At 41.0% G+C, this 60,948-nt stretch overlaps 1 protein-coding gene across 4 annotated transcripts; it reads left to right on the top strand.

Annotated features, from left to right (window-relative positions):
* The first annotated feature begins 353 nt into the window (after nt 1-353).
* UBE2E3 (ubiquitin conjugating enzyme E2 E3) lies at nt 354-55,941 on the top strand. 4 transcript variants are annotated; one of them, XR_013774801.1, is made up of 7 exons: nt 563-765; nt 2,044-2,246; nt 4,389-4,439; nt 25,798-25,822; nt 50,449-50,581; nt 52,277-52,424; nt 53,455-55,941. XR_013774801.1 is itself a non-coding variant. In XM_079310283.1 (6 exons), exons 2-6 carry the CDS (start codon nt 2,053-2,055, stop codon nt 53,550-53,552), a joined length of 624 nt encoding a protein of 207 aa, XP_079166409.1. In that variant the 5' UTR covers nt 568-765; nt 2,044-2,052; the 3' UTR covers nt 53,553-55,941. The 4 variants fall into 4 exon arrangements, 2 of the variants coding, with proteins under 2 accessions (XP_079166409.1, XP_079166410.1); XM_079310283.1 differs by lacking the exon at nt 25,798-25,822 and having other exon boundaries at nt 568-765; XM_079310284.1 differs by lacking the exons at nt 563-765; nt 25,798-25,822 and adding an exon at nt 946-1,219.
* Nucleotides 55,942-60,948: the final 5,007 nt, after the last annotated feature.

Here is a 60,948-nt window from a genome sequence, read left to right as displayed (position 1 = left end):
TGCCCGGCGCGGGGCCAAGGCACGGGCCGAGCCGCGTGAGGCGTGAGGCGGCGAGGCCGAGGGCTGCGGGCACCGCACGACCCCCGGGCACCGCGGCTGCCGGGCAGCGGCCCCGAGTCCCGCGGCGGGCGGGGAGCCCCTCGGGAGGCCGGAGCCCCTCGGGAGCCGGCTCAGCTGCCGCCTGCGGTGCCGCCCGGCCGGCCGGAGCGGCCGTCGAGGGGCGATCGCCCCCCCGCCATCCCCGGGCCGCCGCTTTGTCCTTGCCCGGCCCGGAGCACGCGCGCCCCCGGCGCGGCGGGAGCGCGCCTGCGCGCACCCCGGCGGCCGGCGGGCGGGAGCGAGCGCCCCCTCTCCCCTCCCCCGCTGGCCGGGAGCTCCGGCGGGGCCGCGGGCGGGCGGGGGAGCCCGGGCGGGGCGGGGGGAGCCCGGGGGCGGCCGGGCCCCCTCCCCTCCCCGCCTCCGCTCCGCTCCGCTCGGCGGCGCGCGCCCGCCGCCCCCCGCCCCGGCCCCCCGGCCCGCCGCGGGAGCCCGCGCCGCAGAGCGGGGCCCGCCAGCGCCACCCGCCGGCCGCGGGGCCGCACCGCGCCTCCCCCCGTCCCCCCCTGCTCCGGCTCTCAATGTTCCACACTGCCCGGCCACAGAGCCGCCGCCGCCGCCGTAGAGCCCCCCGGCCGCCTCCGTCCCCTCCTCGGGCGCCGCGGGCCCGGCCCGGCCCCCCGCCATCCCGCCCCTCCGACCCAGCAGCGGGACAGGACGCCGGCGAAGGTAAGGGAGCGGCGGGCGAGGCGGCCGCCGCGGCGGCTGGGCGAGCGCGGTGGGGGGAGGCGGGGAGGAGGCGGGGGGGCTGGTAGAGGAGCTTTGTTCTTGTTTTCGGCGCTCGCTGCCTGGCGGCGGCCGGGGGCGCGGGGCCGGCCCGAGTTCACGCCTCACTTGGTGCACACGCACGGTGCGGAGCGGGGCCGGGCGAGCCGCCGCCGCCGCCCGCCGAGCCGAGCCGAGCCGAGCCGAGCCCAGGCGGGCTGGCGCTCCCCACAAAGCGCGGCCGGGCGGCCGCCTGGATCCAGCCGTGCCGCAGCTCCCGCCGCTCCTCCTCGGGCCCCCCCGGCCGCCGGGGCAGCCCCCTCCTTCTTCCCCCCCCGCCTTTCCCGATCGGCGGAAAAATGTCGGTCTGCCTGGCGGAGCTGCGCGGGGAGCGGCGGCGGGGAGAGCTGTGCAGAAGGTGCAGTTTGAATTATGCTTCTTCCCCCTCCGGCAGCTCTGTGGTGGCCAAATGCAGTTCTCGCTGCTGGCCATGTAAATAACCGGGGCTGCTGCTACCCCAGTGGCTTTAAATGCATCGCGGGGCTTTTCCCCTTCCTTAAAAAAACCCTACCACCAACAAAAAAGCAAACCTCGTCCCCCCCGTGCCAGCCCTTTAAATGCCCAGAGCAAGTGTACATTTCCATCTGAAATCAACCCAAGTGTTACTGGCAGTGTATTTTGTCGGAGAGAGGGGAAGAGGGGGGATCTGGCGTTTGGACCCAATAGAATGCTCTGCTCCAGTGTAAATATTTACAGGTTATTAGTGACTTTTTAAAAAACATTTTCAGTGAGGTCTGTTATTTACAGTGTGTCATAAGTTATTAATGTTCATTGCCTAAGTACCCTGCTAAATCTGTCTCATGCCTTAGAACAAAGTTGACAATTGGCATATTGTTTAAAGTATGAAAAAAATGCGAGTGGGTTTAAAAATTGCAAATATCTGTATTTTCAGAAGTGTAAATATTGCTTTGTAGCTGTCAAACTTCAGCCCTTGGGTATGAAACAAAGAAGTATATTTTGATTAATTTCTCACTGAAACTGACTTGTCACCTATTCAAAGTTTTCTGTAACTTGGGGAATGCCAAGAGAGAGTCCTGCTGGTTGTATGAACTCTGCTCTTTACTTCCCCAAAAAAGTTCTTCATGATATCCAGTCATAGACAGAGGTCAGTGGAACTTGGGGAATGACAAGAGAGAGCCCTTCCTTGTGTATTAACTCTGCCTCTTTTCCTTCCCCAAAAAGTTCCCCACGATGTCCAGTGATAGGCAGAGGTCAGACGATGAAAGTCCAAGTACCAGCAGTGGTAGTTCAGATGCTGATCAGAGGGATCCGCCTGCACCTGAACCTGAAGAGCAAGAAGAACGAAAACCCTCTGCCACCCAGCAGAAGAAGAACACTAAACTATCCAGCAAAACTACTGCTAAGCTATCTACTAGTGCAAAAAGGTAAAGGGGAGAGTGAAACATCCTGTAGTGTTTTTGCACAGTATTTGGAGCCACAGTACTTGCACTGCCCTTGTCAGGGCAGAGGGATTCTTCTTGTAAAGCTATGTGGAAGGGAGTGAACTATCAGCTGGGGTCGTACAGGAGCCTGCTAAGTAGTGTTTTAATTAATCCAAGTCTTGTTGGGGTAGCAGTTACCCAGACCTGTCCAATGTCTTTTGAAGAGTTGGTACAGAACTTGGTAACTTACAGACTGACTGGGAGGGGAGCACCTAGGTACGTTTTGCATTTGCAAAAATGTGTGAGAGAGCTTTGGCACTTTTCTCTGAGTTAGGTTTCCATGCCTGGTTGGTATAGGGTGGAGTCTTCCTGGAGTGTTTTATTATGGTCTGTAGACTGATGACAGGCAATGCTGTCTAATTAAAGAAGTCATAAAACCCCAGTGGCTTCTCTGGGCCTTATGAGAGCTTTTTCATGATGATGCACAGGAGAGCCTTACACACCTTGAAGGAATGGGTTCATTCTGCTATTCTTTTGGGAGAAACTTAGGTGAGTTTTCTCCCTTAGGATCTGTGGATTTAAACCATGGCATTCTACAGGTAGCCTCTACCTTTAAATAAGAGAATCTTCAGAAACCTTCTTTAGTTACATTAGTTGCTTTTTTTTTACATGTAAGTTTGTTGGCAGTCTGGCTCTCGATATGAATACTCTGGTAATTTTCTCAAAGATCAGCTGTGTGAAATAGTCAAGCTTTAAATTCTTTAATTCCTGCCATCTTTGGAGATGAAACATAGCTTTCCAGTCCTTTCTCTGGAGTTGCTTTTCTTTGCAAACATTTACAAGTATCCTGTAGCAGGAAAGGTTGTAAAATAGCTCTAATAGCTTCAAATTTTGCTTATTCAGCATGAGTGTTGTAGTTCTGAGTTTTACAGATATTTTAAGTAATTTTGTATTGGACTTAAACTTAGTAAATTCTTTTTGAAATATGTTCAAATTATTGCAGAGAGTGTCTGTGTGGCTCTGATGACTTTTGAGCTTGTTAAAAAAATCCTTTGAAATAGGACTGGCCAAAGAGAAAAAAGTTTTGCAAATACTATGTAGCACTTGTAGTTCGTCTTTATTTGACAAGCCTGAGATACAGGTTTTTGACACAGAGTTTTCCCATTTTGTCTTTATTTCACTTAATTATTGCAAGTCTAATTCCATGCATCTCGGATAGTTCAGTAGGCTGGCTGAACTTGCTGGTAATAATGCAAGGACATCCAGAGCAGTTTCTGTTAGCTCATCTTTTAACACCTGCTATTTGCAAGAAATTCACAGTATTGCTTATATGGATCCTTTTGTGAAGAGAAGTCTTGCTTGATATTTTTACAAGGAGTTTAATGTGTGTATTTTGAAATTGCACCTCTTATGTACCAGAATAAATTTGACAGGAAGTTTTCAGTACTCATTTTTCAGATCTTAATTCCTTGCCAGTGTTTATAATAGAGTAAAGTTACACACAGATAACTTCAAGTTATGGTATCACTTTTTATCACATAAATACAGCTACTGTATAAGGTTGCAGGAGGAAAGGCAGCAGAAGGTATGGAGAGTTGATCCAGAGAGATTATTCCAGTAACAGAGACAGCCTGGCAGATCTGCAAATCCACTTTTTAAACACACTGCAAAGTAGTAGGTAAAATATTGTGAAAAGAGTGTGTCTGCTGCCAGCACGGTTCACTTGAGCCTCAGTCACAGGTCCTGTAGCTCTGGTTTAAAGTCATTGTCAAATCTGCCTGTGCAGGCTCCCCCCCCATCCCCCGCCTCATTTGCATATTAGCTTGAAAAGAAAATCTCCCTGGTAAAAAGTGCTCGGATGTGAACAAGAGTTACTTTTATGAATAGTTGTGGGAGATTTCTACCCAGCTCAGCTGTAAGTGTTCTGTTTACATACAGCGTGGAGCAGGAAAAAAGCTGCAAAGTTTCTCAGCTGTGGGATTTGGGTTATGCCTCTGAGAACAAAGAGGAAGCAGCCATGTTAGCATTACTGAAGGCAAAGCCAATCTTGCATTTAACTGCATGGTGGTAGAGGGCAGTGTAATTCCCTGATTTATTCTATAGACTATCTCAAATGCTTTGTGTCTGTTCTCATTTCACCAACAGAATCCAGAAGGAGCTAGCTGAAATAACCCTTGATCCTCCTCCTAACTGCAGGTATGTAATGGCTTCTTAAATTGCTGTCGGTGGTAGGAAATTAATGTGCTCAGGTTAACAAAAGGCAAACTTAGTGTTTTCCACGGGTGGCTGTTAGACTGAGATTGCATAGAGCAGATTGAACAAGCATACAGAACGTTTGAAACTGAAGTTTGATATTTTGTCTGCATGTTGGATGTGTAGTCATTAGTGATTGATGTGCACAGTAAAATCTATTCAGTTTGTTGTTCATAGCTGGTTACTGCCTTTGTGAAACATTAATTATATGAACGTCAAAATAGGTTGAAGATTTCAACTTAATGTCTGCATGTAGTTTGAACTGGGTTTTTGAGTGCTTAGTTTCCAGAGTGATCTTTTCATTTTGAAGTAAAGAACTGCATGTGATTTCTTTATGCTTTCTCTTAGTATGTTGTTTAACAGATAAACTGAAGTATTGCCTCTAAATTTATGTGTCTGTTGGTCAAAGTTGTTTCGTGATAAAGAATATTTCTAAGGAAGTTCCCAACTTGGGAGGCACTTTTGTTTGGTTTTAGAAAATTAAATTTTAAGCATGCAAGACTGAGTGATTGATTTAGTTTTAAAGTGATGGTTTCTAACTGAAGTACTTGATCTGTGGGAAAGTTAGATAGTAGCACAGTTAGCTGATTTCTTTTAATCTTTTGCATGTTTTGCTTTTGTTTAAAGGATGCATAAAATTGTCATTAGCTGTGAGCATCCAGTGTTCAGATGTGCAGTAAAGTTAGCTTTAAATAATGTTGCTTTCATTTGAGGCATCTCAGTAAGATCTCTAACTGGAAGGTATCTCCTGTAACAGTGAGCTATGTACATGTTTTTAAAAAAATGCTGGAAATGCTTTCTGATTCTTTATTGGAATTGTTTGGCTTTTGAATAGTTGGAAAGGTTTGGTGGGTGTTTTGTGAATTTGATAAAATATGAGCTGTTCTTCTGTCTCACTAATCCATGAGCACAGGGACTAAACCAGAGCAGTGTTTTATTGAATTTGTGGTGAAGGCGTCTTGTCCTTAGGACCGTGCTGTATATTGCTTGTGGCAGTCTGGTGTATTTGCATGCAGGGTCAGTGCCTCTGTTTGTTTAGGGTTTGTTTTTTTGTTTTATTTTTTTTTGTGGGGAGATGAGTTTGGTTTGGTTTTAAATAACTGCTGTAGATAATTTTAAATAAATTACTGGGATCTAGTTTCTGTGTTGGTCCCACACTTTATATTTGGACCATCAAAGGGGCATGGTAGAAGAGAAAGTATTTAAATGAAACTCTTTTCATTTAAATGAACTCTGACTCTTTGCTTACAGTTGCCAAAAAGATAATTGTAGCAGTTTTGGGTACAGCAAGTTACAGCTTTTAGAAAGAGAAGCTTTCACACTCTGCAGCACTGTCTGATACTTGGCTCCCTGGGGAAGCGTGTTCCTCCCATATTAGCACAAGAGTATTGCAGAGCATTTTGCTTGTGAGCTGGTACAGCCAGATGCCCAGGAATGCTATTGAGAATGATGAAAACCCCCCAGTGTCTAAAATTATTCAAGTTTCTTTCCTACAGAGAGTAGGAAAAAATGGGGTTTTTTTGCCAATGAGGAAGTCAATGCTTCTGTTCCCATAGGTATTTTTAAGAGGAATTTAGTGGATTTACTCAGTAACAACTTTATGATGAGTGCATTTTTACCTTTTGCAAAATAAAATAAAAATATCTACTAGAGAAACAGGTTCTGTAACAGGAAATCTGGATTTTCATGATGAACAGTTTGAACAGAATTTCAGTGCCCAGAGTATTTACTGTTCCATTGAAACTGAGTTGTTAGAAGGGGCTTTTCTGGTACCAAGGGGTAAATGCAGCTGTGTGTTATGTGCAGAAACAGTTGACACTTTTACTTTCTTATAGGGTGTAGTAGCACAGGTTAAGCTGCAGACAAACACAGCAGGCTGATGACACCTCTGCATTGCTGATCATGCAATGAGCTGCAGAATGCTGCTTCTTGCATTTCTTGTGAAAGAAAAAGAATTTTTAAAAAAATCCTAAAGCATTTAAAAGCCTGTATAATTTGGGCATATTTACATGCGCTTTAAAAATAAAAACCTTGTGTCTAAGTTCTCCCAAAACCAGTTTTCATGCACAGTTGTTTCGCTTCCTGGAGTTCTGGAGCACACTTATCACTTGAAGTTGACATGCTACAAGCTTCACAAGAATGCAACTGGCAACTAATGTTCTGGGATGCTGATAGCCCTTCTAGTTACTCAGTTACATAAGTAATGAAAAATTAGCAATTTTTAGAATGCAGTGATGGCACATATAAAATGTTAAATGTTACTTTAATGGGATATGGTGCAAATACTCAAGTAAAAATATGTTGAACTCACTCATATCATGTTAAACACTGATACCTGCTGCCACTTCTCACCTGCAAATACAACTGCCCAGAGTCACTCCATGGGAGTGAGCCAAGGCTAATTTAGCTATTTTAAAATAACATCAACTGGCTACACTGTGCTTCTCATGCAAAAGAGGTGTAGATTTCCCCAGCAGTTGTTTTTCCCAAAGTCACATCTATTGCTATAACATCTGCTTTATAGACATGCCAGAGCCTCAAGAAAGCCTTGTTCCTGGATATGCTGAGCTGGCCTGGGCAGCACATTAACTTCTATTTTAGGCACTGGGATAGCAGAATGACAGGCACAGTAAAACTGGCTAAACAGTAGTTTTTTGCTTGCCTGTCTCAACAGTAAAGATTGATTTCTGATTCTGTTAATTGAACAATGAATGGTTGAAAAAATAATGTTGTCATGTATCATGCAGTCATGTTTGTGAGCAGTGAATGCGAGCTGCATCTCGGGGATGCCAACTAAAAATTTTAATATCTTCAATGCTGATAGCTTTACTCTTTAACATGCAGCAATACTAAATTCCTGTGATTTTGGTCTGATTTTCAAGAAAGATAAATCATCAAAAGCAATAAAATTAAATCCAGTTTTTGGCTGCTAAAGATATGGGAGAGAAATTAGATGCTGCTTTCACTCATGTTTTCTTCTGCCCAACAGAAAAGCCTGAAACAGGTCAATTACTGTCCAACATACACCATAGCATTAGGATGCATAGGTAAACTGAGGACAGGTATCTGATTCCATTTTTTCTAGCTTTTGCTGGCTTAATTCAAAGCTGTGCTACTTGATGCAGTGTGCTGTATTTAATTTCTTTTGTGCTTTTAATAGCATAAAGCTAAGCTAAAAAGGTCTTGGCCCTATTGCTCCTAGGCAGCTCAGTTTCAAACCATGGCCAAGCACTTACACATACTTCAAGGTGTGGAAGTGTGCCAAACCCCACTGTTACAGACTCAGGTAAATGCTGCAAAGGTTTTGTACATAGTGCATGGTAAATCTGGGCTGCAGAGATTCTTTTAAATAAGTTTGACATATCTGGAATAACTATTTTCAGCTCATAGCATAAAACTGTTTAGATCAGAGGTCACTGCTCTGTAGTTAAGGTTATGTCTGAGGCTGCTGTTGTAACCTGCCCAACTTGGAGGCTGCAGCTCAGGTGGAGCAGGGCACTGCTGTATCCAATGCTCATTGGATTTCCTGGATTTTAGGGCTGGCATAAGTGGGGGCTGTTCCCAGGGGTGCTGTGATTTATGGCAGCTTCCTCTAGCTGTTCCTGGCTGCCCTGCTGATCTACAATAACAAAAATGTGCACTCCCGATTTTCTTTGCTCACTCTTCCTCATTTCCATTCCTAAATTAAATATTATTCTTCTTTGTGGAAAAGTTTTTGAAGTTCAATTCAATAACACTCATGTCAGCTTAGTTTATAGTTTACAACCCATTTTACAACAAATCCACTTTAGTGTAAACTTTGCAGGAAATGAATGCAAACACCAGTGTATCCACTCAGAGCTTAATTCATGTGGTTTAAAAGGTGGTGAGTTGAAATAGTGCATCTTTCCTGGGCAAGTAGGAGAATGTAAGTCTTTTATATTCTGTACTGTAAATTTGCTTTAATCTCGTCTCTTTGTTAAACTGAAAATCAGATATTTGAAAGCAGGTGGTTTAAAAGAAAAAAGTAAAGTGGAAAGGCCAGACAAAATACATGCCTGGGAGTGCTGGTCAGAGAAACAACTTGCTTTCTTTGTAGCTGCTGGGAAATGGGACTTATTGATAAGGGAGAGCTGCTTGGATCACCCCAAAGGCTCCCTGCTCCGTCTCATCCTCTGTCTCATGCAGTGAGTGCCTGACCCTATAGGTCTGTTGGAAAGAGATTTTCCTTAATAGGGATTACAATATTGATTCCTATTTATTTTCAGGCCTTGTATGCTAATACATACTAATGTGGTTTCTTGAGCAGTGCTACAAAAGGTGGCAGTTGATTTTGCTGTTTTTAACCTTTCCTAGACTTGCAAATAGGTTGATGGTTTATGAATAGTTCATTTTGAAATTGTGTATTTTAAAATAACACTCCAAAGTATGTGGACTGAGAACAAATGGAAGCAAGATGTGTAAGGGGGTTTGTTTTTATACAGGATTCTTCTGCTTCCTAAGAACTGCATTTGTCCCTTTCATTACTGCCACATCTTGGGCTAATTCCACCCTGCAGAGTGTTGCCAGCACCAGGGTCTGGAGTTTGACACAAAGAAGAATGCCTGCAAAACCCTGGCAGGCGAACACTATTACTGCTTCAGTGATGGACCCATGAATCCAGATGTTTGTAACTGTTGGACTGTGCTTGTTATTCCGTCAGTGTGGGAGCACTGCAGTGTGTGTTTGAGGCAATATTGTGAAGGTATTCCTCAGACCAGCAATTTAAGCTATTTCAGTTGAGCTGTCTGAAACAATGAGGAGCAATGAACAATTGTGCTGGTGGTGCAGGCTCGTCCACGTGCAGGGGTAGTGCTGGATTTGAGCTAATGTAGCCCTGTGTTTGTGAGGAAGGTGCTGCAGCTAAGCTTGTAGAAGCATTCCTTTTGTTATCATACTCTGTCTGCAGTAAGGTTATAGGCAAATGTTTACTCTGCAAACAGTTGGGCCTGTTGAAGATGTTACTGCACAGCTGTGGTTTGCTCCAGTTCTGCCACGGGGCTGACTACTCCAGTCAGAAAGTGATGCAGATTCTTGTGATTACTCTGTAATGCTCTCTAGGGAGGGAGAAAAAAAAATGAAAAAAAAATCCAAGTTTGTTTAAATGGTTTAAATAGGTGATTCAAATGAGCTCTGTTGGGTTTTTCCTCTCTCCTCTCAGAGTAGGCATTGTTCACACAAAGCTTTTTGCCACACACACCAGGATATGAATAAGCCAATCCATTCCTTTGTCTCTCCAATGTAGTAAGTTTCCATCTCCCTTTTGTCAAAACTAGGCATTCTGTTGCTTTTATGAAATCAGGAGAAAGAATATTTTGCATGCAGTCAAATAGCAGGCCTTTATACAGTAGCATAAGTGTGTGCCTGTCTTCACGTGGACTTTTTTTTCCTCCACTCAAGCTGCTGACTTTTCAGATTGGTGTTAAGTCCTCCAGTTTTGTGTTTATTCTGCTAATTTCTTATTGGTCAAATGTCTTCATAGTACTAAATACTGAATCCCAGGGAGGAAAATAAAAATTGTCAGTTTTTCTAGTTTCCTCCTCTGCAGTGAATACCCAGTTGTGAACGCTAAATGGTTCCCTATATGATAGTTTTATGTCCACAAATGCTTGTTCTGAAGCTGAACAAGCAAAATTCGAAAAGATCACCCAAACTCTACTTGGTAATGTATCTTGTGACACTTACATTATGGGGTTTTTTTTTATGTCTCTCCATGCCCAGCACTTTGTCACCACTAAGTGCAATAAATGCATTCTACATGAAAAGAAAGCTGAAGTTTGCAGAATAGTTTCGAGAATACAACCCACACAATTATTTCTAACACTTCCTTCCCTATACAGAAGTTCACAGTTAGAAAAATGCAATGAAGAGGGTTCATGGCTCCTCTAAAACCATGTTTGAAGTGACTCTCAAATGAATATTGAAATTCTGCTTGTTAGTATTGCCCATCTCTGCTTTGTCTGTTCTCCTAAGCATTTTTTTCCCTTCTTCTTCCAGCCCTTTTTCTAACCAGAAGGCTATAGTCCAGATCAGAGTAGGAAAAGTGGTGTAATTTAGCACAGTAATCAGAAGTCTGGTATTTGTGTATTTCTGTCCAGTTGTAGTAGCAACCTTTATGTTATAGAGTGGCTTTTACATTATTTGAGGATAGTGAGTGAAAGTGCTTCAGGAAGAGGGATGATGCAAATTTAGAAAGGCATTTCAGTAAAATGTTTAAGTGTTAAGTAGAGCCAGAGTGTATTGTTATTTAATATACTTTCATTTCAGAAATGCAGTAGTGAAAGATTGTGTAACTCTGGAATGTTTTGAATTGTCAGGATATTTGAATTATTTTCTTTTCAGTTGAGACTAGTGACAGATCAACTAACTCAAAATACCTCAAGTTCTGGGGGTTTTTTTCCCCCTCTGCTAGTATTGATCTCCTGCAAGCTATAAACCAAGGTTTTTTATTAGCCCCCACACAGTGAATTCCTCATGCAAGTATTCTCAGTGGCATAATTAATAGAGAGTTATGCAATACAAATGAACATATCTACTCATGGGAGTAAGTTCAGATTTACAGGTTGACACTTGTGTGAGCAGTGTCCACATTACTGTCCTACCTGCTCTGTAATCTGTGTGTTAGTGCAATGCTTGTATGGATATTTCACTAGTTTTCAGTAGCACTACTGTCAAAATGAAAAGAGAAATAAAATTAATGGTATTCTACCTACTTTACAGTTGCAGAAATAGTTCAAACACTTCTCATTCAGTTACTGGTGTTAAAGAACTGATGCTCATTATGTCTTGAGTTTTATCTGGAAACAATAGAAAAGCCTGAAACAGCAGGTTTTTAAACAATTCTTTAGGCATTGTTGTGCAAAAATTTGTGAAAAATGCCAAGTAGTGGGTCTTAGTCTTAAGGACAAATCTGCTTTTTGGATATCCATTTGTATAACTGTAGAGAGGTCCTTAAGGCTCTGTGATAAAACTGACTAAAATATGCTATGTATATGTGGTTTTTTCCTTACTTTTACACTCAAACTGTGCATCGCTCACCACTGCCAGCCTGTAATATTTAGTTTGTGTGGCAAGGTCCTAACACTGAATGCTTTCCCTTCAGGCTGACCTGTCTCTGTGTATCAATTTCTTTACTGTTACAGACTTGGGACACCTACTTCAGTTAACAAAGTGCAAATACAAGAGAATCAGTTAAACGGCATCAAACCCTTTATGTAAAATTACCTACTTCCATAAAACTGATGCGTGGAGGTTTCTGGAGCTGGTGTAACTTGGGTTTGCATAGATGTGGAGTGTTTTGAAACAGGTGATACACAGATGAGGAAAAATACCTTGAGCATATTTTCTGAGTTCAGGGCTGGGTAGGCAGGAGCAGGGATATCCAGTTGCCATCTCAGTCAGGGGCATGTGTAGCATTAAGCTGTCCAGGAACTGTGCTGTTCCTTTACATTGATGCCAGTAACTGATGGTGATAAATGAGTCCTAGCCTGCTTGCATTAATTTGGATTAATTTTCCCTCTGCAGAGAGTGCACTATACTGTTACCTGGTTCAGAACTGTGGCTGGAGCAGTTGTTAATTTTATATCACTGTAAAACAGACTGGCCAGACCCTTTAGGAACTCAGTACAAGTTTAATTGACAGTGATTGAACTACCTTTGTAAGCATCACTTTCAGAAACATAGGAGGGGTAAGATTTTTTTTGATGAAACACCAGAGTGACCTGTAGTTAGCAGTGTGTCACTTTCAGGTTGTGAGAATCTGTGAAGGACCATCTGACAGTCCCTAGTAATCAAAGTTTTCCTTATTGATGAGGATATTGGCCTAGAGCATACAAATACTGCATTTGGAGTTAGCAGTGGGGACAAAAGGGTTGTAGGCACACTGGAGGACAGAACTAGAATGCTAAGTGATGGGAGCAATGTAGGAAGTGAGCTTAAAAATATTGTGTAATTTGATAATGAGAGCGGCAAGGTACAGCGCTTTAGTACACATAATCAGCTGCACAAATCCATGGGGACAGAAAGACTGGATGAGGAGCTTCTTCACATGAGGATCATGTGCTTTGAAGGAAGGAGGAAAGAAAGGAAAAGATCTTCGGATATAGAAGAAGTTTGCATGGGAAATAAGGCAATTGTTGCTTGTCCAGCTGTGAAAAGCAGCTTCAGGTGCCATAATGTAGACCTAATACCAATGCAGGATACCTGGACATAGACAGCATGCAAAAGGTGGTGAGTCTGCATTGCCAGAGGTTTTTAAGAAACAAAGGACTGATGGGAGCAGTTTAGTTGATTCTGCTTCAAGCAGGAAATAGATTAAGTAACCTCTTAAAGACAAGTTTGACCAAACTAGCATTTATACTGGATTTAAATTATAAATGCTAAAGGAAGGCAGCAGCAACAATTATTTAAAAAGTCACTGGAAGTGCACAGATTTTGTGCTTTTGTCAGTCAAAAAAAACAAATGTCCTGTGATTTTTCTGCTGATTTGTTATTCCCCTCCGTCCATCTCCCTCCACCCCCATATTCTGACTTTGTTACCTACTCCTACTTTAATTGCACAAAATTGTCACCTTCTGCTAACTTGAAATAAACTAGGCAGATGTCCTCAGTTCTCTAGAAGTGTGTCACCTTTGTGAGAAACAAATAGCACAGTAGGTCTGCAGTATCTCTTGATTTTTGATACTTCATATGCTCTGTGCTTGGGTTCTCTGTGTTTTTCCACAGGCACATAAGTATTTCTGGCACTGAGCTGAACAAAAGCGAGGGGCATTTCTGTCCTTACACAGAGGCAGTTTGCAGCTGTGCAAGCACTAATGCATCTTGCCCAGGACCCCACATGGATCCAAGCACATCAGAAAGCTGATGGGTAGTACTCCCTGTGACCGTGGGTCCTGTCTCAAAGCACTCTCTGGATTCAGAGCTCAGGCAGTTGTAGTGAAAATGTAAGCAGCCTGGCAGGTTTCCAGCTGATGAGTTAATGCTGCTATAAACTTGAGTAGTTCCTCTCTGAGGCATGCAGAAGGGTGCAGGCACTGGGAAAGTAGCCAGCAAAGTCAAAGAACAGACAGCAAAGCTGAAGGCCAGCCTCAGGGACTCACAACGAATTGTCTTGGAGGTGAGTTCCGCCCTTGCCAGAAACCCTTCATGTAGCTTCAGTGGCAGGGCTGGAAATCAGTAAGCAAATTAAGGCTCTCATTCAGTGCAAAGCCAGCCTGCCTTTTGGCTTTTTGTTAACATTTTTAACCATTTTGTTATGTTTAACCTAGCTTGAGCAAAGGTAACCATGCCCAGCACTCAGGCACTGTGACTGGCTCACCAGTACAGCCCAGGGTTCTTGATCTGTGCTGACTCAGTCCATTGGCTCGGTTCAGTGAGGGGCTTTAGCTTTCAGCTCAGGTTATCACTTCACTCTGAAGCCTAGACATGGAAGTCATAAAAATGTGACAGAGTGAATCAGTAAATAAATGGATAAATGGAAAACATGGGTGCTCTCCTTTCTGTAAGGGAAGGTTAGCAGCAGAAAACTATTTTTGTTTGCAATTTCAGTAAAGTGTTTTTGCTGTAATTGCTTTGAACAGAGTGGGTTTTGTGGGGTTGGGAAAGTGTTTCAATAGATAGCTATGCAATAGGAGAGGTGTTCAGCTGATGATGATGCTTGCTTGTGAAGGCTGCTACTGCAGCAGACAATGGGCAGATTCCTCCCCAAATACCCCTTTTCTGACAAAGGACCGTGTCCCCACTGCCTGGGGTTTGGTAATACTTCAGCTGGTGTTTGTCTTTCACCCTGGTGTCCCAACATAAAAGACTTCATCCAGGCTGGAGGATGCGGGGGACAGGTGAAGTGGTGCAGGGATGGTTAGTTGACACAGAGCTCTTGTCATTGTGCACCAGTGCCTGTCCTGACTTGTTCATAGATACCTAGGGCATATCTGTATCTACTTCATTAATATCAATGTCAGAAGTTGTAGTTTGACATTACAGATTTAGCAACATCTACCTCTACAGACACCCTGAGGGCCCAGAGAACCAACACCCTTATGCAAATATCTGGCTTTCTGTTCAGAGCTTTAGACTTAGAAAGAAAATAATGAGTTTTGGTTTGATTTCTATAGACCTAATGCAAAGAGAGGTCTTAAGATACTAGAATCACATTGCACTGAACACTCTAGAGCTATATTCACATGGAAGCAAATTTAAATGATCTAAGTAAGTTACACAGCACAGCCTACTGCACACTAAGCATTGCTCAAGTGGTATACATTCTTACACAAAAGGTAGAAATATTATAGAACCTAAAATTCTACAAGCATGATTAAACATTAGTCTCAGAGGGTGGTCTTCACGTGATAAACTATTTGAAGCACAGTCAGTGGCTGAAAAGATGTTTCTTGTCTGGAGCAGAGATTCTGTATGATACCCATGTAAGTTTTATACACCTAGGTAGTGCCTAGCTTCATGTTCCCCTTCTTCCATAGAGTCTTGCATTGCTGGGGTAGTGTGAAGAGTTGCAGTAGCAACTTGCCTGCTGTGTATTTTGGGTTTGTTTTGCTTCTTCTTTTTTTTTTATAAGCCAGAATTTCAGGCGTTGTACTTAGTTATACCAGGGCAAACACACTACAACTATTTTTTTAAGAAAGAAAAATGGTTCTGAAGTGAAAGGGACATCATCAAAACAAAGCAGTGATTTGTTTGGTAATACAGAGTAGCAAACCTTAAATAGATCCATATGTGGAGAAGTTGGTTACTTCCAAGGTTCTCTGAAAACAAATGCAGTGAAAGCATTTTGCTTTCAAGTGTTTTGTTTGGTTTATTTTTCATGGTAATACTGCAGACTAGCGTTATTTAAAGTCTTTGTTTTCTTTTAAATCTGCTTGGGGATTTTTTTTTTGTTTTAGGAATAGAAGAAGCAAAGTAATTTCTTACCAGTCAGAAGGCAAGCTAACAGTAGCGGCTGTTGATGCTGAAACAGCTGTTGAAACAGGCTGAGCACCATGTGGTTCTCCCAGATATAAAGGGCATTCTGGCAAAACTCCTGTACAATCACCAGTGTGCCTTACTAGAAATTAGAGAAGGTGGGGTCAGGGTTGGAGGAAATGGAGAGAGATGTGAGCTGTGCTGCCCTGTTAAATGACTTTTCATCCTTCTGGATGCTGTTTTTGCTGTTTGCACTGCCTCTGAATTTCTCTGTAGGCTGTGCTTGATATTTTTGCTGTAGACGGCTGCTGCCTACTTTTCATTCAGGCAGGACTGTAAAAGAGATTTTGATAACTCTGCTTTTTTTCCTGACAAATGCAAGTTGATGTGGTTAATTTTTCTTTACTCCCAGATTCTGACCTTGGAAAAATAAATATAAATAAAATCTCTTATCTAGATTGTCAGACTCAGCTGTGCTTGCACTCTCTTTTTGTTTGCAAACATGCAAGTAAGGAGACAGGAATGACAGTGAACACACCTCTCCCCACACCTGAGATAAGCTGGATACCTCCCTGCTAAAATCATCCATCCAGGCTGGGCAGCTTTCCAGTAAAGATGACACGTGCCCACCAGTGTGATAGCAGCTGGTTTCAGGAGGTGGGAAGATAAGAGTGCTGTTTGAAAAAGCACCAATAGGAATATCACTTTGGTTTTCTGCTTCTTGAAAGTGTGTGAAGGATAGGTAATTATGACAGACTGTATTACCCAAGGTCTTAGTGCAAATCCATTTATGCCCAGAAGAGTTCCATATTTATTAACTTTGAAAGAGCCATTGGCTTTTGAAGCCTGAGTAAAAAAACAAAACAAAACAAAGAATTGTGCAGTGAGCAGTCCATGCAGTACCCTGAATGTTATTTCTGAAAGTAGCTCTGTTGATCTTTTTCTGAAGTTGGTTGCTGGTCACAGACCAAGGGGTCAGTTCTGGTTAGTTTTGCAGTAGGATGCCACAAGCAATGAATGCTTGACAAGTGTCTGGGAGATGCTGTGCTGCATCTGCTTGTGCTTTCCATATGCAGCTCAGTGTTCCTTCAAAGTCATCTGGCAGAGTGCAAGGCACCGTGAGTCATCCTGGCACTGCTGGGGTGTGTATCTACAGTCTCTTAGCTAGGTGCAAGCCAGAGCCTGGCTTTTATCCAGTTTGACACAGAGCAGGACACAGAATCACCCCATTGTGCTGTTGTGTCTCAGGTGGGTTGATAAACTGCAGTATGAAATTGCACCTGTATGTGTTCCTAAGAGGCTGAAGCCTCTGTTAGGAGTGAGCACGTTCCCCCAGCTCTGCTGCAGAGCAGCACTAAGCCAGGGCACCTCTTTCTCCTGCGAGGAGCAGTGCTGGGCCCAGTGTGCTGGTGGTGCAGCCATGCTCTGCTCCTAGCATGGCCCCAGAGCCTGTGCTGTTGGGCATGCACCTCTCTGTATGTCAGTAGTTTCTCTGAGCTTTTTATCCTAGCCTCTAAAATTTTAATGGTGGAGTCTTCAATAAAAATTTGGGGAAAAGGATTTTCCTGAGGGAAGTTTGAAAGACAGAAGCTTTGCTATAAAACTTTCCTGTTCTTGTTTTTGGAATCTGCAATAAGTTGTTCCTGATATTATATTAATTCTTTTGGCAGGTAAAGCTAATTTATGTATTAGTCTTCATGCTGCTGTATGAGTTATAGATTTAATTATGGTTCAGGTGCTCAAAGCTTTGCCATTCTTCTATATGTTAAAAATAAAGAAAAAATAAGTCCCAGTAATTTTTTGGCTTACTGAATAAATGTAAACACTTGGAAACCGTGCCAGAATATAAATAAATAGAGGATTTACTTTGCAGAGAATGTTATTATCTACTCCAGGGTATTCTGCTTTGTGGGGAGGATTAGTGCTTTGCATTATACTGGGACACACCTTTTTACAGCTACTACTCTATAGAGCAGAAGATTAAAAAGTTTTCCTATAGTTCCTTGTATTTCCAAATTTTCTTTTGCAATTACAGCTCATTACTGGGGCCAAAGGTTGATTTGAGTTAATGTAGCCATGAGAAATACTCTCTGATTCCCTGGTAGGTGTAAATAAACTACCTACTTGTACTATTCCTCTTCTTCTGAGTTAGTCTTTTCTTTTCTGCCTGACACAGTTTTATTCACAGTCCTTGAAGGTTCTTGTACTGCAAAGCTACTAAAGTGTGTTTGTTTCTTGTCCTAAACCAGTTTCCCATCCTAGTTTCTCCTAACCTATATGAAAAATTAATTTTTGATTACAATTTAATTCTATGAAATTCTTTCTATAAATGTTTGTTCACAATCAGGCTGGATAGAATATCTGTGAAAAAGCCCTCTTTTAACTGAGATTTCATAGGATGTTTGGGCAAGTGGCAAGTATATGAGATATGTTAAATAAATGGGACTTACTTTTCTTCATTCATCTTTTGTTTCTACCTTTTTTTTTTAAATTACTGCCTTTCTGCTTTGTGGCCCTGAGTCAGAGAAAGCCCACCTTTCTCACCTTTTCCAGGAAACCTGTGTGTGTTTAAATGTTTTTATAAAGGGAGTGTAAATTTGCCTTGTTTCAGCTGCCATTAAACATCACTTGACAGAGCCTGTGGGATAATATGCCTGTGTGTCTGCTGCTGTATTGGGGACAAAAAAAAATTAAGACTATACTTCTTCAATGTATTTCACTACCTATTAAAGAAGTATATCGAATATAGTGAATATAGTGCACTCTATTCACTGTATTTCACATGCCATTTCTGCATGCAATAGTATGAAATTTTCAGATGAGGGTCAACTAATTTATTTTTGCAATTGTCCCCTTATGCTTGTTCTAATTTGTGAGTTAGAAAAATGAGTGTCATGAATTCATTTTTCTTTTGGGTGCTGCAACTACCCTCAAGAGTCTGCTCTCCCTTAGATTTGAATAACATATTTGATGCATCTCCTGAGGAAGCAGCCAAAAGTGCATGTTCTGGCCTCATCTTTAAGCCTTTCAATTTCCTTTACTCATACTTAATGAAGTTACTATCACAGCCATTAAAGATAATTCTGTAAAAGTAGATTATGTAATTATTGAAGTTGTATTGGTTTTAGTATAAAGTCAAGCATTAATTCTGATTCTTTATTTTGGCCCAGTATGGCAATGCAGCTTTGCTCTGATGGTTGGATTTGGAAGTCTGTGTTGATTGAGGTGGCTAGGGAGTTTGTTCTGAGGAAATCTGAGTGGTTTAGAGCATTTTAATACTTTTGTTTGTGAAATTTATTTACATTGAAGAGACGCTGTTTTAATGTCTCGAAAGTTTTTCCTGTTTCTTTGATACTTAGTACAGGGGATCATTTGCAAAAGTTTTGCCAGTATCCCTCACGTCAGTTTTGGTTCACTGCTATTGGTGCTAGGGAGAGCTGTGTCTTCTGAGATAGCACTGGTGTGACTGAATCTACAAGTGGGTTCTTACACTTTTTGTAATTTCTCTTGATGCACTGCACCTTTTGACTGGTGAAACTACACATGCAATTTCTTTATTTGAGTAGACCTCTAATGTGGTCAAGTTTACATGAAGATCTGGAAGTAAACTCTTCATAGGGATTTTCCTATAACAAAGCCTAAATTTAGCCTCCTTTCATATGAGCATAATTTTAGATCATGAAGTACCTACACTTTGTGGGAGATTAGTGAATGAATGGGCTGGGGGCTGACAGCGTATAGGCTTTCAAGTCCTTTACTCAAGAAGGAAATGCAATTGATGTCAGCATGTTAATTTGATGGAGTACATTTATAGGAGGCTTTATATAACTGTTGGTGTTAACTTAAAACTGTGTCTTCATTTGCTACATTTATGTGTTGTGTCCTTCCTTAGGTTATCAGATAAAATATGCACTGAAACACTTGATAAGCTCCTGCTCTTTGTCTTCCAAACAGCTGTTGTTGTCAATGTTAAGGGTCTTCATGTCTTGAACAAAACAGTCCTTTTTCCTTATAGAAGAAGTATGATTTTGAAGAGTTATTTACTCTTCATGTGTTACTGTGTATTTTTATTTTAAAACTGAATTATATCAATTGGGTGTCTTCTGGATATTGGAAGTCAAGTCAAGTCGCTGTGACTTCTGGAGATAGAAATGCTACTGTATAAAATCCTTGTTATTTTAAAAAACATTCAGAGAAATATTTCAAGTCAGTGCCCATACTCTTCAGATCCCCTTTGTTTCTGAAGGCCACTGTGGGCTTGACTGTATTTCTGTGTTTGATAAGTAAGTGCATCCATTGGTGCAGTGCATGAGCCAAGGTTGGCTTGTCACAGCTGAATTGTCATCGGTCTGGTCTTGTTATTACTCGTAAACTGCCGTTCGCTGTAAGCACACTATAGATACTCCCTGTTTAGTGCTCAGGAACTCTTTCCTTGGAAATTGTGTGCCTTTTTAATGTGTCATGGCTCAATTATCACATTCATTTTGGCTGCCAAAATAGCCATATATATTGTCTAGCAAGTGACAGCCTGGGCCTTTATCTCTTTCTGGCTGTTTGCCAGCTGTTTAATTGCAGCCCTGTGTTTGCTGTGTGTCACATCTTATGGTGGTCTATTATACCCAGCTAAAACAATATTTTGAAAATGTTTCAAATGTAAACTAATTCCACGAGACTTTATATCCTGTTATTTACACAATCTGCTAGGAATGTAATGTAGGTCATTTTTCCCCCTACAAATGCGAACATTTGTACCTCCGATCATGTTACGGATTTCCAGGGCAGAGAGAAGACAAGATGGGGATGCAGAAATGCTATCTCGTCCCCTTGAGAGATGTAATTAAAGCTGTACACTTGTCATGCAATTTTTCATTTGTAGTTTCCAAGGCATTTTTAAAGCCAAATATTCTCTTTGTTCTGCCTTTAGAAAAGAGCAAGCATACAGAAACTGAGCTGAGATCTCAAAAGGAATAGCAAAGGCTGTGAGCCATATTTCTGCCCACATGGGTACTTTGGGCAAAGACGATCTTGGGGTTTGTGTGAGCGGTGCCTCAGAGACGCAGGGGGTGGTGCAGGTGCTGTACACAGCTTGTGCTGCCTGCTTTCCATCAGGAAGTACCTAAGGCAGGGCTGGTTCTGTGTCCTGCCACCCCAGGTGGGGGATGGAGCCTCTCAGTATGAAACCACGGTATCTGAGAGCTGACCACTCCACAGCACTTAAGTGTGCAGGGAATCCTTGGGCTAGGGATGAGTCCACCTGCTTCTCTAACTACTGATATTAATGTCTTGCTCATTTACCTCTGAAGAACTTCTATCTTTAGAGTTTCAGCTCCGGGATGGATTCCTATGTGGTGCAAACTGCTTTAGTCTTAAGAACCATGAAGGTACATTCGCTAACAATCGTGGCTGTGTAGGTTTTTTGGCAGAAACTTTGCTTTTTCACTGCTTTAAGAGGAAATCAGGATTTGTTCTATTTGCTTGTTTAATAGGAAGAATGACTTTTAACAAGAAAGATGTGATAAAAGTGTTCGTAAACAGCTTTGCAGTTCTGAGGAAGACAGAAGAGCGGTTAAGAAAGATCCCATTTTTGTGCAAAACACTAAATTTATAATTAAGTAGTAAGGATTAGCTTTAAAAAACAGGAGAAAGACCAAATTATCCTGTAGGTAGGATTAGATCTACAGGATTTTTTCTTCTTAATTGGAGGGGAAGGGATGCCATCTAGCTAAAACCATCTAGCATACTGGAAGAGGTTTGATATTAAAATGGGCTTTTTTAAAGGAAACAAAATTATTAAGAGTGCTCTTAAACATTGTGAAAAATCCAATACTGTGTGAAGATAATATACTCATTTTCTGGTTAATCTGCTAGAAAAATTGTGGTAAATAACCCCCTTTTAAGGTATCTTATTGAGAAGCTGACCTGTTACAAAGTGAGTATTCAAAGATAGTTACAGGAGAGTTGTACATAAATGGGGCAGCTGGAGTGAGAGTGGTTGTGGCAGTTCTGCTGTGCTGTTGCTGCACGTCTCTTCAGAGAATGCATCAAAACAATCACTAATATAATTATTTTTGTAGCAAGATCTTCATAATTTTGGTAGTTTACAATGTGACCAGTCTATCCAGTGTCAAAAAACATCCACTTTGCTTGAGTTTCTGCTTGACAAAACTCTTCATTGTTCCATTAGTCTTTTGTGTAAGTGCTGTATTTAGTATGTTTTGCATGTGAGTTTCACACATATCTTTCTGGTGAGTCTGAAGACATCATTATCTAGGTTTTGTAGTGTACAGATAAAGTGGGTGCTGAAAGGCAGCCTGCAGAAACCCTCTCTCCATGCTGCCTGGTTTAATAAGGCACGTGTGCATGCATGCCATTGACACAGAGGTGTGGATGTTTATTTGATTTGTTAAGAAGTTATTTCTGAAGAGAAGTTCCAACACTCGGTGAATAGATACTTTCTCATTGAAAAATGCTTGCGTGTTAGATGTGGTCATTGCAAACTAATGGTGGCTTTGGTGAAGTTATTCCAGTATTTTAGGTCTTCAAATGTCCCTGGGAGTTAGATACAGGGAAATTAAATCCCAGCAAGACTTGTACAAAGCCCAACTGGCATAGCAGTGATGCCCATTATTTGTCATGGCTGAACATTTGCTATCTACTTGACAACAGATATGAGGGAGGACATGATCAGGACAGGTCATAAGAATGCGCAGCCCATACACCACTACAGGCTGATAAAGCCTGAATGTTGAAATAATGAAATGTTAATCAAATGCAGGAAACTGGTGGGATGCAGGGTAAGAGCAAATAGCCATGCTGCATTTGCTGTGGAACCATTGAAAGGTGTAGTGTGATACAGCCAGAGTGTGGATCTATCACAGGCCGATGGTTCAGACCAAGTGCTCAGCTGCACCACTGGTGCTTCAGGATTTTGCTTGGCTTTTCACGTCCCTAAGCTTGCTGTGCTTCCTATTCCAAGTCCTGTTCCACATGCTGCCTTCATTCACTGTTTCTGACTTTTGCACCTTCTCCCTCTCCCATCTCTACAACTGTGATTTCAGTAATTGGGTCTAACTACTGGCCTTTCTTCAGTGGAATATTTCTTGTATAGTCATAGCTACTTTCTTTGGGAGTTTAAAAAAAAAAAAGAACAACAACAACAAAAGGAATCAAAAAAATTATACATCCTTGGCAGGAACATGCAGCATGTTCGGGGTTAAAGCAGACCAGGAAAAGGGACACTTCCCTTTCTTGTCAAATTAGCTTTGGTTTCTAAGATCCATCACGCTGGAATGCAGCCCTGAAATGCCAATTTTCTTGTAAGGAGGAAGCAGAGCCAATTGACTTAAACTTTTAGTTGCATCTGCTGGCAATTTCCACCAGAAGCTAATTACAGCTCACAGCTATCACCAGCAGATGACTGACTGGTCCCACCTCACAGAAAAGAAAGCTTAAACTCACAGAGGAGTTTCTTTTTCCTTGAAATTGTAACACTGGGGTAACATTTTTCATCAGGTATTTTACACACACAAACAGAAATCTTCAAAAATCAGGTAAATTATTTTGTCATACAAATAATGTCTCTAGATATTTCCAAATCTGTAGGTCATTTATTGGGCTTTGCACTGTATCCTGATATCGTATCAACATTACACAGTGTGCACATTGTAAAATTGTGATGTGATTAACTCAGCTCCTTTTCTGTATTGTCAGTTCTGTAAATTACTTCAGGATAATAACTAAAATAGCTCAGGCCGTTTTGTTACGTTTATGCTGCCAATTTGAAAATGCTCACGGGTACTGAAATATTTGCACCTCTTCATGCTGTGGTTCCACAGAAATGAATTTTGCAAGCATGAAACTTTTGAAGAGTGGTTCTTTCCTACAAAGAATGGAGCATGACTTTTTTTGGCTAGCATCACTAGATGGCGTTGCCTAGTAGTCTAACCACTGAGAGTCTGAAAATAAATTAAATTAATGTAAATCTGTAGAGTAATTAAAACATTTAAATCTTTCAGTGTGTATGTCTTAGGTATTTTTTTTCCTTTTCAATCATGCTTGTAATTGTTTGAGAGGGCTCTTAACCAAGTAGAGTGTGCTGTAGTTTCTGCTGTTGTCCTGCTCTTCCTTGGCTTTCTTGAACACTCCTTGATGTTGTGGGACCACGGCTCAGCCAGAGCTTGTGCTGCTGTTTCATGCACGGTTCTCTCTGCACACAATTAGCCTTTTTTATTTGTATGCTTTAATACTTGCAGAAGGACTGCTTGGAGGATGCCAGAGCAGACAGGCAACAAAAACTCTGCTGGTATTACTTCATAGAAAGCTCCTGGTGTGGCATGCTTTTCTAAAGTATGATGTCCACTGTTATTACACACAACATGAAATAAAACAAAAGTGGTTTTGGGGACTTTTATTCTGTTGTTTATTTTGTGGTTTAGACCCCATGCGACATTTTTTTCTCTGTGGCTGGTTTCCTCTGTTTTGCCAGTGGTCAGTCATGCTCTGGCAGCAGCACTACCACGACACTCCTGTGCCTGCTCATAGGGCATGACCATGCCTGCATGATGTTCTCTGGTGAGCTTTTTCCCAGCCAAGGCTGGAGGAAACCTGCCTTTCATATGAGTAATGTATTTAGCTGAAAGCAAAAAGACATCAGGTAGGTGGGTTTATTCAGGGAGGATGGTAGGGAGAAATGATGAACCAAGCAGGTTTTGTTCAGTGCTTTCAGTTCAGCTCCATCATCTGCCTCTTTAAACTGTGAGAGTCCTACTGCCTTTTCTTAGTTCACTAGCATTTTTAATTTAAAAGATCTCCTGCTTGACATGGTAGTTATTTTAAAATTCTTTCTTAACTCATTTCAGACATCTTTATTAGTCAACTACAATGAAATAATTATTGTTGACAGGAGTTGGTATAACTAATTTGTTTCATTTCTTAGTTTAAATAATATTTCTAGATAATGTCAATCAGTTTGCCTGTAATTATACTTTTAGGTATAGAGAGTGTGTACACTTCTGGTTGTTTTAATACTTGTATTTACAAAACAGTATTTTTAAAGACTTCATGGTAGATTCTTAATTGTAGGATAATGTTGAGGGTTTACATTAACAGTCTGGACATCTATAAAGCAGTATCACCTTTCACAAAAGAATGAGGAATTAAAAAGCCAAGTTAAAGAAACCAACAGACAGTAAGTGTATACCAGACTGTATTTTGATGAAAGTTGGTCACCAAAGCTTCTGTTTATAAAAGAGTTTTAAAATTACGTGCTAGACCTTATTGGAACAGCTTTCTGGAAGCCTGTGCAGCATATTTCTGTAGGTTAAGGTAGCTCTTTGCGAAGCCTCACTTCAGAGAAATGGCAAATAAGATCTGGGGATAGAGCAAGGTTGCTTGAGAGCTGCAGCACAATGCTTAATAGCTCCTCATGTGTGCCAGGGAAGTGGTATAAGAATACCAGATCAGGAAAACCCTTAATCTTATTTTATATATCCATATGTTTTTAAATCAGAATAATGTGAATAGCTATAAAGTGATCAAGTCACTTACAGGCTAATTTTTCATCACTTTATACCAGGTAATTGATAATAAAGGTACAAAATTTGGTACAAGAGAGCACTGGTGGGAGAAGTATACATTCATATGAACACCCCAGCCAGTAAAGTACTGAAGCACATGCTTTTCTCCCATTGAGGCCACTGGGCTTTAAGCACTTGCAGAAACACTTTCCTTACCTGGGTCTGAGGGAAGGGAGTCATTTAAGCAGGGCCAAACACAGAAAGAGGAGGGGAAACCAGCCTGGTGACTGCAGTGAGAAATAGCTATCATGTTCATTACTCTACAGGGAAAAGCTCTACCTGTAGCTGCATTCAAATTTGTACCAGACCTCAAAACCTCATCTTCAAATCTATCTGCTCCCCCAGTGCCTCCACGGGTGGGGGGGGGGGGGGGGGGCAGCCCAGTGTCAGGTCAGTTCATTTGGAAAGCATAGGCTTTGGTGCCTGAGCAGGGTGAGGAGGGAGAAAGCAGGGTAAGTGGGGTCTGCCTGCTGTCCCCTTGCTTTGCCAGCTTTCTTGTTGCAGTTTCAGAAATGCACTATTCAGAGTGATAATATTTCTGCCACACCTCCATCCCAGTGTGCTGTCAGCAAGCAGGGAGAGGCAGAAATGTGGAGCCAATAGTTTTGAGGAATTGCTCAGAGCACTGCTGTTTTGAAGGACTCCGTTTCATGAGCATAAAATCAAAGTACGCATTCAGTGCCAGTCTTTTCACCTAAATTTTACATGAGGGCTGAATGCTCATTTAATCCTGTTTATTTGGGGGCATTCAGCACATAATACTAAATGTGCTTGATTTTTTTTTTTATTTGCAGGTCACCTTTTAATGGAGCTGTAAAAGTAAGTGTAAACTGCACCTTCTTTTGTCATCAGTAAGTGCTGAAGGGTGTAATGCTCAGGGCAGGAATGGCTCTGGGCTCACATGTGGGAGAAGGATGGGCAAACCCTAGCACTACCCAGTAAGTAAGAGGGTTGAAAGGCATCATGGGCTCTTGTTCATTTGCACTGTCTATTTGTACAGGCCTCTTCAACACTACAAATACTTCCTTTTGATTTCTTACTTGGGACATTTCTCAGAGGCCCTGCTGTGCTAATCCTAACAAAGACATGCCCAGAAGGACAGTTTTTGCACTGAAGAGTTTATATGCAATAGCTAATGGCTCTCCTGCTTGGTTGAAAGAGAGATCTAGATAGCTTGTCTTGATGTCCTCCAGGTCAGACATAATTAGGAAACAGAGCTCAGGCTGCTGCTCTGCACAGGGAGGTAGCACATACCCCTTTCAGAGTGTCTTACAGAGGAACTTGGTCTTTGGTACAAGTCAATTAAGTACATTTTCCACATGATGCAGGCATTTCCTGTGGTCCTTATTTACAGTGAAGAGAGTCTGATCTGGATGCACGTTGCACATATGCCAGAAATGCAGGTGTAGGCCAGAGGAAGCAGTCATAGATCTTGAACCTCCTTATCCCCTCCCTGATTTGCAGCTGTTGAATTCATTAGCAGTGCAGATAAATGGGAAGTGACCCAAAGGGAATTCAAATTCACAGTACACTGTGAATGCTTTGGGCTATAATCTGGATGAGTAGTGGAATAAAAAGTTAGATCAGGAGTCAGTGTTGTTTTGAGCTGCCCTCTTCTATCCTAGGAGCAAGTATAACCCTGCTGCTGCAGATCCTCCTCATTCACTCCCTTGCTTTGCAGCTGCTGTGTTTGAATAGGCAATGTCTGCATATCTGTGGTGGTGGAGAGATGAGAATTAGGATGTCTTATCCCAGATCATCAGTCTCTTTCAGACACCAGGCAGGAATGGGCAGTGTCTGGAGGAGGCTGCCCAGTGCCACTGTTCTGTGTGTCTGGCTGCCGGGCCTGGGTGCTGAGTGCTGTTTCTCCAGCAGTCATGTGATTGCTGAAATCGGGATTAAGTTCTCATTTCTTAAAGAAACTGTGTGTGTTTATCTTAAACCACAACTTTTTGGAAGAAAACCCAACTGTTTAACCATGGCATTTCGAGGAAGGTGGGAAAAATGCCAAATGGAAGCAAATGTAGTTTTTACTGGTTGTGAGAAGCAGACTTGATCTGTGTTACACATGGCTGCCATCACTGCAGAAGTTGTCTTCCTCTACATGGGGCTGAGCTTCCCCAGGTAAAGTTAGCATTGTAGGAAATCATATGAAGCAGATCTGATGTCTTACCTCAGTGCCAGACATGGGGATTTCTCCATTTGCTTTGAATCAGTTGCATTAATAAAAAGCCACTTAGGCTTGTCCTCAGCACCTGAAACACACTTTTGTGACTGTCAGTGAGTTCATCCCAGTTGTTTTTTCAGATCCAAACAGTTTGGATGACTTTTCTTGGATCTGTTGTGTGAACATGGAAGAAAGTCACGTTAAGTGCCAGAAGCTGGGAGCTGAGGAAGGCCTCAGCCCTTGTGCAGGCAGGGCTGTATTGAGGGTCACTGCGGTGCCAGCGAGCTCTTACGTGGACTCGTGTGTATATTTAAAAAGTATAGACTAGACTTGCAGGCAGTGGGCATCTACCAGGGGTCTGTCTTGATTTCCTGCCTCCTCTGGGAGCTGCTCTCCCTGTGAACTGGGTGGTGTGGCTGCCAGCATTAGGAGCAGGGCTGAGGCAGTGCTGCAGTGAGCTGCCCTTCCTGTGCTGCTGGGAGGAAGGCAAGGAGCAGGAGGCACAGGTGAGCTGCCAGGCCTGACAGAGAGTGCCAAATGGCACATTTCCACAGAGGCATGAATCCTGTAAGGGAACACCAGCTGGCCTAACTTCATCGTGAAGGCTGCCCTTCAGTGCAGAACTATCACAGGATCCTGTGAGGAGCTGTGTGAGCAGCAGTCTAACACAGCAAAGACAAGATGCCAGTGCCAGAGGCCAGTGCCCCTGAGAGGGACCCCCTCCACACCCTGCACTTGTGTGGAGAAGACAGCAGGATCATCCTGGAGCAGGAAGACTGGCAGAGTGTTTCTCAGAAGGAGCTTTTCTTTGCCTTGTATCTTCCAGTGTTTCAAGAAAACATCAATACTTGAGTGAAATTTGCTTTCTTTTTTTTTCAATTAAAAAGAAAGTGTTACTTAAAACAGAGATTTCAACTGAAGCTTGTCAGGGGGAAACACTCAAGTCATGCAGGTACAGAGAGATTGGTACAGGACATTTTGTGTGTAGAACCATGTAATGACACTTGCATGAGATGCTCTGCCTGTCTCCCAGCTCGGGTCAGACCCACGGTGTTGTAGCTTTATTTTTTTCAGACACTGTGTAAATCAACTCAGGAGCAGGAGGTTGAAGCAGCAAGACAGCTGCTATCCTCTCCTTGGAGACTGGGAAGTATCAGCATGCCACCAGACCTGCTTATATTACATGGGCAAAACATGCTCAGTTCCCTTCTTCAGTTTGCTTTTCATCTGAAGGTTAGAGCACAGGCTGAAAGAAGAGGAACTCTTCTTTCAGAAGAGGGCAGGGCCCTCTGCCTAATTATGCATTAGGCTCCTTACAGTAAACAAGTAAGTTGGAGGCTGTCTCCTAAGTGTTCTCATTCTGTTGAACAGTCCCACAAAGGAGTAGTGGTGTTCAGTTCCTGCTTTCCCTTGATGTTCACGGAGCTGGCTCCCAAGCACCTTCTCTGCCTGGAAGCCTGTTCTATGACCAGGGAGACTTGCCCTGTTAGATGTGAGACAAGGAGGGGGAGGATCATTGTTTCCAGGGAAAGTACTTTTGGCAGTGAGTGTTCACCTGTGAGAGCCAGGAACAAGCTTGGGTGCCTGCCAGTCCATTCTGAACCTGTGATTTGGCAAATGTGGGCCAGTAGAAGGAAGAGGACCCAACAAAAGTGTGGAGAAGCAAACCTAAAAATCAGTTTGTCCAGTGTGTCCCTGGGTAGCTGAGGCCCAAGTACTTCTTTCCACTTCTTTTCTTTCCTCTGACCATGCTGCATGGAGCAGCAGTCTGCTGCAGAGGGGAGGAGCAGTTTGGCAGCCTTCTCCCTGTTTGGCCCTTGGCAATGATGTGTGCCATCAGGAGTGAGCTTGGAGTAACACTTCCCTAGCAGAAGGCTTGACAGCAATTTGAATGGCTGATCAGGACCAAAGGCACCTGCTTTTGCTTCCAGCACTGTGTGGTGAAAGGCAGCCCATCTCTCCAACAGTCTCATCCTCTTCATGTTCTTTCTGGCAGCTTCCACCGTGGTGCCTCTGCCTTGAAACACATCTTGTGATCCTTCTTTAGACCAGGCAGTGGTAGAAGGCTGGTGTGGGTGGCATGGCTGTACTCTGCAGTTAGCTGCAGTTACAGGCCACGTGTGAGCATGGCCCGTGTTTCAGCTCTTTCCTGACCTGTTCTCCAGACAACTTGCTTTTCTGAATCATCCCAGGGTTTCTGGAATCTCTCTTGTAACTCCTGGCTTTTAGTTGTAGGCTTCAGGATTGTTTTTTTTTTTTTACAGCTTTTCAAATTGTCCAGAGATCCTGCTGAAATTCTTGGTTGTCTTTTAGGTCTGGCATAAAAATGAGCTGAAATATCCATATTCTCCACTCTCTTCTTTTTGTTGTTGGACAGGCAAATTGTTGCTTGCCTGAACTGTTACTTCCCTGCAGAGACCTTGGAGATACAGGAAAAGGGCTGAGCAAGGGCCTCTGTGTCAGTAGAACAGGGGACAGGAGTGTTCACCCAGCTGCTAAGTGACAAATGTTGTGGGGAGAAGCACTGTCTGTATCTGTTTGCATTAGGAGGACAAGGAGACATTTACAGAGAGAGGAAGGAAAGCACCGTTTAAGTATATTTAATATTCATTTGAGCTTAAAAACCCATAAACGTTTATAATCAAATAGATAATTCAAATTTACTGAAATATACCTTCAACGAGGAAATATTGCAAGCTAAGGGCTTTGTGATTGCTTTGTTGATGGAGGATGGACTTTGGTGAGGTTGTTACAGTATTGACTTGAAGAGGATGGATTTGCTAACAGGGTGATCTTGTCTGGCCTCAGCCAAGAGAAAAACAATGAAGAAGTTAAGAAACTGATGCCAGCTTGTGGCATTGGCTGAGTTATCTCAAACAGCCATAAATATATTGTAGCTTTAAAGTTATAGGAATATATGGTGAGGAAGATTTCATTCAGTAGACAGGATAGTGGGAGTCAAGAGAATTAGTTTACATTTTTATTAGGCATTCTCATTAAGGGAATGGGAGAGCAGGATTTATTCGCTTCCTGTCTCGTAAGGCTTATTGGGAATGTTTCAGTACTGAGATCCTTAAGTATCTCAAACTAATGAAAAGATCATTTCAGGGCTCTTGAACTGCTTTATAGCTTGTGATAACAGAAAATATGTGTTTATTTTGGGAAAGATTGTTTAACTGGTAAAGAAATGTTCTTAAGCACTGGCAGAGCAATATGCCAGCAGTTGTCACATACATATGTAACACCGTAGCTGAATATGGATCTAATCTGTTTACCAAGACAGCAAATAATAAGATTGTGAGGTTTGCCCTTGCTTAGAACAGCAGTGAATTAACCTGAAGAGATTTTGTTTTTTATGCCAAGAGATTGTATCTTATATTAAGAGATTTTGTATTGCATTTGGAGATATTGTAGAGGTTCTGACAGATTTTTCTGTAAAACAAATACTAAATTTAAAGAAATTATAAATAGATTTTTATCAAAAGCACTGGAGGACTGATTCATTTTCAGTTTTATTGCCTCATTTTACATTGTTTATTAATTCATTGACTAAACTAATTCATTAGTTATACATTATTAATGTTAGTGATTTAGTTGTTAGTTGTTAAATGTTAATTATTGTTAATTCATTAGCTATACATTAAAGTATACTTTATGCCTTAGATAAAAGCACAAATTGCCATCTTTTAATGAATTTTGAATTAAGTAAATTAATTTTTACTAGCTTTCCTAGTGTCTAAAATGTAATACAGTGTATTGGTTTAAGGCAACTCCACTGACATCAGTGACATTAGTTAAGCCTCAGACAAGACTGAGAACAGAATTTGGTCAAAGGGACTGAATATACTTGTTCATTTTAATTATGCTCTGCATAGCCTATGCAGCAAAATATTTCTATGCCAACTAAATATACCAACCATTATATACCCTGCATGTGTCCTGTGAAATGCTACAGATTAAAATAGCTCTGCTGAAATCTCGTCAACCTCCTCCATTAAACTTGGGAGGAGCATCTACCCAGAAAGCCTTTAAATAGGAAAATGTCCTCAGTTTGGGATCTTCATTGGCCCCTATTGCCTCCCTCTCTCCTGCCCTGTTGCGTGTTTCTTGGATTTGCCACTAAAAGCCATTAACAGCTCAAGAGCTAAACCTGCTCATCACATTGACACAGGCAGTGAGTAGTGCAGCTTCAGGCCAAGGAATCAGCTCCTCTACCTGGATGCCCCCAGTTCCCTGAGGATAGTCGAGGTGTCTGGTAAATCTCCGGGAAAGGGGACAATAGGATCTCCTCCTGTAGTGTGTTCTGCTTGGAATGTTTCTAAATTTGTTACAGCCGACATAAACTCTCGCCTCTCTAGGAACAGAAGGTAATGCTGTGTGTTTTGCTGATCTCATTTATCATTTTAAGCCTCTATTTAGTTGACCTTTTGCTGCTGGCATTTGTTACACTTCCCAGATAATAAAACTGGGCCTGTCTGACTTTCCGTGACCACTGGGAAAAGGGTCCTCTCTGCTCCCCTCCTCTCCACAAGTTCCCACAGACCCTCTGCTGATAGTTCCTCAGCACTCATGTGAATTCTCCCTGCAAGTCTGGACCTGAGCACACAACTTTTGTTTCTATTTTGGACATGCTGCTCTTCTGAGTTAGAATTAAGATTGCATCCAGCTGCTCCAGACTATTTAAATATTTCTGAAAGCATGTTTGTCCTGGAACAGCCCTGCTGAAAGGAACAGAGGAGTGGGACATGCCAAGTGTCTCCTTGGCAGCTCTGAACAAATCCTGCCTGATAACATGTTTCTGTTTGTTGTTCAACAGTGGAGTAAGTTTGTTGAAATCTTAATGATTATAATTAGTCTTCAAAAGTTAACATTGTGTCAGCATACAGAAAAGACTTTGAATGTTGCTTTGGAGTCAAATTTCAGACTTGGTGTCACTAGCTCCTGTGTGGGTGGTACATCTGCCAGGGCAGTGGCATCTGTAAGCTCATCTTCAGCAGATGTTCCCATCTAAGACCAGTAGTAGCTCTAGTATAGGGCATCTTGTCCATCCTTTTCGTGCAGGACATGCAGAGGCCAGGCCCTCAGGTGCTGAGGGAACAGTACTGACCCCTTTCCAGCCAGGCTTTTCTTTCTTAAAAATCCCATGTGGGTAGCTTCATTTGATGAACAGCTCCTTGGAATGCAGTGACTCAACTGATAAGAGTCCATTTACTTCATCAGATACCAAATTAATCTCTGCCTCATTAGAGTTTATTTTTGATATTGTGATTTAAAAAACTGCATACCGTTTGAGGGTTTAGTTTTTGGGCATTAGGTCTTTCTGGTTTATTGTTGTTGCAACACTCATAGGACCTGTTGAAGTCTGGAGGTATCATTTGACCTGGAAAATGCCTCTGAGTTACAGAGTAGGGCACAGCCCAGAGGCCAGTAAACACCATGCTTTAACTTCTCAGCATTACTTGTCTTATGCCAGGCAGGGAAATGGATTGATGCAGCACTCAGCTGGCTTGTTTCCAGACTTCATTCATGTTCACCACGAACAAGGTCTGCTCCTGCCTCCCTCAGCACTGGTGTCATATTCCCACAGCAGAGTATGGCACTGAGGTGAATTTTAGGAAAAGCAACTTTAGTATTTTTCTGTATTATTTGTGTGCAGGTGCAGTTTTCCTGCTGCTCTCTCCTCCTTTCTTTGGTTGCTTGTTTCTGCTGCTGGAGCCTGATCGTTCTTGAAGGATCCAGTCATAATTCAGTAGCTGTGTAGAAATCCCTGTGGATGTTTCTGTAGGTTTTAACTGGTTTTTGCCAGTGAGTCTTCTGTGGGTGTGTCAGTGCTGCAAGACTGGGATATCCAGCCTCAGGCGAGTGAAGAACTTTCTTTGTCCTTCAGGGAGAGCTGGTTTAGTTCAGATGTGCTGCTGCTGGAATCATTTTTTGTCTTCTTCAGCAATGCAGCTATGTTTTGAATTTAAGTCCTCAGCTAAAGTAAAAGTGAAGTATTTTGGAAAACTAAATCAAAATAAATCAAATGTTTCTGATATGTGTTAGAAAAGATGTTTACAGCTTTATTTATTGAGATAAAGGGTGGATGAATAATGTCTTTACAGATGGAAAATATTCTCACTGATGGAGGTCTGCAGAGAAAATTATCCAATCCTTTGTCTTTTTTGGGTTTTTTTTTTTTTTTTTTTTTTTTTTTTTTTTTTGGTTTGGTTTGGTTTGGTTTGGTTTTTTTGTGAGTATGTGAGTATTACCATGTATCTCAAGCTTTGGTTTAGATACAAGTTGCAGAAAAGTAACATCAGTGTTATGTAGCTGAAATAAAGCAGGATGCAGGGAAGTAGCTTTGTGCATGGCAAATGTAGAAAATGTCTGGGCACTGAGAGCAAGGAAGGAAACTCCTGATGCTGGCTGAGAACTGCCTGTGAAGAAATCAGAGGATTTTTTACGTCTTACCTCTTTCAGGCTTTCTTACACACACACAAAAAAAAAAAAAAAAAAAAAAAAAAAAAAAAAAAAAAGGATTTGGAATGCTGCTGCTTAGGTACTTTACAAATACCCAAGTGTAAAATAATTGCAAATCTGAATGTGCATATGTGTTTTTATGGTACACAGACTAATTGCAGTATCTCTAAAATGATACACACATAGTACATCCTGTGATATTTTATTTCTTGTATATTGCCTCATTCTTCTGTTATGACACTGGCATTAGTTTCATGTCTTTCATAGCAGAAGGGCCCTGCTATTCTCCAAGACTTTTTTTTCCTTATCCAAGTTAATGGTTTAATTCTTTTTAGCAGTGGAACTGTCATCCTTGTAATTCTCTCAAGGGATGTTAGTGATGAACTCATCTTGGCATACAAGCCATGGCTGTTCTCTGGCATTTTGGTATTTTGACTGGCAGGAAGCTGGGTATAGACAGTTTGTTGTATAGGTTATAGGTACAAAATATTTGTCTTACTAATAGGTGGTGTCTCTGAAGTTGTAAAAAGTTATTTAAGACACAGTGTACAGTCAGGTGGTTAAAGGGAGTGTCAGGAACTTATAGGAGAGTTTAGAATTAAAGTTGTCATGTGTAATTTTGAATTTAGCACTACCTAGTTTATGAATATTTAATCATCTCCTCTAATATTTCTTTGTCATTTTCCTTTTCTTTTTTTTATTCCTTACTATTGAAATGTTTCCAGATTAAAAAGAAAGATTTCTGTTTTAGGAGAAATAAATGTTGACAGGAAGAATATAAGCACTGTTAACTGATCAAAGTATTTCAGGTAACTGCAGCAGATTTGCATTGATATAGTTTTGGGATTAAGATGCAAAGAGAAAGAGACAGTGTATCATCCTCTTTAGATGTAATTTATAGTAAAAATATATTAATTTTCATATTATGCAACAGACATAAACCAGCCAGGAAGCATTTTGCCGGTATGGAGAGGGAAGGGTTGAAAGCAGAAGAATGGCAAGGAGGATGGTAGATTCCATCAAGTGACCTTGCAGCTGGGAATGCCAAGGCCTGGAAAATAACAGTGTGGGAAACCATCTATTATGCCTACTGCTGTTTATCCTTTGTCTGTTTGAGAAGTAGAATTTCTGTGTAGAGATAGCACAGATGTTTACAGTAACTCAGAGGCCCTCTCCCAGACATGCTTGAGCTCCCTGTCTTGGGAGAGAGACCACAAAAAGCAGAGAGTAAAATCACAGCATGGTGCTAACCACATGTGCATGGCCCTTTGATAAATGAGTGCAGGCAGCAGCCCTGATGTCCTGCCTGGCACTGGGCTGAGCTTGACGGTGCCTTCGCCTTCATTCAGGGTGTCTGCAGCCCAACGTGGTTTTGGGATCCTCTAGCCAGTGAGGTAGCAAAACAAATTTACTCTTTGCATTTCAGCTGTGGTTTTTTTGGTTGTCCTCAGTCAGCTGTGTGTGTTGATTCACACAACCACATAAAAAGAGGGTCATTTGACTAGAAATTCCGGAAGAAAAAACCCTCTAGTTCTCAGTAGTTGCTGTTAGTTTAATGGCATGCTCGAAAGTAAAGTTTTGTAAATCAAACTCCTCTAGTTTGAATGTGAGTCTAAGGTGAGTAATTCAAGCAAGTTGGAATCAGTGATGGTGAATTACACTTTGGTATTGCAGTGTGTCTAATATGTATTTTCAACAGATAGGAAGCACATAACTATGTAATTTATAATTAATGTTTCTTCCTTGAATCTGAGGGATTGTCTAGGAAAAGAAATTTTGTGTTTATGGAATGAGGATTGTCTTCATTGTAAGGGGCAGAAGATGTCTTCAGGAAGAGATGAGAGGCATTCAGCTAAGCCAGATGGAGGAAGAGAGGTAGAGCAAACGTATGCACATTCTGGGAGAACTGCAGTCAGTCTCTGCTGGCTGAGTTTTTAGTGAACACATACTTTTATTCTTGCATTCCTGAAGGGAGGTTGAGAAGGCTGTGAATGGAGTGGGAAGGTGTAAAGAACTTGAAAATTTGAACTATAAGGGCAGAAATATACAGTCTGCAGAAGTGGTACATTAGTTTTGTGGACCAAACTTGTCAAAATTAGTCAAACAACAAGTAGATAAAGCTGGAGGAGAGTCAGTGTTTAAAAGCTGGGATTTATTTTTCTGTTGGCTGCTTTCTGATGCCTTATAGCTATTTCTAGATTATTTGTGCTTGGCATATTAAATGTGCCATGTTGTTTGGATACAACCCTTAGTCATTCCTGCTTCACCTTGTTCCTTGACTCCGTGCTTGGAGCTGTGCCCAGAGACCATTCAGAAGCTAAAATCCAGCCTGTGCCTGTTTGCTAGGCAGCACTTTATTGGAAGTGCCTGCAAAATTGCCTCCTGGCTTTGACTTGTGTTCGAGAGTGGAGTCTCACCTTCAGAGTATTAGAGATTTTCAAGGCTGGGATATTTGCAAGGTGGGTTCTTGCTGCTCCATTCCTGCTGACTCAGGGAGGTCTCCAAGAGGCATCCTGATGGCACTCTCTCTCCAGAGCCTGGCAGGTTCACCTTTTTCAGTGCTTCACAAAGTTCTCCCCACATCACACTACAGGTCTGGTCAGGATTTTTAGCTCCAGTACAATTGAGCTGAGTGGATTAGTTTATGACTGTGTAGGCAGTTGATTTTTAAGTGACTAATGTAATTCTTGTTCGTAGGAAGTCTTGGCATAACCACTTAGTTGATCCAAGAAACACAGAAGTGCAGATCTGCAGAGTACATATAAAGCTTTCAAAATGAAAAGAAGAATGCAAAGAAGCATTATCAAAAATATATCACCACGACATGTTCCACTTCATATTGCTAATCGCTGTCTTTGTACCAGAGTGGTGCAGTGCCTCGTATAAGGCGTGGATTGCTGCTTCTTCCATGGCTCAGATGAGTCTGTGGTTAATGAGGTCATGCCAGTGCTGGAGGTCTCTCCAGGGCAGATCTTGAAAGGGAGGTGCAAGCTCTGAAGTGTTTTAGAGGCATGTGAAAGTGCTATAAATTGACTACTTCAGAGCATGCCAGGTGATGTATCTTTTCAAAAAGCCACACTCGTAAAATTCCTGTTATAACGACTGAAATTTGTTAACATTAAAAAAAAAAGATTCCTCATAAAAACATGCCTTAAACATTCAGGATAGCATGGGAAGCCAAGTGCCCTGGAGGAAAATGATGTAAAGGTTTTCTTTGTCTCTAAATATAAAAAAACTTAGGATGGGCTCCTGAGAGCTGCCAAGATTGACAAGGAAAACTTATGGAAAAAGTCAGAAATGACTGATTGATCAGTTCAGCATTAACTGTCAGCAGGAGAATAGTACTGCAGTTTGCAGTACTTATCTTCATAGAATATATTCTGAAAAGTTTTTTACTTTTAGTCTGATTGAAAAAAAGCCAGCGTTTCTGCCTTAGCGTTGCACTTTTGACTCCCATGTGGAAGCCCACGTGGGTCTCTGGTTCATCACAGCCATGCAGTCAGGAGCAGCACTGCCTTGAGTGAATGAGGCTTCTTGCTTCCTTTTTTCCAAAGGCACAGGGGATGTAACATGTAGTAGAAGGGGCCAGTCATTTCCAAGTTTTGCTGCTTGGCAGCTGTGGCCATGCCAGCAGCAGAGGGCTGTTGTGCACCCTCTGAAAGGGCAGCTTCATGTCACCACAGTCTTCTTGGATAGTCTTCCACATGTGAACACAGCTACTAATTCTGTTTGCCACTTCTTTTAGCCATGGAGGTTTTGTAGTGAATACTAGTGTTTGCTTGAAAAAGCAGCTCAAGTTCAGATTGTGATTTAGGTGTCACTTGGTTTGGGACATTCCTTCTGTAGTGTCAGTTCTTATAAACTTGATATTTCTGTATTCTTTTGAGTATCATCTACTGAGAACCATATTTTGGGTACTAAAGTTAGTATTTTGGAGAAGGGTGGTAAGATGATGCTTGTAACAGATGACCTTCAGCCCTTAAGGAATACAGCATTGTAGGCTTATTACCTAAAATGCATGCCTCTAAATACATTTAAATCTGAGTTCTGATAAAGGTTACTCATTTTTATAGTATTTAAGTGACAGCATCCACAGGGTAGAATTTGCACAAAGTAAAAGTGAAGGTATTGCTTCCAGTCATAGTCACAACAGTCTTTCCAGAGCAGGTGACAGCCTGCAGTCTTAGTGTTTTGCCCAAGGTGAAAACTCTTTTTTGTCCAAAGAGGTTTAAATAAAGCAGTGCTGATGTTAACAGGATATTCCCACTGTACAGTTACCAAAAATCTGTATGTCACCCATTCCTCTTGGCTCTGGGCATAGGATACATTTCCTATGTGGCTCAGGGTCCTCTTCCCTTCCATAGCACAGTCAGAGCATGGTCAGACATTTGCTTTGCAGTCAGCTGCACATACAAAGATGCTACCAGCTACTTTCTATGGTGTTTCAAACCCCACTCTGCCAGCTGGAGGATTCATGTGAATGAGTCTATATTGGGGTCTATATCCCCACTTCGTACTAAATCCATCCTGGTGCTTGGTAAGTATCCCTGTAAAATAGGTTGTATCAAACTGACAGTCTCCTGTGTCAGCAGTACTGCAGGAACAGAAATACTCAAACATTCATCTTTTTCACTATATCCCCCAAGAGGAGACATTTGAAAATCATTTCCGTCCTTGTAAATTGTAGACTTGAACACTCAAATGATCTGCAGAGTATATCTCTGCATTTCTGCTAACATTTATTTGGAGTAAAATGTTGTGGACAAAACTTTGCATCTAAGTAAATATCTGACTTGGTCACTTTTCATTCCCCTATAAGATTTTATTTTATTTATTTTTATCCTCAGTAAATGCAGCACTTGAGTGGCCATATGCTTGACAAAACACAGATAATTTACAACTGTTGTTTGTATTCATTTTTGTAGTTCTGAAGTTATTTTAAAAACATAGTCTAAAGGACTTCTTCCAGAATTAAGATGTTTTCACATAAATCTGGAAATGCCCATAGGTCTGCTCAGATCTCCAGAAAAGTGCATTTAGTTCATTAGTTTCATGCTGAAGTGTTAACATTTTAGGTTGTTTTATTAGGAGAGAACAAAGAACTCCTGCCTTGTTGAAAATCTGTTACACAAAATAAGGATGAAGAGGTTCCAGAAGAGCTAATGCTAAGCATTGGAAACTGGATGAAGTTGTGCAGATTGGAAAGATTTCTGAGACATCTGGTAATTAGCTTCCAGCTCTTATGGAGTCCTGCTCTGTGAAAGCTGCTGCTGCTTGTGGTGAAGGGAGAACAGGAGAGAGATGAAGTATAACTCTGAAAAGCTGGATCTTTGTGTTCACAAATTATCGGTGGGCTATTGAAAACTCTATGAGTAGTACCCCACTGGAAAACTAACTCCAATCAAAAAAAATTTTTGCCAGTATTTTTGCCATTGCAGGATTGTCTTCTGTTGTGGCATTTGCTTAGCATGATGGGATAATGGGGAGAAGGAGCAAGCAGTCAAAGAGCTCTTTATGGCCTTCCCTGCACTGTTTTCATGGTTTCATTAAGGAAGATTTAAGCAAGAAAGAAAACTTGTCGTTTGAGTTAGTTTTTAGTAAGTTGTTTTAGAAAGTTGTCTCTTGGGAGCACTTATCTACACCTGATTATAGGGTAAGGGGTGTTTGTAGTGCTTTGGTTACTTGTCAAGAGACTTGGGAGACTGTTCTGTACCATACTCTGTCCCTTACCTGTGCAGTCACTTCTATCAAGTCATTGTCCTGTCATGTTTATTATTCTTTGTGTAAAACAGAATATTGATCATGTCTTAGATATCTGCAGTAAAAATGTTTAAGAACAAAATGATATATTTACTACTACTTTTGTTTTTACAAATATTTTACCATCTAAACATCAGCAATCAGTCCCAGCACACTCACTACTAGTAAAATTATTTATATTTTCTGCTCTGATTCTGTTAAGTGCAAAAAGCAGACAGCCTGTCTTAAGTTAATTTTTATGGCAGTGCATACTTAAAAATTAGGCATTTGCAGCAGAGAAAAAGGTTCATTGAGATTTGTTATCAGAAAGAAAATTATTTTTCCTAGATTGCAAATTTAAGCTAATATGTGGTTAATGATGTTCACTAAATTATACTGACTGAAAATAGGAAGGAAGTAGAGTTATGTATGAATATATAATATTAGGACATGTTGGAAGAGATTATACTGATTTGTATATAACCTGATGAATTTTGCTGCAGTAGACATTAAGCTTATTCTTTCCACTGATAAATCATGCTTATAGCCTCAAAATAAAAACCATACACAGTGTGAGCCTTTTCTTCTTAAGATCACAGTCATTCCATGTCTGTGTTGTCGCAGTATCTAATTCCTGAGTGTGGTGCAACTGGTGCAGCTACCTGAGCTGTTGGAAAGAAGGATTTAGCACCCAGTGTTGATGCTGTCCATATGTTTTTGATTTGCCCAAGGTCTGAGCTGCTGTATCCTGCTGCAGGCAGTAAACTGCCACTTTCCAACAGCTGCCTCAAATCTGGGCTGTGGGAGAAAATGACTTTCCTTGCCATGGAGTTCCAGCATATCTTATTCTAGTTGTACCACTGGTCCAGTTCTGTGGGGGTCGCAAATTCCACAACTTGTCCTGATCAGTGGCAGCTCCCTTAGAGGAGGGCTGGCTACAAAGCCTGGGGCTAACCCAGTCTCTGCTCCTTACACTGCAACTGTATCCACAGAGAACATTTGCTTTGAATACTGAATTATTATTGGTAGAAGAAGAAATAGTTGGGCTGGATTTGACTTTACAATAAAGAGTTTTTACTAGATGAGACTTGTTTCACTCAGATGTTTATTAAACTTTCTTTTCCCTGAAATTATGATTATTTTCACGTATTTTCACATTCTTTTTCTTTAGTGTAGAACACTTTTGTGGAGTAAAATTAGCTCATATCAGACATTGATTTCTGTGTATTTGTATGCATGATGCTTTCTCAATTCCTTTGAATTGCTCTGCTTTTGGAATTAAAGTTGGTATTCCCAGAGTGTTTTAATGCTTTTTATCCACAAATTACATTTATATATTCTCTGTACCAAGTGTTGCTTCAGGTGTCTCCAGTTCTGCATTACACAAAGCAGAATCCTATCCTCAACTGCTTCTGTTTTGATGCTTTCCAAGCACTCATGTTTAACTAGTGAAGTGGACATTGCTGGGCTAATGTTTCAGAACCCAAATGGAGCCTGCCCTGTCCTGGTACAGGGCAATTAATGCTCATAATGTTGGGTCACCCTGCAATTCACATACTACATGAGCATTGTGGAATGGTGTCAGAGAGAAGATTCTGAACCCTGGCTTTATCCCTGCTGTAGACAGAATGTAATTCCAGCATGTGTTAATCCAGTTTGGGTTGAGCTGCTGCAGCCCCCACTTTGCCCTCCACCCCACTGCAGCAGTTCTCGTGCAGGTGCTGGCATCTGAGCCAGTCTGCAGCCAGCTGCTGCTTCCAGGAGTCTTGGCAACAATCACAGTTACTTCTCAATCTGCTCAGCACCACAGAGCAATTAATATCAAATAATAAATCAGATATATAAAAATTGTCAGCAGTGATAAACTTGTCCCCTGCATGGGATGTGAAGCCTATTATGATTTTGCTCTAAGATGGAGTTCTGGTGCTCATTTCAGTGGAAAAAGAAAAAAAAAAAGTGAGTTCATTCAAGCAACCCTCAGTGTAGGAAATTTTGTTACCCAGTGTGGAGACATAACTAAAGACAAACCTTCTGAACATTGAACTGTTGTGCTGATCAAGGTTCTGATGTGGAACTTGATAGAGGCAAGAGGAAGAAAGTATTTAAAAGTCATAATAGAATTACATTTGGGAGAAAGCCTGTGCTAGAAGGTTAGGAAGACTGGACAAAGAACTGACTTACAGGCTGAAAATACAGACTTCTTTTGAATGAAAATATTCAGTGCTTGCTACAGGTTAACATTCAGGAAGTTAGTATGAAACAGCTCTAAGTACAGAACTGATATGCATGTATTAAAGGTCATTAAATTCCCAAGTAGGTGCTTCTCTATTCAGAGTGTTGATGTATAGTAATGGAGGCAAGGTTATCTGACTGATTGGTTTTGTCTTTACTTCTGTGTGGGCAAGCTGGAACTTATTTGCTGAAGTTGAAAGCTAATTTTTTGAGGAGGGGGAAAAGGCAACTTCTATCTCTATTGTTGTGAAGTGGTAGAGAAGCCCAATCCTGGGCGTCCTGGAGGCAAAGGAGGAGGTTCCACTGTGGGAGCACCAGGCATGTTGGGTGTTCATCTTCTTGACAGGTGGATGCATACACATTTCAGTGAAGGTGACTTCTCAGCAATTCTTTCTTGGTCCTTCATGAAGTACCTGAATAAATCATGTTCTATAAATTGCACTTTATCCTTTTACGATATTAGAATCAAATTTTTCCACAACATTAAAGCCGTTTACCAGTTTAATCACAGAGTGCCTTTAGGCAAGAATTGTGGGATGGCAGTGGTTCTCTAATTCACCAATGTGCTTTCTGTCCTAAAAAACACTGTTCATAGATGTTCCTTTCAATTTTTTGGATGAAAATACCTTCCTTAAAAACAAAACAATCTGCAAAGCAGTAGAAGATTGAAGAAAATGGGAACTGTGTACCTGCTAGATAAATTTCTTCAATAAAGTGATTTGGCCCTAGTTCAAATTGAGCTTTATATCAACATCAAGAAAATAGTGTTTTGACACTAGTACTACAGGTCTTTCAACACTGATGAAACGGAGCTGGTCTTCTATTTATGCTGAATTAGAGCTTTGTTATTATGAACACATGGTGGAGTAGCAGAAAATGTTTCCCTTTACTGACTGTCCTGCTCTGTGTTTTATTAGGTACTATGGATAATTTCTCCATTGTAGGCATATGAGAGGGACTTCTGTTCTTATTTCAAGTTAGTTCCTGATGAACATTTGGTTTATTTTAAATTTCTTCATGCTTATGAGTCCTGAGATTTCTGTGTTCAGAAACAATCACATTTGGTAAACTTTTTTGTGTATTGCCTGGGTACAGCTCCTCTGTTAAGAGCATAGACATAGATAATCTGATGTGTTTTGTTACATGGTTTAGGTCAAGTATTTTTAATTATTTAATTATTTTTATTTATTTTTATTTTAATTTAATTTTATTTTAATTTAATTTTATTTTAATTATTTAATTATTTTTATTAATTTAGCAGACTGTAAAGTAATTTAGTAAGACTGTAAAGACAGCAGACTGTTCTGGTATTTAGTTATTTTCAAAAAGAAAATTACAGGAATTCTGCCTTTATAATTGGCTAGGGTTGTTTTGGAAGATGGAAAGGACCTGTGCAGACTTCTAACAGCAGCAAGAAAGGTCCTAGGAACAAGCAGGAGTATAAGGAGGAAAGTAATCTAAAGCTATTGTAACAATGAACCAATTTAATGGGGCTTTAGGCAGTGGAAAAACTGTCAGCTTTCCAAAATACATTCCTTGGGTTTTCTACATATTACAGCTTTGATAGAACTAGCGAATTATTTGTTACTTAGCTTCCTTTGGTAAGAACAGTGTATATTCTTCTACTAATGACAAGTTTAGACTGGAGGTTCTACTGGTCTAAAACTCATCTTTCCCTTCAGGGTGAGTTAGAGCAGATCTGCACTGGCTTAGATCCTCTGATGGTACAATGTGACCCTGAACCTAGCACAGCCACACTAGTGGTTACATTTCTAATCCAGAGCAAGCGACTGAAGTTCATGCCCTGCTCTGGCTGCAGGAGGGCCAATGATGCCTGATTAAGCATAAAGCCAATAATCCATTGATGGTTTTTGAACGTGTATGGTTTGGCCAAGTTAGTTTAGGCTGGATCAGCACTTTGCTTGGAGTAGCCACACTGCTTTTGAGGACGTCTCAAGTTGCACTTGCTTTGCATTGAACCATGTCCTTGGGCACAAGTCCTGCACTGCTTTACAACCAGCTGAATTATCGGGGGATCCATGAAGTAAAAATAGGTTTGTTTTTTTTCTTCCCTTTTTATTTCAACACTGATGTCTAGATTTCATTCTTAAGGACATGGTAGACTTTAGGGAAATAGCAGAAGGAAAGGTTTGTACACTGAACTAGATCCTTGTATCCTCAATTCCACAGAGCCGCTGTGGATCTGCTAGAAGCAGTAAATAACCTTTTCCAGCAAGCAAATGTAGCAGGTAGTTCAGTGGCAGGTAAAATAAAAACAGTTGTAACTATATAAAGATCACAATAGACTGAAATGTTTTCTTTGTAAAAAAATTGCACATAACATTTAAACCTTAATAATAGTGAGCATCTTATCGAAACATGTTTTCTGCACCATTTTGATACTTTGCTGTAGACAGCCCTCATGTGTCCAACCTTAGAAAAATGCTGTAATCCTAAAATTAGTGCTATACTTGTAGCTCTTGCCAGTGAAAGAGCTTCCACACAGTGAAAGGATTCCACAGAATCCTTTCTGTGTCTATAGGTTGTAGTACTCAGATGCTGTAAGTAGGCACTGGTACTGATAATATGAATGCTGAGAAGATGCATTCCAGAGAGCCTTGTAAACAAGGCATTGAAAAATAAAGAAAATGGAAATTGTTATCCATGCTTGTCACAGGTCACAGAACTGAAAGCCACCCACAAACATGCCTTTTAATTAATGTTCATTCTCTTTCTTGTACTCTATAACCAAAACCACAAGAGTGCCTCCACACTTAGAAAAGAGAATTGAGAAAAAAAAGGATAATGGATAAATTTTCTTCAAAATGTTGAAGCAAGAAAATATTTGGAGCATTTTCTATTCCCATGCTTAGCATTAAAATGTAACTACTGGTAAGTTATTCGTGCTCTCTCCAGGCCTCACAGAGCAGCTCGGACAGCTTGCACCAGATAGAGATCCTTTGGTTGCTTGTGAGATTATTTTTTGTTCTTTAATTACCAGAAGCATGACAGTGTGTAATTGTAGCTAGATAAAAAGGTAGTGTGCTACATGATAGGGTTGTCTAGCTCTGTTTTCACTCAGTTTCTCACTGCATGGAGGGGTGAGAAGGATTTTCTCAAGTGCTGAGCTTAGCAGCTAGAGTTAGGAGCCAGGCTCCCCATGCTGTTGGTGAATAGTAGGTGTCACCAGAGGGAGATGGAAAACATTGGTGTTAGGGAGTATTTAGATGTTCTTTGTGCTGCAGTCACTCTTCTCTCTCTCCTGATTGTCTGGGTGGTCTGAGGGCCAAACATCAGCATCTACACTAGATATCCTGCATGGTAAATATTAATCTCCATCTGTGTGGTAAGTTGAAGTTACCTGATCCTGGGGCAGTTTTCTTTCACTGGAAATGAGTTCATCAAGCTCAGAAGCTGAAATGGTGAAGCAGGCAGACTACCTCTGGATGGGGTCTGTGTATTTGCCTGAACTGTATATGCTGATGGGATCTGTCACACCCCCTTTAGCATCTCATAGTGTCACACTGAACTAGATCATCCAAAGCTTTAGCTGAGACACCGGTGTCCAAAACACAGCCTTTTGTGCTGGTAACATCCTGAGTGCCTTTCTTCCAGCAGGATTTGTAAAAGTCAATTTCAAAGCTGTATTGAAGATTTTGCAGAACTATACTGTAGCATGATGAAGTGGATTTTCCAAGCACAAGGTTGTGGAAACATGCTTGAGGGCATTTTTCTTTCTTTGCTTAGTACCTTCAGTTGAAATAAGAAAAATCAAAAGAGATATCTTTTTCCTCTCTTAAAGCACTTTTTTCACTTACACTGCTGTAAAAATTACAGTGATGACAGAGTTGTGTCTGTGAGCTGTCTGTGAAGAGTTTTACTTTTACTGAATCTTATTTTGAAATAAATATTTGGGAAGGATGGAAGGAGGTCTTTCCTTATGTACTTCTCACCCTAGGTGCCCCATTTGGTTTGTTAGCTGCTGCCTTTGTAGTGATCAGTAGAGATCTTCTCCAGCCTTCACAGTTCTATGATTCTGCCTGCTTGTGTATCACACCTGAGGGTGGAGCCTTGGAGAGAAGAATGTGAGAAGATATTCCACCACTTAAACCTGTGCCGTGCAGGCACCCTCAGTGGTTTTCCTGAGGTGTAGATCAGTACCTTTAGTTTTATGATACCAATGACATTTCTCATAAGACTTCTAGAGTCTGACAGACTTCAATGTTGGAAGCATCCTAAAAACAAGCACAAGCACACCCACCCCCTAGTTGTATGCTATTGCAGACCCATATTCCATATCATGATAAAGCATAACACAGAGTTAACATCAAATCTAGCCAAATTACATTTTCCTTCATCCTTTTTCATCTCAATTAGCACAGTCTCAGTACTATGAACTTGCATTATGTTGCCAAATTTAGAGCCCTGTGTTTTAGAGAAGTCCTGTTTAGAACAGTGCATTTAGCAAGTGCAGAAAGCAAAATGCTACCAGTATCATGTAGATGTAGAATGTAGAAATTTCTTGTCCTAGTTTTTGTCCACATTTAGTTCCATGTAGGCAGCTTCAGTGCATTTTGATTTAATGAATTGTGACAAAAGCTGAACTTGGATTTCTGTAACCACTGCATCGGGAGTCTAACAGGTTTCTTGCTGGTGTGAATGCTGCTGTATTGACATGAATGCTCTTAACACTGTGCTGGAAAAACTGTTCTTCATCTTTGGAAAACTTTAGAGCCAGGATTCAGCAGAGTTAGGCTTGAAAGACCTGGTGTGAGCCCTTGGGCCCCTCAAGTTTAAGCTCATGTCTTTTCAAATTCACCATCTGAAATCACACTTGTAAGTTAAAAGTTCAGTGGACTAGCTTGGCTATGGCATGATTATAAATCCTCTGTCTTACCTGAATTGCATATATATCCCTCAGTGAAGTGGCATAATGAATATTTGCTTAGGAAGCAGATGCAGCCAGTTCACTCTAATTTATTTTTAAAAAGCAATTCACCTTTAATGGATGAAGTAAACCCCTCTAATTTTGCAAATAATATTTTATCATTTCAATTAAATTGCTTTGTTATTTTGTCCAAGATTTTTTTTTAGCCCAAATTGTAAAAAAAATAATCAAGTGGATTTTTTTATTGCAAATGAAGTTTTGGTGCCTTTATTGAATTTGTGATATTCTGAAGGTTATTTAGCAGGCTGTCCTCCCATTAGCAATGGGCTGCACTTGTATGCCCTGTAACCAAAACACTGAAGTTTTCATCAGACCTGTTGCTCCATCAAGATTTTGTGTTTTAAAGGACTGGATAGAGGAGCATTTTTTGTCTGGATGGAGTCCATGTGGGAAGTTGTAAGGAGCTGTGTCTGTCAGTGATGAATAGAGAAGGGGAAGAAAACCGTGTTCCTCACTGTAGAGCTGTACATGGGATGTTCTGTCCAGCGTGGCACACAGAGAGGAGGAGTCCTGGGCTGTCACTCGTTGCAGTTCCCAGGGTTTTAGGTGAGATGCTTGCAGCCTGTGCTTGCAGTAGCAAAGTCTCTTGAACACCAGGAGAGCTTCTGGGAATGAAGAGCTCAAGGATAGCTCCTAGAGAGCCTCCTGTGCCAGCCTCTTTAGTGCCCAGCAGGAGGACAGCGTTTCTACTGGCTGTATCAATACAAAATGTTAATATAAATATTCAATAGAAAATGTTTTCAATAGAAGGTTATGGACAGGGTAAAGCTTCCTTACTGCCAGCTTTCAGCCTGGGTATTTTGCTGTTCTCTGGGAATGGAGGAGCAGTTCCCTCCCTGTGTGTTTCTGCAGCCCTGAGTGGTGCTCTGCAGTGACAAGGCAGTGCCTCCAGCGGGGCTCCAGCAGCTCGGACCAGGAGCAAGGTGTGGCCTGAGGCTGGCAGGGCTGCACCTTGTGCTCTGCCTGCAGGCAGCCACCTGCGTGGGACCCCACTCTCCTGTCCTTGTGGAGATCACTGCAGGGCTGCTGCTGCTGGGAATGGGTTTGCTCTCTGCTGCTCAGTCACAGAGAAATGCACTTGTTTGCTTCCAGAAGAGATTACTTTGCCATATATACACAAGACAAAAGTGCAGTACGGCTGGTTGAGGATGATTCCTACTGGAAATACAAGGTTTTCAAAGCCAAGTGAGATGTCAGCTCTGGTCTGTAGTCTTGTGTCTCCTCAAACCAATAATGTAGCAATTGCAGGGATTTTTAGGCTGCTAGTGAAACAGGGGCATCTTTTACACCACTGGAAGTGAGACACTGCTTCAGCTGTTAAATAGAAGTTTAACAAATATCAATCAGATATAAAGATTTAACATTTTTAAATTTACTCCTTTTTCTAGTGCAGCTTTGTGTTTCTGTTGACATTGCAGTAATCTTTCTCCAGCAGTTAGGAAGGATTTCAAACATAGCATTTTCTTCTGTTACAAGGTTAAGGCCTTGCAACCCTTCTCATATTGTAGCCTGATCCTTTTCAGTATTTCTGGTGGTAACATGGAGGAGAAGAGCAAATAATAGCAGGCAGAGGGCCATGGCACTGGGCTTGTGGCTACCAGCTCATGGATGCCCATGCTCTGACTTGCTAAGTGATTACCAGATAGTTTGACCCTGAATAGTGCTGCAGTTAATCATGACTGATTCATTGGGCTGAAACATGTCACTGATTTGATGCATCCATTTCATTAATTTCATTGAATTGCATCCAGCTGTCAGAGGTGTATGAAAGAAAGGTAGCTGACATGCAGGGCAAAAGCACTAACCTCTGCACTAAACTATAAAACAGCCATTAGGACATCTAATGCTGAAATTGATTTGCTGCACAGAAATTTGGTTTTCAAGCACAGTACTAATTAGCTGTAAGCTTGATGAATGTCAAGAATTAATTCAAACATTTCAGTGGCCTGTGTGAGTTTTAAATATTGTCATTATTGCCCCAATATTTTCAGTTCTTACACTAATTGCTTTTTAGAGAGCATGAATAAAATTATCTTCTGGAGTGATTGAAGGTACAAATAATTCATGGTGTTACCAAAGATGGACTGTTTGCTTCTAGATTTTCCCTTTTTTTCTCTTAAATGTAACTAGTATTTTCCTTCCACTTTTATGCATGTATTGCAAATAGAAAGCAAGATTTTAGACCCAAATTTTATTTTTGACGGCACTTGTAGTTTTTAAGTTTCCTAGCTGTGCTCTGGAGGCCAGCATTCTCACATTATCTATTTTCATTTTGGCAACAGGAAAATAGCTACAGCTTCATAAAATATTTTTTTGTTTTTAATTAAATAGGGTGTCAGCCAAATTCCATGATTATTTTGTCCTGTTTATGAAAGAACTGCAACATTTGATACATGAAATGTCTACAAGATAGAAAAAAAGAAAGAATTCATAATCAAAATCAGCATTTTTTTTTTCAAATATGATCTTAATGTAAAAATAGCTATTTTTTTCGTGTGGGGATTGCAGATCCATAGTGCAGACTAAACATATTCCTTGTCTCTGATGAGTGTCTCCATGTTTCATGAGACAGTAAGGATGAATGTCCAACATGTCGTATTACAGACTGCAAACGTGTGTGACAAATCCATGGGGTGACATAACATAGGAAGAGCCTTAACATTTGTGGGGAGTTTCCTCTGTGTGTCCAGCAGTTCCAGAAACCACAAATTCCCAGGCTCCAGAGTGGTGCCGTGCCGTGTCACTCACTTCATGTGTGACAACCCTCAGGGCCTGTTCCTGGCAGAGGGAGAAGCTTCAGCATGTCTGGGAGGTGGAGGTGGTGCCTGGGGAACTGCCCATGTGGGGAGAACTGAAAGGATCTTTCACACTGCTCTGTTATTGAGTTACCTGCAAGGATGTGATCAAGCCACTGTGTCTGCATGAGCTCAGTGATGTTGCTCTCCATAGCAGTGAGTTCATTACATTTGGCTCTCAGCAGGGTGGGTTCAGGACCCTTTGTGGAAGAATAGGTTAATTTTATCCAAACTTGCTAAAGATTTGATTTTTTTGGTGGTTGTTTCTTTGGGGGGAGGTGGGGAGGGAGGGGTTTATTGTTTGATTAAGGTTTTTTATGAGGAGGATAGATGGTTACTGTGTGATAATAGCTCAGAAGTTGAGAAAATGCCTGTTCATTATCCACTCTTTCAAACTTTTAATAATTAATTATGCAGTGACCCTGCCCCTAGTGAGAAATGCATTCTTAAAATAAAATATTTTTGTCTCGTCTCAGTGCTGATTGCCCAAAGGCATAATACAAATATATCCTGAAGAAACAATTGTTTGGAATGACTGCTGCAAGAAGCTCAATTCCATGTTACTTCATTCTCTCTCCCTTCCCTAGTTTTGCTGCCCAAGGGTATAACATTTCACTCTAGCTTATGAAACAAGTAGCAATAAATGTGTATCAATATACTTGAAAGCCACATTTTTAATGAAGGTATGATCTGTTAAATGCTTGGAGAAAACAAATGTGGTCAAGATGTAAAATTCCTTTTGTGTGTGAATATGATGGCTTTGAAAGGCTGATGTAGAAAGGGTGATGAAAGGGTGATGTAGAACCTCAGGTCAACAACATACTCAAGAAAATAGATCTGGGGATACGTTTTGGAGAGTGAAAAACCAGTAGTTCATGGTCATTCTGTTTCATTGCTTTTCTCCAAAGGAACAGAAGAGTACCCAGCTTTTGTGCCAGTTTAAAACACCGAGCCACTGAAATCAGCTGGAAATTGGACAGGTGTTAAAAATAGTCCAATGGTTTATATTAAATAAAGTGAATGCTGGAGGAAATCCATAAAATGCCTTTCTCAAAGTTACATCTGACTCTTTCTTTCCCTCTCCTCTTTTTTCTTTACACAGTGCCGGTCCTAAAGGAGATAACATTTATGAATGGAGATCTACCATACTTGGACCTCCAGGTTCTGTATATGAAGGAGGCGTTTTCTTCTTGGATATCACATTTTCATCTGACTATCCATTCAAGCCACCAAAGGTAAGGGTAAGGTTTTTGTTGTGCTTATCATTTTTTTCATGTGAGAAGAGTGCAGCTTGCAGCCAAGTGAGTGCTCATCACTTTCTGAATATCAAATTTGTTTATGGTCTCTTGAAAACTACAAGGTCCAAAATCTTGGCTTGTAGTCTCAGGAAAATCCTCTCTAATTTACTTCTTGATTATCACAGTCAGTACTGATTTCCAAACTTCACCAAGTGATAAATGAGATGATAATTCTGATCAAGAGGTAAGATTCAAGAAATTTTAGTTCTAGTGGAAGACAACACAAGACGTTAGTGTGTTTCCTTCTTCTCATTCTAGCTACTAAAACAGCTATATTATATTACATTCTATATTAAATATTATCATGTAATTTTTAACAAAAGAACAAAAAGCTAAAATACTTTCATATAGAAAACTGCAGTGTTATATTGTTATAGGCTTAAAATTGGGTAGCGTGATGAATTTTCATTATTTTAAAATGTCTATTTACTACTGCTAAAATCAGGATCTTGTTTGATAATGTTCTTGAAAAATATCTATTTTTATTACATTTAACTAATCTTAAATTGAAATGTCAATTCCTTGCTCAGAAATAGTATGGATACCTAATAAATTGTCATTTACTAATAGATATGAAAGAATTGAAAGGTTATTCCCTTTTCCCCTTACTGCTAAATTAAACTCTTGACCAAGTCACCAGAAGAGACACTTCAAAACTCTCACAACTAAATAATTTTACCACACCACATTCTATGACTTGCAGCTTTGGGGGCAGTAACTTTATTACTATGTCTAATACCTTTTTCATTCCCAGAATGATTATAGCATAAAGAATATATACTCTGTATTTCACACTTCTCTTCAACCCACAGCATTTAATATGTTATGAATTAAGAATGTTATACTGAAGCAAAGGAGTTTTAGACAAATTCCTCATTCAAATATTGTAGATTTTTTAGAGCATTTTTTTTTGAATTTTCAGGATACATTGTGGATTCCACTTTCCCCTCATCAGTATGAAAAGGAAAAATTTCCATATTTTCTTGTGCTTTGTGTAGTTGAAGCAGTTACATATTTCTCACTTCTTATTTGTGCAGAATGTTCACATATTCTACCAATATTAGTCTGAAATAATTTAAAAAGAAGAATGGATTTAGTTAGTGTAATAGCATTGTTTTGGCTCTATATTATATTCTGCCTAATGAAGGGTAAGGAAAAAGATTTCATTGTTAATTTAACAAGACTAATTTTCATGGTCTGTATTTAAGGCTTTTGAAATGAAGAAAAAGATCAACTAATACTGCACATGCAGACAAATTCTGTGCACTTCTTCACCTTCAGAAACCACAGTAAAGTTACATTTGTGATTAGAATGTTCCTGACATGGTATACCCATTAAGTAGCTTTCAAATTATAAAGTAGGTCCAAATTTTTGTGGGTACCATACAGGGAGCCTGTGTAAAAGCAGTTTGTGCCCCTAATCTTATCATGGTAGGTTTCTTAAAGGCAGCCCTGGCTATAGAAAATAGCCACTCTTCTGTTAAACAACTGAAGTTTGGAAGCCAAGCAGAGAGGAGCTGCCTGTGCAGAAGCTCTGCAGAGCTGGGAGTCCCACAGGCTGCTCAGAGCCGAGGGACACCATCCCTGGGCAGCACTGAGTGACTGTCTCTGTCTCTTACACTGTGATTCCAGGTTACTTTCCGCACCAGAATTTATCACTGCAACATCAACAGTCAGGGAGTCATCTGTCTGGATATCCTGAAAGACAACTGGAGCCCTGCTTTGACTATTTCAAAGGTTCTGCTGTCTATTTGTTCTCTTCTGACAGACTGCAACCCAGGTAAGGAGTTCATAGTTCACTGAGAGACTCTCGATTCTTTTGAGAGACTCTCATTCATTTAACTTAGTTGCCATGAAATGTAATTTGTATATTTGATTGCATGCAGATTAAATAAAATTTAATATTTTTTTAATTTGAGATGAAGCACTCCAGATTGGATATGGTTCCACTTTCAATGGTGTGTTTCACTCCTATGACACAACAGAAATTAAATATCACTAAGTCCTTTTATTTCCAAGATATGATGGAGAAAATAACTTGATGTCATTGAAAATCTGTATTGAAGGAGGTCCAGCAAATGAGTGTTCAATCTTGGAAAGGAGCAACATTCTCCTGTTATAAATCCTGCGTGCTGGAACAGGCTGCAGGAAGTCTCTTTAGACAGGAGTTGAAAGGTTTCATCGTGCAAATGTAAGGGAGGTGATGTTCAGAGAGAGCTCTCAATTTTTCAAAGAGAATTCCTTGATCCTGTGGGGAGGGGAGGAGCTCCACTGGAGGCAGTACAGAACCTCAGCAACAACTGTGTGACCAGTCATTAGGCAATGGATGCTAATTGCCTGTGGTCAGGGCAGGAACTGAGCAGTAGTGCTAAGGGAGCATTCATGTACAGATGGTGGTCACAGTTAGAGATGCATCAGCCTCTCAGGTGCAAAGGCTTGGTGACTCCCAGAGCAGCTCCCCTCGGTGTGTTCTGCAGCCCTAAGCCCTAACTCACACTGGCCTGTGCACCTCCCTGACAGGGCTCACTGAATGTCTCCTGGCCCCAAAGCAGTGAAAGCAGAGCACCTGCCTGAGGCAAGATTCATTCATATGCAGATAACCACAATAGATTATCCTCTTTTCTTTTTCTCTTTGTTGTGCTTTGTTCATGTGTGCTTACTTGGAAATGTCTTACATGATAAGAGCTCCACTATATTTCTGTCCTAAACTACATTTTGGAATGGATGCTGTGTTTTCAAATGTGTTTTTGCTTGGGGATTTTTGTTACTCATAGGATGAATTGTGATGCATTTTCTCCTGCCTTTTGCAGCTGACCCTCTGGTTGGAAGCATAGCCACTCAATACCTGACCAACAGAGCAGAACATGACAGGATAGCCAGACAGTGGACCAAGAGATATGCAACATAAATGACAAACTACTTGTGCAGTGTGAAGGTGCAGAAGGCAACTTTGCAGTGTGCAACAAATCTTTATAGCCTTTACAATACGGACTTCTGTGTATATGTTATACTGATTCTACTCTGCTTTTATCCTTTGGAAGACTGGGATACTGCCCCCCAAAAAGGTAAATGCTATCAAGAGTAGAAGTTTGTAGCTGTAGATTAGTTATGTTTAAAATGCCTACTTGCAAGTCTTGCTTCTTTGGGATATCAAAATGTATTTTGTGATGTACTAAGGATACTGTTCCTGAAGTCAACCAAATATTATAGTGCATTTTAGCCTAATTCATTATCTGTATGAAGTTATTAAAGGTAGCTGTAGATTACTAGGAATTATGTCATTTGTATTAAACCCAGATCTATTTCCAATATGTGGTACATGCTGTTGTGAAAACTGTTTTAACTTTTACCTTTGTCAGTTTGTAATGAAAGGATTTCCTTTTTCCCTTTGTAGCTCAGAGAGCACCCAGTGTATCATCTCAAACACAATAAACATGTTCCCCAAGGAGTAGTTTCTTTGTTTTCCTATTTTAAATTAATATTTTGATAAATTTAATTATAGTAACAAGGCAAGGCCAATGTATCACAGATCCCTGTGGATAATTTTTAAATTAATATACATAAGCAAAGGCTTGCTATTAAATGTTTAATGCACACCTGTGGATTGTTTTAATTTTCCCTGTTTTGTTTTAACAGAACAAGTGAAATTCCTAAAATTGTCTGAAATTTAATACATTTCAGCTCCTTCTCAAGTTGAAATGATCACATTTCATATTCTTACTCCAGAAGTTATTGTAGCTGGTTGCTTCAGGGCCAGTCCTGCTCTCAGAACAGGCTGCCTCAGTCTTGCTACAAAGGTTTTTTGCAGGAGGAGGGCCAAGTTAGAGATAATCTGGTGCTTTTGTTTCTGAGTAAAGCAAGTTGGACTTGCTGACCTAGAGAACTGAGTTATCCACTGAAAAAGGTCTTCCAAAGCATGATTGAACACTGTATCATCTACCCAGAAAAGAGGAAAGTACAATAAATTTAATCAGATTTATATGACATAAGAACAATTGTGAGGGAATAACCTTTCTTAGTAAAAATGAAATCTGTAAAAGTGTTTTAGACTACCTTTTCCCCCCTTCACTTTCTGCCTTGGAAATTTTGTAACATCTGTAAGTACAAAAATACAGCTTTATAGTACATACAGTTTAAAAGGTAGAGTCACTAATAGTTTTATAATTTAAGCTTTTATAATTTGCCGGTTACAATATTGATTATTAAAAATAAAAATACTTGATTCTTTGAAATGATCTTTTAAGTTACACCTAATTTTAAATTTTACAGTCTCCCTTACTACTTGGTGTTTTAGAGATAATGTAGCACTTCCATCAATAAGATGCTCTGCTCATTTAATATATGAAAACTGAATGTTAAGTTTAAATATTAAAGCAATACAAAAAATGCTAAAGATTTAGTAACCATTACTATACAGGTCCCTGGTTTTTATATCACATAGCCTTTGGCCATGAATTGTCCACCCTACTTTAAATATTTCTACAGATGCCTGAAGGTGGCTTGAAGAACTGTGTATCCCGAATATCTCAACCTAGAAGCCAGTCTCTCTTGGTAGCTACAAGATAGCTTTAGAGTTCAGGTTAAAAAGTGCAAAAGGGAATGAGAAACAGGATCTGGCAGGTGAATATGCCTAAGTCAGGTAACAGACTCATGCCAGGAGATGAAGTGCTGGAGATCACTGCTGAAGGTGACCAAAATTTCTTGTCATGTCATTGGATGTGTGAGAAATAGCACAGATTGGCACAGAGACAAGGGGCTGTCACACCCGGGCTGCACGTCTAAAGTCTGCTCCCTGCTGACCATTAGTGCACTCGTGGGCACTCCAGTGACCTGCCAGTGGAGAGCAAGCTGTGGAGCTCATGCATTAACTGTGTTGCCTACAGAATCTACAGATATTTATATCATAAAATATTATGGTATAAAGATACAGGTTTTAATTCTAATTTTAATGTATTTTGGGTTTGTATTGTACCTATGACTTCAGATACCTAGGTGTACAAATGGGATGCCTTGTTAGTGTTGCCCCATCTTGCCTTCCTTGCAATTGGATCCTTTACACTGAATTCCCATCCTCCTTTTTTTTTTTTTTGTTGGTTTGTCATGATTCTGTTCTTTTTTAATGTAGATTTTTTTTGTGTGTAAATTTTATATTTACTGAAGTAAAGGTTGTTTTTTGTGTAAACATTTAAACTTTAAAAGAAAAAGAAAAGAAGCTAATTTTGTTTCTCAAGTTCTCTCTGCTAAACCATGCAGTAGAAAGAAATTTGTATTGTTAAATAAATCAATTAGTTGTTAAATGAGAATGTGTGTCTGTTTTCATCGGGAGGGAAGAAACCCTTGCTGGAAATCTATCCAAAGCACTGGTTCCAAAGAGCATCTGGTGTTTCAAACTGTGTCCAACTGGCTGTGCTGGGGTGAATACTGTATGCTACCAAAGAATGGCATTGATTCTCTTCTACAGTTTTAAGAAGATAGAACAGAAAATTATCACCAGTCACTGGGCTCTGTATTTGGGAAAAAGTGAACTGAAATGAAATTTTTGTATAAAGCTGAAGATACTGCACATGCAGTATCACATACTTTGGATGGGCTTTTCTTTTTCTGTTGTCTGGGATTTGAATGGGGAATGCATGCAGCTGGCTGGGAAACTGCCCAAACTGGGCTCTGTGATGATCTGGCATAAAGAGATCTGGTGTGGAAAACAGCAGTCCCAGCCTGTGACACTGCTGAGGAATAGATGGGCAAACACCTCTTCAGCTGAGCTGGTGGTTACATTCAGAGCAAGTGGAAGGGATGGGTAAATGGAAGTATTTTGAAAATAACGATACTGCATACAATGCAGAGGCTAATAAATACCAGCCTTGTTGTTTGTGTAACATGTTCTTGGTGTCTCAGTGATCTGTGGTGTGCCTTATGTAGAGACAGTCTCACTGATCAATGGTGAGTAGTGATTGTACCAAGTCTATAGCCAGGAAGGGAAGACAGTCATAGAAAGCAAGACTGCAGGGCAGCCCAAGCCATGGGCCAGGCTTGCACAGCCTTGTAAGGAAAGCAGCTGTACCAGGTCTGGGTCATGCTCTGCTCCCTCCCCACCTCTTGGGGGAAAAGGAAACTCTTCCAGGCTTTGTGGTACACCAGTTCCTGCTCTGTACTGACTTATTTTTGGCCATGGGGTGTTGCAGAAAGTGAAACCAAGGTTCTTCCTTTCTTCACTTTCATGTGTATGAACCAGATTTGTGGCCTCTCAGAGGTGTTCTCACCTGCCTGCACCATGACAGCAGAGCTGCAGGGCTGGGTGCAGTTCCGAGCCACAGGGCAGCCCTGGCTGCCTGGCTTCCCCAGGGCCCTGGATCCCCTGGGTCCCCACAGTGCTGGAGGGAAAAAAGCTGCAGACCACAGCAGCTTCTACATAGAGATCCTGGCCTTCTGCCCCTGGGCTTTTGTCTGATGGGCTGAAGCAGCAAAGAAAGGACTCCTGATTCCAGGCTGAAGAGTGAATTTCACCTTGCCTGCATTTTCTTCAGCAAAAATCATGAATGGATACTTATGTGAAAGAAGGAAGGCTTGTGTGGGAATCCTGGACTAAAGCAGTTGCAAAGGACAGTGACAGTAGTGTGACTAGAGTGCAATTTGACTCAGCCAAAAACCAGCATTTTACTTTGGCAGCTTGTGCTATAGCCAGGAAAACAGTTGCATTTGAGAACTTGGCCCTGCTTTATGTACAGTGTCCCTTCAACTTCTCCTTGGTGGCACCTCTTGCATTTGTGTTGCACAGTAACTTCCAAGGCTGAATCCCCACTCCCTTTCCTTCACTAACCACTCCTGACTGAAAGTGGCTGCAGAGGTTCCAGGACAACAGGAGGGATTATGTAACAGAGCACTGGTTCCAAAGGGAGAAGCAGGACAACAGCTCTGCTGCCTGACCTTGCTGATGTTAGTGAGAGCTGAACACATCCAAGTGTTCAGCTTAGATGAGAAAGCAGATCATGTACTTGGAAAATAGTGACTGGAACATTTGCAGCACACCAGGGCTTTTGCTTTTTTAATCCTTAAAAAGGGAAGCCTGCTTCAGCTCATCTGTCCCATCTCTGCATGCATGGAGGGCAGCTGGAGGGCATCTATGACTTCCTCTGTTGCTGGGTAGAATAGATGGCATCCAACATACTAGCAACTATTTGGGGATCTTTAAAAATAAAAACTGCCAGGAATAGATAGAAAAGGCACAGTATGAAATGCATATATATCTCTTCCCTTCATGGGGACCACCATCCAGGATGATCTAAGATGTGGAGGGACCACATGCATGAATATAAATGCATAGAGTCATCTCATTGCTGCTGCTATTTCTTCTCCACAGCTGAGGCATGGATAGCCCTATCTATTTATATAATGTTTCCAAGTATTGGGAAGGATTTTGTAACTTTGTGGTCCAAGTTAAATATTATTTAGCTCATTTAACCATCCTAAATTGCTACCATAACACCCTTTTACAGTTAATGCTACGGGTATGTATTGGCTGTGTGAGAAAAGCACTTTGTTAGGTAATTATTTCATGCAACCTGGTATGTGAGCACTTCATTTTATGTCTTCCAGTTTAATACTGTGAAAAATAATGAATAATTGCATCTATTCTCCTGCAGCCCATCAATGACTTTATGTGTCATCATTATTATCAGCTCCCAGTAACCTCTTTTTTTCCAGGCTGGAAAGTCTTCATTTATTCAATCTCTGCTTATATGGAAAATGCTCTGATTATCCTGGTCACCCTTGTCTGTACATTTTGTAATTCTGCTTTAGCTAATTTAAAGGTGTGACAGCTCCACACTGTATGCAAAATATGAGCTCAAAGTTCATCTGGAATAATGTTTTCCGGTTTGATCTGTTTGCCTACTAGTTCAGAATGCTTTGATTCTTTGACCTTTATTGCTTAGCTAATGCCTTCATTAAACTGTTCAGAGAGTCTGGGATGTCTTTTCTGAGAAATAGCTAATTTAACCTTTTATGTAGGTCTATCAAATGTCTTTCCCAATATCTACTGCTTTGTATTTATCAGCACCAAATTAATATGTGATCTTATCTCCCACTTCTCAGAAACATGAAATCCTTCATGACTCTTGGCAGTAAATTTCAGTTTAGTCTGCCTTGAATATTGACTCTGTGTGTGTGCTGCGTGCACCAGGGGTGGGAAGCAACAGCAAAAGTAATAGCGAAGTGCAGTGGACAGGTCTGACTGCCAAGAAGTGATGGGTCCCCGAGGACAAATTATCATCTGGCTTCTGAATGGCACAAATGAAAGCAGCTGCCAACCGTTCTCATCAGTCTGGGCTTTGTCTCCCTCTACAGAACAAATGTCAGGTCATTATTTAAAGAGGAGCTCAGCGTGGGTAAATTTCTGGAGTGCTGAATGAGCTGTCATGCTGGAGATTAGTTTTCTGGGATATCATGTAGGTAGACAGGGTGAATCACAAATCTTGTGGGAGACCATTCCTCTGAACACAGCCATTGGATGTATGTCTGAAGGATACAGCTGGGTTGGAAATCTGCAGTCTAGCAGTGCCAGGCAGCAATAGTGGGGCTGTAAACATAGAAGTGATAAATGGAGGGGAATAAAGCTACTGTTGAAGTACAGCAGAGTGTGATGGCAGAAGTCTAGGGTTATGTTTATGCATTCCAGCATTTTAAATGTGTGTACTTTTGTAAAAATTTTCACCAATCTCTTGACTACATGCTAAATAAAGGTTACCAGTACTTACAGTTCCTGATTTATAAGCAGTGGACTTAAAGTGACAGAAAACTTTAAAACTACATTCCATTTCTGAGGTGAAATACTAATACATCCCATGCTATTCTGCCCCTGCCTGGGTTTCCCAGTTGACTAGGAAGCCAATGTGCTGCCATTTCACGGAAATGATCAGTTATCACATAAAAGTTTCATTTTTATTCTATTCACTGTTACATGTTGCTGTTTTCAAATAGCAATTTTCATCAGTATGGATTTGATAAAGAACTGAAAACATTAAGGTATCAATTAAGCTTCATTTATTGATTCAGTGGATATTTTACTGTAAAGTAACCAGAATTACCTTTCCTAAATGGAACACCTTAGTGTCTGGACCCAGCCACAAAGAAAAACGTTAAGTTAAGACAAAACAAGACAGATTCTTTCCCTGTTTAGTCCAGCTAACTTCCTACCTTTCTATGTGAAATAAATAAATGAATTTTAAAATAAAAATAGTAAATACCGAGGAATACCGAGGCAGGGAAACAGTTAAACAAACCCCGTGAGAAGTTTTCCCTCGAGCCGCCTTTCCCAGACGCTGCTGTAGGGGCGGGGCGGCGCCGCGAGGTGGCGCTGCCGCACCGGGTACGGCGGGGCCGAGCGGGGCCGAGCGGGCGGGTTCAGCACCTTCAGCCGCGGGTGACAGAGCCCCCAGGTGTCCTCCGGGGACGTGTCCCCAAGCCCCGCATCCCGGCTCCTCTCTCCCGGCAGAGCTAAGGACAGACAATTTGCTTGCACATGTAGTTTTATCCCCAAGTTAAAAATTAGAAACTGCAACAGATTAAGCGAAGTAGCTTCTCCTAGCCCCGTACTCCATCTCTCTCAAGTTTATTAAAATGCCTAAGCTCCGCAAAGTTAAATAGCACTTACGTAAGCCCGAGAGCGTAGGGGAACACGAGGCGTTGTGCACTGGCCGGTGCCTGTCAACTTGCTCATTCTCTCGGTGTCTCTCTCCTCAGACAGACTGACCATACATTTAGAATAGCCCTGCTGCTGCACTTAGATGCCACGGCTTCCAAAGAACAGGCTGTTAAAGAAAATAAAGGCAAGCTGAGATATTTTCAACTATCTTTCAAAGTTAAATCTTTGCAGATGGATAGATTTAGTCCAGATGGAGTAAAATATCATGTTCAGTTTCTATTTTGTTTAGGAAATTAAATATTAGACTCCTGGCATGGGTAAGTTATTTCCTCTCTTTTTATAGACCACATTCATTCATATGTCCCACTCCAAAAGCAGGCCTAGCTGTCCACTGGTTTTCTCTCAGTAACAAAAGACTCTGATGGTGCTGCTTTCTTTCCTCCTTTCCCAGTCCATTCTGCTGCTCAGTGTCAGAGTTCATCCTAACCTGTGCCATTTGTAGGGGACTACTGCTCTGTAGGCCAGCAAAGATTTTCCAAAGATTTTGACATGTATTTGGCCACTTGAAGAGTAACCTCAGCTAAACATTGCGAATCAGGTAAAGCTCACAGAGGTGACTTGTGTCCGTCTCAGCCTTTCAGCTCCAGTGATACACTTGCCTACT

This window comes from Erithacus rubecula (genome assembly GCF_903797595.1).
Source record: "Erithacus rubecula genome assembly, chromosome: 8".
Taxonomy (NCBI): Eukaryota; Metazoa; Chordata; class Aves; order Passeriformes; family Muscicapidae; genus Erithacus; species Erithacus rubecula.
This window is presented reverse-complemented; position numbering and strand designations above follow the sequence as displayed.

What these genes read in the sequence shown, in the direction of transcription:
- UBE2E3 (XM_079310283.1), top strand. Translation starts at nt 2,053, where the DNA reads ATGTCCAGTGATAGGCAGAGGTCAGACGATGAAAGTCCAAGTACCAGC. An exon ending in CTATCTACTAGTGCAAAAAG is followed by an intron (nt 2,247 to 4,388) that starts GTAAAGGGGAGA and finishes TTTCACCAACAG; the next exon opens with AATCCAGAAGGAGCTAGCTG. An exon ending in TCTGACAGACTGCAACCCAG is followed by an intron (nt 52,425 to 53,454) that starts GTAAGGAGTTCA and finishes TGCCTTTTGCAG; the next exon opens with CTGACCCTCTGGTTGGAAGC.